This window comes from Saccopteryx leptura, chromosome 9, assembly GCF_036850995.1.
Source record: "Saccopteryx leptura isolate mSacLep1 chromosome 9, mSacLep1_pri_phased_curated, whole genome shotgun sequence".
Lineage (NCBI taxonomy): Eukaryota > Metazoa > Chordata > Mammalia > Chiroptera > Emballonuridae > Saccopteryx > Saccopteryx leptura.
Window position 1 is genome coordinate 43,119,342 of NC_089511.1, and position 72,089 is coordinate 43,191,430.

Consider the following 72,089-nt stretch of genomic DNA (forward strand, 5'->3'; position numbering starts at 1 on the left):
AGCACTGATTTTGCTGCATTTCTTAAGTTTTGATATGTTATATTTTTGTTTTAATTTTTCATTCATCATCCCCTGTGATTTATTTATTGTCTCTTGATTGTTTAGGATTATGTTAATTCCACATAATTGTAAATTTTTCTATTTTCCTTTTTTTTAGTTTTTTAAAAATTAATTTTAATGGGGTGACATTGATAAATCAGGGTACATATGTTCAGAGAAAACATCTCTAGGTTATTTTGACATTTGTTTATGTTTCATTCCCATCACCCAAAGTCCAACTGTATTCCATGACCTTCTAACTGGTTTTCTTTGTGCTCTCCCTCCTCCAACCCCCTCCCTCTCCTCCCCCCCAACCACCATACTCTTGTCCATGTCTCTGAGTCTCATTTTTATGTCCCATATATGTATGGGATCATATAGTTCTTAGTTTTTTCTGATTTACTTATTCCGCTCAGTATAATGTTATCAAGGTCCATCCATGTTGTTGTAAATGATCCAATGTCATCATTTCTTATGGCTGAGTAGTATTCCATAGTATACATGTACCAAAGCTTTTTAATCCACTCGTCCACTGATGGACACTTGGGCTGTTTCCAGATCTTCGCTATTGTGAACAATGCTGCCATAAACATGGGGGTGTATTTCTTCTTTTGAAACAGTGCTATGGTGTTCTTGGGGTATATTCCTAACAGTGGGATAGCTGGGTCAAAAGGCAGTTTGATTTTTAATTTTTTGAGGAATCTCCATACTGTTTTCCACAGTGGCTGCACCAGTCTGCATTCCCACCAGCAGTGCAGGAGTGCTTCCTTTTCTCCACATCCTCGCCAGCACTTATTCTGTGTTGTTTTGTTAATGAGCGCCATTCTGACTGGTGTGAGGTGGTATCTCATTGTGGTTTTAATTTGCATATCTCTAATGATTAGTGATGTTGAGCATTTTTTCATATGCCTATTGACCATCTGTATGTCCTCTTTGAAAAAGTGTCTATTCATTTCTTTCGCCCACTTTTAGATTGGATTGTTTGTCTTCCTGGTATTGAGTTTGACAAGTTCTTTATAAATATTGGTTATTAACCCCTTATCAGATGTATTGTCGAATATGTTCTTCCATTGTGTAATTTGTCTTTTTCTTCTGTTCTTGTCTTTAGCTGCGAAAAAGATTTTTAGTTTGATATAGTCCCATTTGTTTATCCTGTCTTTTATTTCACTTGCCCGTGAAGATAAATCGGCAAATATATTGTTGCGAGAGATGTCAGAGAGCTTACTGCCTATGTTTTCTTCTAATATGCCTATAGTTTTTTTTTTTGTTTGTTTGTTTTTTTTTTTTTTCATTTTTCTGAAGCTGGAAACGGGGAGAGACAGTCAGACAGACTCCCGCATGCGCCCGACCAGGATCCACCCAGCACGCCCACCATGGGGCGACGCTCTGCCCACCAGGGGGCGATGCTCTGCCCATCCTGGGCGTTGCCATATTGCGACCAGAGCCACTCTAGCGCCTGGGGCAGAGGCCACAGAGCCATCCCCAGCGCCCGGGCCATCTTTGCTCCAATGGAGCCTTGGCTGCGGGAGGGGAAGAGAGAGACAGAGAGGAAAGTGCGGCGGAGGGGTGGAGAAACAAATGGGCGCTTCCCCTGTGTGCCCTGGCCGGGAATCGAACCCGGGTCCTCCGCACGCTAGGCCGACGTATGCCTATAGTTTTAAGGCTTACATTTAAGTCTTTTATCCATTTTGAGTTTATTTTTGTGATTGGTGTAAGTTGGTGGTCTAGTTTCATTTTTTTGTAAATAGCTGTCCAATTTTCCCAACACCATTTGTTGAAGAGGCTGTCTTTACTCCATTGTATGCTCTTACCTCCTTTGTCAAATATCAGTTGTCCATAAAGGTGTGGGTTTATTCCTGGGTTCTCTGTTCTGTTCCATTGATCTATATGCCTGTTCTCATGCCAGTACTAGACTGTTTTGAGTACAATGGCCTTGTAGTATAACTTGATATCTGGAAGTGTGATACCTCCCACTTTATTCTTCCTTTTCAAGATTGCTGAGGCTATTCGTGTTCTCTTATGGTTCCATATAAATTTTTGGAATATGTGTTCTATATCTTTGAAATGTGTCATTGGTATTTTAATTGGTATTGCATTGAATTTATAAATTGCTTTGGGTAATAGACATTTTAGTGATGTTTATCCTTCCTAACCATGAGCACGGTATATGCTTTCACTTGTTTTTATCTTCTCTGATTTCTTTTATCAATGTTTATAATTTTCAGAGTACAAGTCTTTAATCTCCCTGGTTAAATTGATTCCTAGGTACTTTATTATTTTGGTTGCAATGGTGAAGGGGATTGCTTCCTTAATTTCTCTTTCTGACAGTTCATTGTTAGCGTATAAAAGTGCCTCTGATTTCTGAGTATTAATTTTATATCCTGCCACCTTGGTGAATTCATTTATCAGGTCCAGTAGTTTTTTGACTGAGACTTTAGGGTTTTCTATATACAATATCATATCATCTGCAAATAATGATAGTTTTACTTCTTCTTTTCCAATTTGGATGCCTTTTATTTCTTTTTCTTGTCTGATTGCTGTGGCTAGGACTTCCAGACTATGTTCAATAAGAGTGGTGAAAGCGGGCACCTCTGCCTTGTTCCTGATCTTAAGGGGATTGCTTTTAATTTTTGCCCTGTAGACAAGTCCTGCTGGGGGTGAGGACGACAGAGACGCAGAGACCTGACTCCAAGGACCATGTTCAGTGATGCAGATCCACTTTATTCAGGAAGTAGGCTAGCTTATATACATGGGTTCAGCCAATAGGGTGTTACAGCGTGTCCTTCATAGCCAATGGCTGAAAAGATCAGGGAGCTGCGTGGTTGGTGCTACGTCACTTCCTTATAGTGGGCGAGCTTCCTTCCTGGGTATGCCCAGGAGGCTTCTGGGAGCTAGAGTATTCTCATAGCATTGCATCAGCCGCAGCTGCTAGGAATGTACTGTGCTCCACCCACATCTCCCCCTTCTCTTTTAATTAAGGCCAATTGGACTTGATGAATGACAGCTTGCCATTGTTGTAGCTTCTGAATGCTACGCATTATGCAACGGAATCCTAGTAGAACTAAAACAACTATAATACTTATTATACTACATGCTAATAGATTAGCTGGATTAAACAATAGGCAAGCTTCTGTGATGTTTGACTAGTTAGGAAATATAACAGGGGTCTTAAATAGGGGATTCCTCCTAGGGGTTGGGATGTCATTTCCCTCCCATTGTGTTACAGAGACCTTCTAGGTGCTGTTAAACACAGTTCCATTTTGATTGTAAAAAATGGACATAGGTCCATGCACGCCCCCATCCCACAAAGGTCCCAGCATCCAAACACAGAACGGATGGCTTGCCGTGGGCTGCATAATGTCTATGGTTGAAAGGCACATTACATAAATTACAAACAATTACAAAGGTACATTTCACCAGTCTCTGATCACTTTGCCAAAAGCGCAAAATCTCCTCAGACTTCTTTCTAGCCATGGGAAAAGCTTCCCGGGGCAGGGGATGGTCTCCAGCTAAGCCACTCCCACCCCCATCAGGGTATTTCACATTGTCTAAAATCCATAAGTCCATCCAACAAAGGAGCCAGTGCTCACTCGGGTCGTAGTCCAGGAAATCAGTCCATGCACATGAGGCCTCAGCCACCCCCCTCATTCCTGCAGTCCTGGCAGGCCTTACACTGTCCCAAGGAGGAGCACGTGGCAATAGCAGTCAGCATTTCCATCTCTGCTCTGGAGAGCATGATGGCATTCACCACTATATCCCAAGGTATCAGTGAACCTACCAGCGGCTTAGCAGGCACTCCCTGCCATTTCAGCGGCCACTCAGCGATGCAAGCCTGGCTTCCATTCATCCTCCCACCGCAGCGGCCATCGTTTACCTTCTGGAGTCTGCGAATCACAACTCTGGCCTGATTCTCCTCATCCTCCAAAGATGAACTGAAAACACCAGCTCGCACTGCCGGGCTTGAGCACCGGGCTGCCGCTGCCTGTGTCTGGGAGTCAGCGGTCACTATAGCACATATAAGCAAGAACAGAGCACCAGGGCCTGGGGGCCTGTCAGGGCAATTCTCTGGGCCCACTCTGCCAAAGCCTCCACATCCCCCCAGGTGATGGGGCACACACACCAGCAACGAGGTCTTCTTTTGGAGTGCTGAGGACCTTCTCCCCTCAGGCATAGTCGGTGTAGAGAAGGCCAGGGCTGTGGCTTTGGATGAGTGAAGACTGAACCACTTAGTGGGTGCCCAAGAAACCCTGTCAAGCAGGTTGGGGGGTGCCTGAGATCCAAATTGGCAGAAAAACTCAAGCATAACCTCTCCCTTGCGTTAGAAGAGGGTGTGATCCCCGACACTGTGCCGTGGCTGGGTCCTTCCAGCATCATTTCAGAGAGAGGGGCAGGGGAGATAGAGAGCAAGAGATGCAGAAAAACAGACAAGACGGACAGAAAGAAAAAAGACACAGGGGGTGTATAGGCTGGCCCATGGGTCTGCAGCAGGAACACGTGTTGGAGAAAATGGTGTCTGAGCAGCTGGGGTGGGGCATTGAGCCCCAGCAGGGAATGTGGAAGTAGCGACTTCTGCTTTTTCTGGCGGCAGAGCTGATGGCGCAGTTAGCAATTCGGTTGGTTTCATTTCTGTGAGCTCAGCCGTGATTTTGTCAAACTCGGAGGCTAAACTACTTTCCTCCTCAGTGGAGGGGGGCGAATAGGGAGGTAGGGGCTCCTCTGAAAGAGGAGTAGCCTGTAGGACCTTAGGGACAGGTGGAGGGTCCCCAGCAGGAGCACCAGTCAAGCAGGCGTGTAGTACCAATAAGGCAGGAATGAGGCCAAGAGGGAAGGCCTGTCCCTCATGTACCTTGGCCGAACGAACACATTGGAGAGCTTGGGCCCAAGTATCCAGGTCCCAGAGCGGTGTGTCCTCAATCCAGGGATTGAGACCAGAGAGAATCTCCTAGGTACAGAGATCCTTTTCACAAATTTCAACTCGCCTAATCTGCAATAGTGTGCAGGGCTCGAGCCTGCGGGGCTCAAAAGTGGGGGAGAAGGTTTCCCATTGCAGAAGGTCACTCACCCATCCCTTGGATGCCGGTTAGGTCCCTGCCCCACGTTGGGTGCCAGTTGTGGACAAGTCCTGCCAGGGGTGAGGACGACGGAGACACAGAGACCCGACTCCAGGGACTAGGTTCAGTGACACAGATCCACTTTATTCAGGAAGTAGGCTAGCTTATATACATGGGTTCAGCCAATAGGGTGTTACAGCGTGTCCTTCATAGCCAATGGCTGAAAAGATCAGGGAGCTGCGTGGTTGGCGCTAAGTCACTTCCTTATAGTGGGCGAGCTTCCTTCCTGGGTATGCCCAGGAGGCTTCTGGAAGCTGGAGTATTCTCAGAGCATTGCATCAGCTGCAGCTGCTAGGAATGTACTCTGAGCTCCACCCACATTGCCCATTGAGTATGATGTTGACTGTGGGTTTGTCATAGATGGCCTTTATCATGTTGAGGTATGTTCCCTGTATTCCCACTTTGCTGAGAGTTTTGATCATGAATGGGTGCTGAATTTTATCAAATACTTTTTCTGTATCTATTGAAATTATCATGTGGTTTTTCTCCCTCCTTTTGTTTGATTGATTTGTGAATATTGTACCAGCCTTGCCTCCCAAAAATAAATCCCACTTGATCATGGTGTATGATTTTTTTCATATATTGCTGGATCCAGTTTGCTAACATTTTGTTGAGGATTTTAGTATCTAAATTCATCATGGATATTGGCCTATAATTTTCTTTCTTTGTGTTGTCTTTACCTGGGTTTGGAATTAGAATTATACTCGCTTCATAAAAGGAGCTTGGAAGTCTTTCTTCCTCTTGAATTTTTTGAAATAGCTTGAGAAGGATAGGAGTTAGTTCTTCTCTGAATATTTGGTAGAATTCACTTGTGAAGCCATCAGGCCCAGGACTTTTCTTTTTTGGAAGTTTTTTGATAACTGTTTCGATCTCATTTGCTGTAATCAGTCTATTTAGGCTTTCTGATTCTTCCAGATTAATTTTTGAAAGATTATATGTTTCAAGGAATTCATCCATTTCATCTAGGTTGTCTAGTTTTTTGGCATACAGTTCTTCATAGTATTTTCTTACAATATTTTGTATTTCTGTTGTGTCAGTTGTTATTTCTCCACTCTCATTTCTAATTTTATTTATTTGAGTCCTCTCTTTTTCTTGGTTAGTCTGGTTAAAAGTTCATTGATCTTGTTTACCTTTTCAAAGAACCAGCTCCTGGTTTCATTGATCCTCTGTATTGTTTCTTTAGCCTCTATGTCATTTATTTCCACTCTGATCTTTATTATTTCCTTCCTTCTACTACCACTGGACTTTACTTGCTGTTCTTTTTCTAGTTCTTTTAGATGCAGGGTCAAATTGTTTATTTGAGCTTTTTCTAGCTTCTTAAGGTATGCCTGTAATGCTATAAACTTCCCTCTCAGGACTGCTTTTGCTGTGTCACATAAATTTTGAGTTATGGATGCTCATTATTGTTCGTTTCTAGGAATTTTTTTTATTTCTTCTTTGATCTCATTGTTAACCCATTCGTTATTCAGTAACATGCTGTTTAGTTTCCAAGTGTTTGAGTATATTTCAGTTTTTCTGTTGTGGTTGATTTCTAGTTTCATTCCATTGTGATCAGAGAAAGTGCTCGATATGATTTCAATCTTCTTAAATTTGTTGAGACTGCTTTTGTGCCCTAACATGTGGTCTATCCTAGAGAATGTACTGTGTGCACTTGAAAAGAATGTATATTCTGCTGCTTTAGGGTGAAAGGTTCTGAAGATATCTGTTAAATCAAATTGATCTAGTGTGTCCTTTAAATCTGTTTCTTTGTTAATTTTCTTTCTCGAGGATCTCTGTAGTGATGTTAGGTGGGTATTGAAATCCTCTACTATGATACTATTGCTGTTGACCTCACCCTTTAAATCCATCAATGTCTGCTTTATATATTTAGGTGCTCCTATATTAGGTGCGTAGATATTTATAATGTTTATATCTTCTTGTTGGATTGCTCCCTTTATCATTATGTAGTGACCTTCTTTATCTCTTACTATATCCTTTGTTTTAAAATCCATTTTGTCTAATATAAGTATTGCTACCCCAGCTTTTTTTTTCATTTCCATTTGCGTGAAATATTTTTTCCATCCTTTTATCTTCAGTCTATATGCATCTTTTGTTTTAAGGTGTGTCTCTTATAGACAGCATATGTATGGGTCCTGTTTTCTTATCCACATAGCTACCCTATGTCTTTTGATTGGATCATTTAATCCATTTACATTTAAGGTTATTATTGATATGTAGTTGTTTATTGCCATTTTATTCTTTAAAACTGTATTCCTCTTTTGCTATATTCTTTTTCCCCTTTGATCTGTTTATAACAGGTCCCTTAGCATTTCTTGCAGCATTGGTTTGGTTGTAGTGAATTACTCGAGTTTCTTTTTGTCTGGAAAGTTTTTTATTTCTCCTTCAATTTTAAACGATAGCCTTGCTGGATAAAGTAGTCTTGGTTGTAGGTTCTTGTTCTGCATTACTTTGAATATTTCTTACCATTCCCTTCTGGCCTCAAGTGTTTCTTTTGAGAAGTCAGAAGTCATCCTTATGGGGGCTCCTTTGTAGGTGATAGCCTTTTTTTCTCTAGCAGCTTTTAATATTTTCTCTTTATCACTTAGCTTTGGTATTTTAGTTATGATGTGTCTTGGTGTAGATTTCTTTGGGTTTCTCTTTAATGGAGTTCTCTGTGCTTCTTGAACTTCTGAGACATTTTCCTGCCTTAATTTAGGGAAGTTTTCAGCTATGATATGTTTGAACAAAGTCTGTATCCCTTGTTCTTTCTCTTCTTCTTCAGGAACCCCTATAATGCAGATGTTATTTCTCTTAATGTTGTCATGCAGCTCTCTTAGAGTTTCCTCAGACTTTTTGAGTCTCTTTTCTTTTCTCTGCTCTGCTTCATGCCTTCATTTATCTTGTCCTCTAACTCACTGATTCGATTCTCAGCTTCATCCATCCTTTAATTCCTTCCATTGTGTTCTTCATTTCTGATATTGTACTTGTCATTTCTGACTGATTCTTTTTTATTATTTCAATGTCCTTTTTTATATTTGCTATCTCTTTACTTAAAGATATCTGTAATGACTACCTATTGTTGTTCTAAGATCATTGAGCATCCTTACAATCGTTATTTTAAACTCTGCATCTGGTAATTTGGTTATATGTGACTCATTCAGGTCCTTTTCTGGGGATTTCTCTTGATTCATTTGTGTTGCATTTCTCCTTTTCATGTTGTCTGTGTAAAAGGAGATTTTGGCCACTGGGTGTGGCCTCTGTGTTCCCTAGGTGTGGTCTGTATGCAGGCCCACTACCCCCTCTGCTGCTGCTGCATAGGGCGTTTGGTCATGGGTGTTGCTGGTGCCAGCCCACTGGGGCTGTTGCTGTGGTTTCTGCCTCTCCTTCACAGGAGGGGCTGTGATCATGTGCTCAGGTGTACAAGCCTCAGTGGCCTCGGCCTTCACTCCATCCCTGGGTGTGGGGTTATGCGCTGTGCCCAGGCCATGAGCTTCGGCCCTGAAGGCAGGGGTAAGCACCTTTGCTCAGCTGCGGCCTCTGCCTGATTCCAGGCTTTTGCCCCACCCCTGCAGAAGGAGCCCGCTCGCAGGAGGCTGCAAGCCTTGGCTCCCTCTGTTTTTCTTATATTGATTTCTCACTTCATCCATTGAGTAGGGAAGATACATTGTATTTTACCTCTATTTTAAAAAACCTATTTTGCCTGACCTGTTGTGGTGTAGTGGATAAAGAGTCAACCTGGGATGCTGAAGTCGCCGGTTTATAACCTGGGGCTTGCCCAGTCAAGGCACATATGGGAGTTGATGCTTCCTGTTCCTCCCTTCTTCTCTCTCTCTCTCTCTTCTCTAAAATGAATAAAAGTCTTTAAAAAATACAAAATAAAATCTATTGTGACTTGTTTTGTTGTCTAATACATCTGAGCTATCATAGATACTTTTGATGAAGTGTACTATATGTCTGTTGGGTTTAGGTGAATTATTGTGTTGTCTCTTATTTCCTTAATTATCTTTTGCCTGGTTGTTCTACTTATTATTTTATGTGGAGGGCATTGAAGTCTCCAATATTATTGAAGATTTATTTTCCCCTTGAGTTCTTTCAATGTTTGCTTTATATACTTATGAGTTCTGATGTCTGGTTTATATTTTATAATTGTTATATTTTGTTGATGAATCAATATTTTTATCATTATATGGTATTTTTCTTTGTCTCTTGATAGTTTTTACTTACACTCTATTTTGTATGACAATAATATAATCATCCCTGCTCTCCTTTGGTTATTGTTTGCATAGTATATCTTTTTCCACACTTTCAATTTCACCCTGTTTGTCTTTGGATCAAAAACCCAAACTAAGTTCCCTGTGGATAGAAAACAGTACATTTTATTTATAAACCCATTCTGTAAATCTGCTTTTGATTGGGAAGTTTAATCTCTCTAAAAGACTGAGACCTAATAACAGAACTATAGAATGCTACTCCCCCCACAACATCTCACCACGACATTGCTAAAGAGCCATTTACAACCATTACTTTTATGCAATATATGTCCGACTATCAAAATCACAAGACATACTAAAAAGGTAAAAATCACAGTTTGAAAAGATAGAACATGAATTAAAACCTGACACAAATATCACCAGGGATGTAGAAATGATCAGATCAGGAATCTAAAACAATTATGATCAATACACTAAGATCTCTAATAGATGAAGTAGCACACAAAAAAATGGTCAATGTAAGCAGAGAGACAGAAATTCTAAGAAAGAACCAAATAGAAATGGTATAGATAAAAACACTGTAACAGAAATAAATAATGACTGATGGACTTGTTAGTAGATTGAACATGGCTGAGAAAAGAGTCCTCTGAGCTAGAGCATATATCAACAGAATACTCAAAAAGCAGAGAGAATAAAGACTAAGATGGAAAAAAATAAACTCCCCAAAATCCAAGGACTGCAGGACAAAAATGCCTTCTGTTTTTTTTTTTGTTTTGTTTGTTTGTTTTTTTTTCATTTTTCTGAAGCTGGAAACAGGGAGAGACAGTCAGACAGACTCCCGCATGCGCCTGACCGGGATCCACCCGGCACGCCCACCAGGGGCGACGCTCTGCCCACCAGGGGGCGATGCTCTGCCCATCCTGGGCATCGCCATGTTGCGACCAGAGCCACTCTAGCGCCTGAGGCAGAGGCCAAGGAGCCATCCCCAGCGCCCGGGCCATCTTTGCTCCAATGGAGCCTTGGCTGCGGGAGGGGAAGAGAGAGACAGAGAGGAAAGCGCAGCGGAGGGGTGGAGAAGCAAATGGGCGCTTCTCCTGTGTGCCCTGGCCGGGAATCGAACCCGGGTCCTCCGCACGCTAGGCCGACGCTCTACCGCTGAGCCAACCGGCCAGGGCTTGCCTTCTGTTTTTGTCTACAAAATATCTCTTTGTTTTGTCTCCAATTATGTAATATACACATAATGGGAATAATAGAAGAGGGAAAGGAACAGAATAAGTATTTTAAAATATAATAACAGAATTTTCCTAAATGTCAGACACCAAACCACAAATCCAGAAAGATCAGAAAGCACCAAGCAGGATAAATTCCAGAAAACCTACATCTAGGCATATTATTTTCAAGCTACAAAAACAATAGATAAAAACTTCTGAAAGAAGCCAGAAGGAAAAATACCTAACCTCTAGAAAAGCGAGGTTGGTTCAGTGGTAGATTGTCGGCCCAGCACGTGGAAGTCCCAGGTTTGATTCCTGGCCAGGGCACACAGGAGATGCACCCATCTGCTTCTCCACCCCTCCCCCTCCCCTTCCTCTCTGTCTCTCTCTTCCCCTCTCGCAGCAAAGGCTCCATGGGAGCAAAGTTGGCCCGGGTACTGAGGATAGCTCCATGGCTTCTGCCTCAAGTGCTAGAATGGCTCTGGTTGCAGCAGAGCATCGTCCCCTGATGGCATGCCAGGTGGATCCCATTTGGGCACATGTGGGAATCTGTTTGTCTGCCTCCCCCCGGCTTCTCATTTTGGAAGAATACAAAAAAAAAAAAAAAGAATACATGTAAATTCCATGGTATCAATGCTGTAAGCATGAATGTTTCCCATCTTTTCTGAATTGGCCACCAGTATGAATATTGTGCTATGTAAACACAAGAATGACGAAGGCTTTCTATGTTATATCTTGGGTTCTCTAATATAAAAAGAAAATATTTTCTAAAGGCTTATCAATATATTTTATATTCAAAAGTTTCTTACCAGCATGAATTCTCTGATACTGAACAATGTTTGAGTCACAAAAAAAATAACTTCTAATATTCCTTAAATTCTTAGAATTTTACACTAATATGATTTCTCTGGTGTGCATTAAGGGCTGAACTATATCTAAAGGCTTTCCCACATTTTTTACATTTAAAGGGTTTCTCACCAGTGTGTATCCTCCTCTGATGTTCAGTAAGGAATGAATTAACTCTAAAGGTCTTCCCACACTCCTTACATTCAAAAGGTTTTTCACCAGTATGAATTCTTTGATGTTGAATGAGGTAAGAGCCAGAACTAAAGGCCTTCCTACATTCCTTACATTCATAAGGTTTCTCACCAGTATGAATTCTTTGATGTTGAATGAGACAAGAGCCAGAACTAAAGGCCTTCCCACATTCCTTACACTCATATGGTTTCTCGCCAGTATGAATTCTCCCATGTTGTATAAGGCATGAGGAACGACTGAAAGTTTTTCCACATTCCTTACATACATAGGGTTTCTCACCAGTATGAATTCTCTGATGTTGTGTAAGATGTACACGCACTCTAAAGGCCTTTCCACACTCCTTACATTCATAGGGTTTCTCACCAGTATGAATTCTCTGATGTTGTGTAAGATGCACACGCACTCTAAAGGTCTTTCCGCACTCCTTACATTCATAGGGTTTCTCACCAGTATGAACCCTTTGATGTACAGTAAGGTGATGGCAACTAATAAAAGCCTTGCCACATTCCTTACATGCATAGGGCTTCTCACCTGTATGAATTCTCCCATGTTGTACAAGGTGTGAGGCACGACTAAAGGATTTACCACATTCCTTGCATTCATAGGGCTTTATCCCAGCATGAATTCTCTGATGTGTATTAAGAAATGAACCAAGTCTAAAGGCCTTTCCACATTTCTTACATTCAAAGGGTTTCTCGCCAGTATGAATTCTCTGATGTTTAACAAGGGGTGAGCTAGCACTAAAGGCCTTCCCACATTCTTTACATACAAAAGGGTTTTCACCAGTATGAAGACTCTGATGCTGAATAAGTTTTCCATACACTACAAAAGCTTTCCCACATTCCTTACATTTATAGGGTTTCTCATTGTTCTGAATTCTTTGGTGTTGAACAAAGTATAAGCTACTATGAAAAGCTTTTCCACACTCCCCACAATTATAAGGTTTCTTACCAGTATGAATACTCTGATGTACAGTATGCTGGTGGCTACTGCTAAAGAACTGTCCACACTCTTTATATTCATATAGTTTCTCACTGGTACTGGTATTAATTCTTCCATGTTTAACTAAGGCTGAATCTCTAGTAAAAGCCTTATCCCTTTCCTTACATTCATAGGGTTTTTCAACAGCATGAATTTTCTGATACTGAAAGAGATATGAAAAGGCACTAAAGGCCTTCCCACATTCCTTACATTTATAGGGTTTCTCACCAATGTGCAACCTCTGATGTACAGTAAGTTGATGTCCATTACTAAAGTTCTTCCCACATTCTTTACATTTGTAGGTCCTTCCAATAGAATGTATTCTTTCATGTTGAACAGGCTTTGCACCTTGACAAAAAGTCTTCCCACATTCCTTACATTCACATGGTTTCCTTCTATTAAGACAACTCTGATGTTGGGCAAAAGATGTACATTTCTCATAAGTGGACATTTCTTTATAGCTAATTGTCTCATCCTTCAATTGAAAATCTGAAAAAAAAAAACAAAAGAACAAAATGATTTGTTTTCCTCTTTGATAAAAATAGATTTCTATGAAAGGAAAGAGACCAACTGAAATTAATATCCATTAGAAATAAATAACTTAGGTAATACTAAAATACTGTTAGATTCTTAAAAAGGTTCAGGAGGAATGCAGAGATTAATGAGAATTTATGTAAAACAGTAAGGATGGTGATTAATTAGGTTTCATTTCTGATATGTAGGTGTAGCTCAGAACCTTAAAAGAACTTGTTAACAGATGTTGTTCAAGAATCATCCCAAACCCTCTGAATCACAATATATGGGGGAAGTTCCTGGGCATTGATGTATTTAACAAATGTTTCCAGTTCAGTTAAAATTTTATCCCCTCCTGTGGCTTCGCTTTACACTTAGAATAAAATCCATGTACCTTTCCATGAATAATATGGTCCCTGCTTATGAATCAGGCCTCATATCAAGTCATAATGTCCTTTGTTTTCTATTTGCCTCCCTTCCCCATTTTCAGCATCTGGAATGTGTCACAAATTCTCTCATCTTTTGGTTAAAATCCTTTGGCATGGAAAGGATTGTTTGCAGACTGGATGTTTCTCATCCTTATACATATATATGTTTAAGGTAAAATGTCACTGTAAACTGCTAACTTTGTCTAAGGATGTTTATGCCTTTACTTTCTGTTCTAATGCTTAATTCCTATAAATTCTACCTGTTTTCAATTACATAATTATTTCTCTATAAGATTTTTAATTTATTTCTCCCAAATCTACCCATGGTAGACAGTATTTTGGCCTTTATGACCTTTGCTCTTGTCATGCCTGTAAATATGTTGTATCACATGGCAAAAGGTATATAATTAAGCTTAATAATTAGTTGATTTAAGATATAGAGAGTATCCTGAATTGTCTGGATAGTTCCTTAAAAACAGAGCTTTCTCAACAAGACAGGTAATAAATGCTGGAGAGGCTGTGGAGAAAAAGGAACCCTCATCTACTGTTGCTGGGAATGTAAAGTAGTACAACCATTATGGAAGAAAGTATGGTGATTCCTCAAAAAATTAAAAATAGAACTACCATATGACCCAGCAATCCCTCTACTAGGTATATACCCCCAAAACTCAAAAACATTTATACATAAAGACACATGCAGCCCCATGTTCATTGCAGCATTGTTCACAGTGGCCAAGACATGGAAACAACCAAAAAGCCCTTCAATAGCTGACTGGATAAAGAAGATGTGGTACATATATTCTATGGAATACTACTCAGCCATAAAATGATGACATCGGATCATTTACAACAACATGGATGGACTTTGATAACATTATATGGAGTGAAATAAGTAAATCAGAAAAAACTAAGAACTATATGATTCCATACATAGGTGGGACATAAAAATGAGACTCAGAGACATGGACAAGAGTGTGGTGGCTACGGGGGGAAGGGGTAGAGGAGGGGCACAAAGAAAACCAGATAGAAAGTTTTGGAGGACAATTTGACTTTGAGTGATGGGAATACAACATAACTGAATGTCAAAATAACCTGGAGATGTTTTCTCTGAACATATGTACCCTGATTTATCAATGTCACCCCATTAAAATTAATTAAAAACAAACAAATAAATAAATAAAACTAAAAAACAAAAACAAAAAACAGAGCTTTCTCCTGGCTCAGGACAGAAAGGAAATCAGAGACACTCAAAGCATGAGGAAAGGACTGGCTGACTGCTGTCTTGAAGATGCAGGGAGCTACCTGGAAAATGTGAGAAGGAAATAAATTCTGCCAATGACCAGTTTGCCTGGAACAGAATCCCATGCCCTAAAAATTTCAATCATAGCCATCCTGTGCTAAACTTGACCTACAGACTACACAATAACAAAAGAGGTAGTTTTAAGCTACTAAGTTTGTGGTAATTTGTTGTATAGCAATAAACAACAAATATACTCCTCAAGAGCAGATTCAACTCCTGTTTCATTCAGCACTGAATTATAACTCTCTTTTAGCATATACTAAGAATTGATTACAACAAAACAAAACAAAAGCCAAATCCCTACACAAAAGAAATAAATTAGGATATTATTAAAAGACAATGTTATAAAAGTAATTCATTGATAATACATTAATATAAAATATGGAATCCTTGAAGAAATAAACATTTTTTTTTTTGGAATGAGGCAGGAAAGGTACAAGATAAGTTGCAGACCTCTGCCAAAAAGTAAGGACTATTTCAAAAATTCAAGGGTTTGTCCAAGAAACAGAGGAGACTGAATATGGGCTCTGTGTGGCAAGCACAATGACAAAAGGAGCACACAAATGGTTCTTTTTCATTATACATTCTGAATCAATGATAATAAAGGATGAATCCATAATTCTTGTGAGGAAATAGAAAAATAATTTTTAATCTTCTTCAGGTTGACTACTCTCCTACTTAGAAAATATTTAAGTACTAATAAAAAGAAAAAAAAATCAAATAATTCCTCTTCCCCTTTTCACTGGAACTGTTTCAAGATAATCAAAAAGTACAACTAGTTTTAGAAAATCAATAGTAACAAAGTATCTTCCTATACATAATGCTATCTTCAACTTTTTATTTTATTGGGATGACATGGTTCACCAAACCATACAGGTTTCAAGTGTATAACTCAATATAACACCATCTATATACCACATTTTGTACACTCCTACCCCACTCCTAAAGACAATCTCTTTCTGTCCCTACCCCCCCCCACTCCCTCCCTTTGCCTTCCTCCCCCTACCTCCACCCCCTTTCCCTCTGGCTATTGCAATCCTGTTGCCTGTATTTACGTGTTATGAACATGTTATGGCTAATCCCTTCACCTTCTTTCACCCAGTCCCCTCAGCGCACCCCCGACCCCACCCCACTGCTCTAATTTTTAAATTTTTTCATGGATTGATTTTAGAGAGAGAGAGGAAAGAGAGAGACAGAGACAGGAAATCATTCACTTGTTGTTCCACTTAGTTGTGTATTCATTGATTGCTTCCCATATGTGCCCTGACTGGGGATCAAACCTGCAATCTTACCATTTCCTGATGACGCTCTAACCCACTGAGATAAACAGCCAGGGCTATAATGCTATTTTTGATTCTGGTGAGGATTAACTATTGTTAAAACCATTTTATAACAGATTGCTAAAAAAAATGAATACTCCTTGATTAAAACCACACAGATTATTATTTAGTCAGAAAAAGAAAAATTAACTGAATAATGTGGGCTTGGATCAAGAGGTCACACTTAAAGATGAGCATAACCAGATATCACACATCAGACAAAATTGTTTACCTTTTTAAAATATTGCCAAGCTTTGTGATAAGCCCACAAGGGCATTTTGACAAAACGAGATCACTGAGATGGTTGCTAAAAATAAGTATTGGATTTGCACATACAAGTCAATTGGAAAACTGGATATGTTATCTCATTAAACAGAAAACCTGCTTTTAAGATGGTCTCTGTTATTTCTTAGGACTAGTTTGGCCCATTCTCAGGGATAAAGATCCCTTCTCAGGAGTTGAGATCTTTAGATAATTTAATTCAAAGAGATTAAAAACTGGGCCTTGATTGATGTCAAAAAATTTCAACCACCATCAAAGGAGATTGTTTTTTTTTTCCTGTATTTTTCTGAAGCTGGAAACGGGGAGAGACAGCAGACAGACTCCCGCATGCGCCCGACTGGGATCCACCGGGCACGCCCACCAGGGGGCGATGCTCTGCCCCTCCGGGGCGTCGCTCTGTTGCGACCAGAGCCACTCTAGCGCCTGGGGCAAAGGCCGAGGAGCCATCCCCAGCGCCCAGGGCCATCTTTGCTCCAGTGGAGCCTCGGCTGCGGGAGGGGAAGAGAGAGACAGAGAGGAAGGAGAGGGGGAGGGGTGGAGAAGCAGATGGGCGCTTCTCCTGTGTGCCCTGGCCGGGAATCGAACCCGGGACTTCTGCACGCCAGGCCGACGCTCTACCACTGAGCCAACCGGCCAGGGAAAGGAGATTTTTGGGCTGCTTTCTTTTGCCCCCAAGTTTTTTGAAAACAGATAGAATAAAATGTTGCTTCGAATGGCTCCAGTGAGTCAAGTTTGTTTTTCAGATCTAAAGCTAAGCGTCAAGTCACAGAGACAAACTCAATACCTGGTTGGGAAAGTCCCCTCAAGTATCCTATAAAAAGGGCTGCACAATCCCACATATCCAGACATCAGTGTTCACATACCCAGATGTCTGTGTTCCAAAAACGGAGAAGCCTGTTAACCTATTCCCTCATTGGTTAACCCCAGAAACTTCCGTGTTCTTAAACCATAAAACTCCATAAGCCCCACATTCAGTGCACAGAACCTGGAACCCAATCTCAGTGTTCTCGCCATCTGCAAAGCCTCAATAAATATGCCTTTGCTTTTTTATCCCTGGTCTAAAAATTGTTTTATAGCAGGAGACAAGAACCCAAACTCATCAGTAACATTTTCATGTAATGCTATACCAGAGGACCTCAAAATGGGAGCAATATATAGCATTCTAGTCCACATAACACTAGACCTGGATAATGTTAGAAAGGCACAGAACTCTTATCCATGAAATTAGATAGGCAATGGTTCAAAATAGATTCTGTTTAGAAAGAATACTGGTCATACTATGGGAGAAACATTGCTCTCTTATGAGAATGTTGTACTCACACTTCAGAGACCTTTTTGAGATCTTTAAGATAACCAAAATGATCCAGAAGACAAATAAGAAATCATGAAATTAGGTAATTAGGATAATTCTTCCATTATATTCTTCCATCTGGTTCTGTGAACCCTTTGGATTAGAGATAAGATCTGTTCTTTTGGTTAAATTTGGTACTGCTCTTTGATCCTGGCCTAGAAGCAGACTAGATATCCTATTCATAATCCTCTTCTTCGGATTTGTTTATAATACAGCATTCAAATGTACAGTCTATAGACTTTTTATATTTTCTTTTTCAGTAGCTTACATTTAATATTATTCTGTATTCAATATTATTTTGTACTGCATAGTGGTTAGATAATCATATACTTTACAAAGTGGTCCCCCCGATATTTCAAGTACCCAACTGGCCCAATACATAATTATTACAATATTATTGACTGTATTCCTTACATTATAATTTACATCCGTGACTATTCTGTAATTACTAATTTGTACTTCTTAATCCCTCCACCTTTTTCACCCACCCCCTCAACTCCCGCCCCTCTAGCAACCATTAGTCTGTTCTCTGTATCTATGAGTGTTTCTATTTTATTTCTTCTTTAGATTCCACATATAAATAAATCATAGGGTATTTGCCTTTCTCTGAATTTCACTTAGCATGATACACTTTAGGTCCATTCATGCTGTTGGAAAAGGTAAAACTCATGCTTTTTATGGCTAAGTGTTCCATTGTGTAAATTACCATAGCTTTTTTATTCACTCATCCACTGATGGGTACTTACTTGGATTTCTTCCAGATCTTAAATATTGTAAATAATGCTACAATGAACATGGGGATGCATACGTTCTTTTGAATTAGTGTTTTGGGTTAACCTGATCTTTTTTTTAAAAATATTTTTTATTTTACTTTTTTAGTTTAGTGAGAGGAGGGGAGGCAGAGATAAACTCCTGCATGCACCCCCACCGAGATCCACCTGGCAAGTCCACTAGAGGACAATGCTCTGCCCTTCTGGGGATGTTGCTCCGTTACAACTGGGGCCATCCTTTAGTGCCTGAGGTGGAGGCCATGGAGCCATTCTCAACACCTGAGGCCAACTTGCTCAAGCCAATCTAGTCATAGCTGTGGGAGAGGAAGGAAGACAGAGCAAGAGTAAGAGAAAGAGAGAGAGAGAGAGAGAGAGAGAGAGAGAGAGAAGAAGAAGGAGAAGGAGGAGGAGGAGGAGGAGGAGGAGGACGACGACGACGACAACGACGACGAGTGGAGAAGCAGATGACTGTTTCTCCTGTGTGTCCTGACTGGGAATCAAACCCAGGATATCCACACACCAGGCTGATGCTCCACCACTGAGCCAACCAGCCAAGACCCGGTTAATCTAAAGTCTAAATGTTTTTGTGCAACTGTTTTCTCATAAAGTAATCCAAATAATCTAAATAAAATAAAGAATACAATACTTTTAGAGGTTGAAATGACTTTCATATATATAAAACCATGGCATATCCACTGGTGTACATTTAAATAATTATGTTCCAAGGAGATAATGGTCTATCTTCCAGGTAAGGCTGAAGAATGACCAAAAAGGGGTTGGAGGAAACCAAGAAGTAAACCAACACGATTCCCTGTACGTATCCTACACAAAACTGAGACAAATACACTTCCTGGTGCCTAGCTTAACCTTCCTCATGTTATCAGGGCCTATAGGATCAAATTTTTGTTTTTTTGAGATTTTATTAAAGCAGTCCTAACTATATATAAGAATATTTTATGACTTCTATCCTGTTTCAAAGAGGATAATTAATTTATTTTCAAAATAGAATAATCTCATTTTATCTTACAATTAGGTAGGGTTTCATTCAATCATTTAATAAAACTAAGATATACTATAAATAGCAATCATCTTATTTTTCCCTTAAGAATATAAGAGTAATATTCCCTTTTTTGAGAAACATTTTTCTGTTTCATCATCCAAAGAGTTATTTCATCCTTACTTGTCAATTATATCCAAATACACAAAAAAAGAAAGACTAAAATTAGAAAGGGGAAGACTTGCCTAGAAAGATGTTGCAGAGGGACTCAGATGGCGGCAGAACAGGGGAAAACTACACTCACCTTCTCCCAGGATGTAACTAGAATTGCATGTATATTCAAGATCAGTCAGCCTGAATATCCACCTGAAGACTAGCTGAAGAGGAGTCTTATAACCAAGGATTCACAGAAGAAGCCTCATCAAGACTGGCTGGAAGGTCAGAGATATGAGAAGGGCTATCCTTGCTCCTACAGGCAGTAGCTGAGGTTCCCAAGAGTTATCTCAGCTGTGGAAGGGTTCACCGTGAGAAATATGGAGCCTAAACCTCAAGCTGGGATCCCCAGTCCAGAGCACCAGAGCCTGGAAGAGGTGCCCACATAACATTCAGCTGTGAAAAGCAGCAGGGTTTATGTCCAGGAGGAACAGATGGCTAGAGACAGAGGTGTTCTCTTAAAGGGCCAATGCACAAAATTTTATTTGCACCCACTCACCCTGGGCTCCAGCAGAAGGAGTGGAACAGACTAAGGTTGCGTGAGGAGAGTCTGAGGTTTGTGGCTCTTGGGAAAGACATGGGAGAGGGGGGTGGGAGGATACTGCCAGGATTCCTTTGCTGAGTCATTCTCCAATGCTGTAGCTGCCATTTTATTGGGTGGAGCACTCTACTCCATGTGGCATCAGCCTGGGGGAAAGCAATTGCCTCACCCTAGGAACTCCTACTCACCCTACACTGCAGAGCTTAGGCTCTGAGGAGTCAGCTGCCTTGGCCAAGGTGTAGAGGTCTGAACAGACTCAGGGGATGTCAGTGACTCAGTTGTCTGGCTTTGGGCCAGAGGCCATTCCCCCCACTTTCTGATAAAACTGACAGGTGCTTCTCCCTCATGGGAGATCCAATAGAACCAGCTCCCTGTCTTCCAGCAGACCTACCATCCAGAGACCCCATCCACCAGATTCCTAGTGGCTCTGTCCTCTGAGGCCAGGGAAAAATCTAGGTCAGACTGAATCATGTGGCTCTTTGTCAGGGGGCCACAGGCACAACCTGCTCTGAAGCCTGACCAGTACTTCCCCCTCATGGGAAATCCACTAGCCACACCCTCCCAACTCTGCCAGAGGCTCTTTCAGTGACTGAACCCAATAGGCAGCTGACAGGTGGAGGCAGCTGGAGGCATATCTAGAAGTACCTTAGGACTTTTGCTGACCTGCCCCTGGGCCTGGTGCTGATAAAAACCAGCCTCGGTGCACAGCTTGGTCTTTCCCGCACACACCCAAGCCCAGCAGAACAGCCACAAACTGTGGATCACTTGAAGCTCCAAACAGGTTGCCAAGAGCTAGGCACAGACAGCGTCTGACATTGCCCTGCACCAGACCACCAACACACCCAGGGGATAGATTCAAATATCAGAACAGGATCAAATAACTTTCACAAGCACCATATCTAAAGGGTGATGGCTTCAAGCACCAAACACTGCTGAGTGAATTCTGCTTTGTGAGGTCAGCACCTGCACAGCAGTTTGCATGCCATATTGGGAGCTGAGCCTCACAGTAAGCCAGCCTGAGAGGCGATCCCACCTACTGACCATCAAACAACAATCAAGTCTCAACTACAACAGTAGAACACACATAACCCACACAAGGGACACTAGTGAAGCACCTGCTTCAGGTGACCAGAAAGACTGTGCCACTGGGCCACGGAAAGCACATACTATGTAAAGCCACCCTGACAAGACTGGGAAATGTAGATCTACCACACAGAGAGGCAGCCAAAATGAGAAAAAGAAGTATGTCCCAAATAAAAGAACAGGAAAAAATCCAGGAAGGGAACTAAATGAAATAGAGGCAAGCAATCTAGTAGTTGCAGAGATTAAACACTGGTTAGAGGGATGCTAAATGAACTTAGGGGAAGAATAAGTCAATTCAATTAGAACTTCAACAAAGAGATGGTAAACATAAAAAAGGACATGAAAACCATTAAAAAGAACCACTCAGAAATGAAGACTATAATAACTGAAATAAGAATACACTAGAAGCCCTGGCTGATTGGCTCAGTGGTAGAGCGTCGGCCTGGTGTGCAGGTGTCCCGGGTTCGATTCCCGGCCAGGGCACACAGAAGAAGCGCCCATCTGCTTCTCCACCATTCCCCCTCTCCTTCCTCTCTGTCTCTCTCTTCCCCTCCCGCAGCCAAGGCTCCACTGGAGCAAAGTTGGCCCGGGTGCTGAGGATGGCTCCATGGCCTCTGCCTCAGGTGCTAGAATGCCTCTGGTCGCAACAGAGCATCGCCCTCTGGTGGCCATGCCTGGTGGATCCTGGTCGGGTGCATGTGGGAGTCTGACTGCCTTCCCACTTCCAACTTCAGAAAAATACAAAAAAAACCCAAAAAGAAAACACTAGAAAAAATAGGCAGATTAGATAAAGCAGAGGGTCATATCAGCAATTTAGAAGACAAAGTAACAGAAAACACTCAATTAAAACAGGAAAAAGAATAAAAACAAACAAAAAAAAATCAGCCATAGCAATCAGATAAAAGAAAAAAAAGGCATGCAAATTAGAAAGGAAGAAATAAAACTGTCACTATTAGCCCATGACATGATGTGATATATAAAGAACACTGAAGATTCCACCAAAAAAACCCAAAACCTACAAAATTGATCAATGAAGTTAGTAAAGTAGCAGGATACAAGATTAATATTAAAAGTCAGTTGCATTTTATACAATAATAACGAACCATCAGAAAGAAATTATAAAACAATCCTCTTTACAATTGCATAAAAAAGTAGGAATAAATTTAAGCAAGGAGATAAAAAGACCTGTACTCAGAAAATAATAAGACACTGAAGAAAGAAACTGAAAAAGAGAAATAAATAGAAGCATATACTGTGCTCATGCATATGAAAATGAACATCATTAAAATATACATACTACCCAAAGGTTTATATATTCAATGCAGTCTCTCTCAAAAGACCAATGGCATTTTTCACAGTACTAGAATAAAAACCATCCTAAAATTTCTATGGAACCACAAAAGATCCTGAACAGGCAAACCAATCTTGACAAAGGAGGACAAAGTTGGAGGTATCATGCTATCTGATATCAAACTATAAGGCTATAAAAATAAAAATAGCATAAAAACAGACTGACCAGGTGGTGGCACAGTGGACAGAGTGTTGACCACAGATGCTGAGGACCCAGGTTTGAAACCCCAAGACCACTGGCTTGAGTGCAGGCTCACCAGCTTGAGTAACTGGCTTGAGTAACAGACATGACCCCATGGTTGCTGGCTTGAGCCCAAAGGTCACTGGCTTGAGCAAGGGGTCACTGGTCCAGCTGGACCTCCCTGGTCAAGGCATGTATGAGAAAGCAATCAATGAACACTGAAGCGTCGCAACTATGCACTGATGTTTCTTATCCCTCTCCCTTCCTGCTGTCTGTCCCTGACTCTCTCTCCTTCTCTCTCTCGCCAGAAAAAAGGGCATAAAACCAGACATATAGATCAATGGAACAGAATAGACAACCTAGAAATAAACCCATACCTATATGGTCAATTACAAAAATAGCAAAAATATACAACAGGGTAAAGACAGTTTCTTCAATAAATGGTGCTAAGGGAAAACTGAACAGATACATGCAAAAACAAATAAAACAACCATCTTCTTATATCATATGCAAGAATAAACTCAAAATGGATTAAAGATTTAAATGTAGGGCCCAAGACCATAAAATTCCTACTTATAGATGAAAGCATAGGCAGAAAACCCTTTGATATTATTCTCAGTACAGCTAGTGCTCGACTTACGACCACAATTGGTTCCAACAGACCAGTCGTAACACAATTTGGTCATAAGTTGAGTAGGCTAAATGTACAGTACTGTGAAATGATGTTATAAAAATCTTTAAGTCATATTTTTTCATAATTTTCTTTCATTGTTATATATCATAATTTTCTTTGTTCATTTTATGCCCTTTGTATCATCTCTACACCATTTTGTTTCTTAGTTTTACATTCGTCAGGTTTAAGTAAAACACTGCATTACCAGTACAACTGGTTTAATATTTGCAAAACATATAAAATTACAAAATACAGGTGCATACAAAAATACAAAATATAGGTGTAAAATATACCATAGGAAACATTTTCCCAATTGCAAAACATATCAAAATATATAAACATGTATGAAACATTTTATTGGCCAGCACTGTCGTTCACCCAGCTGGGCAACGCTTGCGCTGCCAGATGCGGAGCAGTCGTGGCTAGAGATTGTGGTCGTAAAGTCGAATGGTCATAAGTTGCACCGGTCGTAAGTCGATCAATACCTGTAATTTTTTTAAAATATATCTCCTCAATCAAGGGAAACAAAAGAAAAAATAAACAAATGGAACTACATCAAACTAAAGAGTATTTGCATAGCAAAAAAAAAGCAACAACAACCTACCGAATGAAACAAGAATCTAAATAACAATATACATGAACAAATAAAATAGAAACAGGCTCATAGAACAAACTAATGGTTTCCAAATTGACAGAAAGTGGAGTTAGGTGAAAGTACAATTGGTAGTTAGAAAATACTCACTGGGACGTAAAGTAAGTATCAGAAATATAGTCAGTAATATTATAACAACTATGTATGGTGCCAGGTAGGTACTAGACTAATGGGGGGGCGGTCACTTCTTAAATGTTATATATGTCCAACCACTATGCTGTACACTTCAAACTAATATAAAGTATAGTGAATGTCAACTGTAATTGAAAAATAAACACATAGGTTCATATAGGTAGTTATAATAATAATAAAGGAACATTAATAAATATATTTTAAAAAACAACAACACAGGAACAAATGAGAACACCATAGGGCAATGGAGGCAAAGATTGGAATAATACACCTATAAGCCAAAGAATGTCAAGACTGCCAGCAACAACCATAAAATAGAAAGGGCAAAGAAGAATGCTCCCCTTAGAACTTTCAGGAAAAGCATGCCCTTGACCTCTTGATTTTGAACTCCTGGCTTCCAAAAGTGTAAGGTGGTAATTTCTGTTGTTTTAAGCCACAAAGTTTGTGGTAACTTATGTCAAAAACTAATATAAAAGGTAAGATGGATGCACAGAATATAAAAAAGAGCTATGAGCCTGACCAGGTGGTGGCGCAGTGGAAAGAGCGTCGGACTGGGATGCAGAAGACCCAGGTTCGAGACCCCGAGGTCGCCAGCTTGAGCACGGGCTCATCTGGTTTGAGCAAAAGCCCACCAGCTTGAACCCAAGGTCGCTGGCTCCAACAAGGGGCTACTTGGTCTGCTGAAGGCTGCGGTCAAGGCACATATGAGAGAGCAATCAATGAACAACTAAGGTGTTGCAACACGCAATGAAAAACTAATGATTGATGCTTCTCATCTCTCTCCATTCCTGTCTGTCTGTCCCTGTCTATCCCTCTCTCTGACTCACTCTCTGTCTCTGTAAGAAAAAAAAAAAAAAGAGCTATGAAATAAGTATTAAAAGATTTTTCTTTAGGTAGTTGGGTAGCTTAGCTAGTCAGAGTCATCCTGATCCACCGAGGCTGCGGGTTTGATTCCCGGTCATGGCACATACAAGAACCAACCAATGAATGCATAAATAAAAGGAATAACAATGTTTCTCTCACTCTAAAATCAATAAATAAAAAGTCAATTCAAGTCAAATTCTGAATACATATATGGAAGTCTACCAAAATATGTAATGATACATATTTGAAACTACTGTATTATTCTTGCTCCCATTCAGTTCAGGCATCTGTGCAGGAAAAAAACAGAGGGGACAAGGTGGGGTGTCTGACTGATCTAAGAACCCCAAAATAACCAATGCATATTCACTGGAAAGGTTACCAGGCTAATTTGAGAAGAGCTGATGAAACTGGTAGTGCCTGATAAGGCTGAAGTGGATGTCCGTAATTGATCACGGAGGGAGAAAACGGCTGGGACTAGGTAGAGGCATTAGGTGAAGGGCTTATGCAGTGGTTGGAAAAGTTTTATTTCCTCAATTGGAGAATTTAAGTAAAGAGTGTATGAAAATTACCTGTATAATTTTGTAACTTTTCAGTAACTTATTTCTAAACTTATTTCTTAAAAATTTTTATCTTCTGCTTAGGGTTATAGTTATAAGGATATCTGCCTTATTATGACTTATTAAGTTGTATATTCTAATGTGGTTTTTTGGTTTTTATCTCATACTTAATAGAAATTTTTAAAAATTAGAAATCAGAAAAATATAAATTAGAGCATAGCTTCTAGTCACTTTCAAAAAATAATACTAAGGCCTTGGCCGGTTGGCTCAGTGGTAGAGCGTCGGCCTGGCGTGTAAAAGTCCCGGGTTCGATTCCTGGCCAGGGCACACAGGAGAAGCGCCCATTGCTTCTCCACCCCTCCCCCTCTCCTTCCTCTCTGTCTCTCTCTTCCCCTCCCGCAGCCAAGGCTCCATTGGAGCAAAGATGGCCCGGGCGCTGGGGATGGCTCCTTGGCCTCTGCCCCAGGCGCTAGAGTGGCTCTGGTTGCAACAGAGCGACACCCCGGTGGGGCAGAGCGTCGCCCCCTGGTGGGCATGCCGGGTGGATCCCGGTCGGGCGCATGCGGGAGTCTGTCTGACTGTCTCTCCTGGTTTCTAGCTTCAGAAAAATACAAAAAAAAAAAAGAAAAAGAAAAAATAATACTAATTCCTGATAATGAACAAAAAATATACATATGACCTGACCTCTACTAACAGTCTACCTTTTTTCTTGTTATTCTCACCTTATTAATTCAGTCCTACTCTGTTTATTGCTCCTGAATCACATCAAACTCATTCCTACTCCAAGGAATTTACATTTGCTGTTTATTCTGCATGGAATATTCTACATAATCATATAGCCTAAGCTCTTACTTCTTGTTCTTGTCTTTGTTTAATACTGCCATGTCAGAATATATAAGTAAATCTAAATGTAAAAGTAGCTGAAATACTGCTTAGGGAAAGAAAATAAGTAAGCCTAATAAAATGACAGGGAAGTAAGATGATGAAATGTTAAATTGGTAAAGATAAAGTTCCTTTGGAAAATCTAGTAAGATATTCCTCATTCCCTCAAGTATCAGGCAGGCCTTTCTACACTGGCCCTGGGCCTTTAAACAGAGACTTCCAAACATCTAAGAGACTGCACTCTCACCACATGGGCTATTTCCAGCAATGATGGCTTCTCCACCTGATGTGTTCTTACTCACCTGTGTACTGTCTTCTTTGATCTTTCCTCACCATCATCCAGGGCTCTTTCCATTGTTCCAATAAGGTAATCAAATGTGGTTTATAAAGGAAAAATCCTGTTTACAAGATAAGAATGCCATACAATATAGAAAAGAAATAAACTATGTATTCAAAAACATTTTGAGTTTAGGTTAAACTTGCAATAAACTAAAGGTAAAAATTATACTGACAGGTACTTCAGAGAAGGGTAAGGGAATTCAAGAATCCAGATAGGTGGGGAAAAGTTCTTAATTTAAATAAAATCAATCAATCTTTCCTCCCTTCTTCCTTCCTTCCCTCCCTTTCTTTCTTCTGTGTTTTGACAGAAAGTCTGACATTGTAATTCAGAACATAGTCTGTGGAACCAGAGTGTCTGAGTTCAAATGCATTTCTGTCATCTACCAACTGTGAGACTTTACGTAACTCAAACTTGCTGTATTTTAGCATTCTTATCTAAAGTGGCTATAAAAATAATACCTATCTTTTAAGGTAGTTGTAAGAATAAAAACCAGTTACTACAAATGAAATACAAATATACATAAAGAATACTGTGATTGGTACACAGTAAGCACAACATGAACATAATTATTCTTTTTCTAAGAGAAAAAACAAAGTTTCCCAAGACATCTATATCTAAATGCAAAGTTCATAAGTTACAAATTTTAACTACAAATTCAGGTTAATTATTTTACAATAAATAAAATGAAGTAACTTCAGTTGTAAATGATTAGTTTTTCCAATCCACCACTACATAAATAAAATTCACAGGCTCTTCAGAAATAACAAATCAGAACCTTTGTCTACATGTTTTGCCTACAGGTGGGTCAGATATTAACAGAGCATTTATAGCAATTTTTGGCATAAACACATTAGGAAATCTGGCTTTTGTCAATGTTTATGTAATAAAATGTAATAAACACCCCAGAACTCTAATCCTGCTATTTCATCATTTCCAACCTACCAAAGCTCAAATCATTTCTTTGAGATCAGGGAGAAGAAATTACATTTACTTCTTAAGATAGCCCTAACCTGTTCAATCAAGAAGGTATTTCAGGGAGCAGGTTCTAATTTATTTGAGAGGTAAACTTACCCAGTGAGACCAAGTTACTATAGTTCTCCAGCATCACATCTCTGTACAAGTCCCTCTGAGCAGAATCCAAACTCTCCCACTCCTGCTGAGAGAAGACTATGGCCACATCCCTGAATGTCACTGATCCCTGAAAATGCAAATCCACATATTTCTCAGGGAAAAAAGGAAATCATTTTCAAGACAAAAGGAGAGGAAATAAAGAGTCTCAAAGTAGCAAAAGAACAATAATAAAGCAATCAAGTAGGCTGGAGGCTTATGATATAGGAAATAAATGAAGCAGAATATCTCTAAGTTTTGGAAGAATCCTGTTACTATGGACAGAATTTTCTGTAGGCCTTGGGACACATTACTCCAGATTTGTTGGGAAATAAATAAAATAATCCAAATTTCTCTGTTATATAAAATCATAAAGACAATGCTTGCTAATCACCCAACTAATAAATTCTCAGATACTACATCATTCTCCTTTTAAGAGAAAATGTTATGGTTTTTTCTCAAGCATAAAAACTTTATTTTAGAAAACAGTTCAAAACCCTGGGCTTGCCCGGTCAAGGCACATATGGGAGTTGATGCTTCCTGCTCCTCCCTTCCTTTTCTCCCCCCCCCCCCCGCCCCCATCTTTCTTCTCTAAAATGAATAACAAATAAATAAAAATAATTAAGAAAACACCTTTAAAAGAAAATAGATTACCATACTGGTTAATTCCTCAAGCTTTAAGATCATTATGCCATAAGTATTTTCTCTTGTATTCATAAATAAATTTTTCATAATGGTAAAAATGTACACTCATGAATCTATATCAGATTTAGTAATTATTATATATTTACAAGAGATTGGACCAAACATCTCAGGTTTCCCCAATTCTGGCAATCTATGTTAATTTACTGCTTATATTGTCATACAGTATTCCTCACTCCTCAACACTTTTGTTGTTCTTTAGTTTGTAGGTATGATGAAGATAATTCAGAATTAAATGTATGACACCCAAGCCTGGCAGGTCCCATTCCACAACAAAACTGACCTAGCACCCCTCTTTCAGTCATTGCCTGGAAAGAACTATGATACCAATATTTCCATGTCATGACTATGTCCCTAATGTGTCCCTAAAAGCCTGATAGAACATGTGATCTCATCATTTTAAGACTGAGATCAATCAACACAATATCAGGTTTGTGGAAATTTTTAATTTTTCTGATATATAGTCAAATGAGGCCAGTGTCTCAAACTCACAAAACCATAGACTAACCTAAGAATCTCAAATAATTCTCTCATGGGACTTCACATCTTCACTACTCTGTCATAGCCCTTTAGCAAAGACTTATTACATAGGACTTATTTAGTAATTTGCTCATAAACTTACAGACACCAATTAGAAAAGGGGACCTCATAAGGAAGAAGCAGTTATTATTATAATTTTTTTTAAGATTTTATTTATTCATTTGAGAGAGGGAGAGAGAGAGAGAAGTGAGACACAAGGGGGGAGGAGCAGGAAGCATCAACTCCCATATGTACATTGACCGGGTAAGCCCAGGTTTTGAACTGGCGACCTCCGTGTTCCAGGTCGATGCTTTATCAACTGCACCACCACAGGTCAGGCCAGGAAGCAGTTATTTCGCACTATTTCAAACAGGAGGAATCAAGAAGCAGGTAATTAGATAGTGCTCTCAGGAAAACACTTTAGGTTAATTAATGTAATCTAAAAATAGTTGAAGAAAAAACAATAACTTACATGGGTCATGCTCGTAGTCAGTCATGTAAGAACTGATCAGTCTTCCTTGAAGTTTCTCTGCCAGAGAAGTTCAAACTCTAACGAATCCAGAGCTGAGAGAAAAAAGACAGCTTTGGTGTTCCCAATAGCTTCAGCCAATAAACATTCTTGTGCCCCCATTTCAGCCTCTAAACTATGGTACAACCACCTTCACATAAAATTCTGTGCAACAAAGGGATTCTGAATCAATCCAAACGCCAGTGAACCAAACTGCAAACAGGTGGATGAAGAACAACAGCTCTTCTTCAATGGAGCCCAAATCAAGACACTTCAGTAGGAGGTTTTTTGGAGAGGTCTTCATTTTGGGGAGCCAACCTGGATCTAAAATATGGGTGCACAGTTCTGCTTTTAAACAGATTCTCCTCCCTTCATCCCTACATTCTTACTGAAAAGAGGCCCATACCACCTTAACCAGAACTTCTTTTGCATCCTCAGTATAAGGTCAAGACATGGAGATAGGAAAATACAGAAAATACTGATCAGGCATTTACTAACATCTCAGTGGCTCAGGTTTCTCATCGTTCGAAACCTACTCATCATTTCTCACCTACTACATACAGTTACTTTTTTCTTCTTCTTCTTTTTCCAAATGAGAGGAGGGGAGATAGAGAGACTCCCACATGCGCCCCCACTGGGATCCATCCAGGAGCCCTCACCTAGGCCTGATGCTCTTGCCCATCTGGGCCATGATTGCAACTGAGCTATTTTTAACACCTCAGGTGGAGGTTCCATGGAGCCATCCTCAGCACCTGGGGCCAATTCTCTTGAACTAATCGAGCCATGGCTGTGGGAGGAGAAGAGAGAGAGAAAAAGAGAGAGAGAGAGAGAGAGAAGGGGAGAGGGAGGGGGAGCGGAGGAGAAGCAGATGGTCGCTTCTTCTGTGTGCCCTGACCAGGAATCGAATCTGGAACATCCACACATGAGGCTGACACTCTTCCACTGAGCCTACTGGCCAGGGCCTATAGTTATCTTGAAGAATAAAAAAATCCATTTAAAACACTTAATAGAAAAGAGAAATTGCTTATCATTAGTTACCTTTTATTGTTGAAGAACGTTCTTACATGCCCCTTATTTCAGTTTTATAAAAGAAACAATTTGTTTCCATTTTTAATTTATCTCTGGCATGCTTTCTTATAATTCTAACTAAAACATTTAGAGCCTGGCATTAAGAATGCAACTCTTGCCTGACCTGTGGTGGCGCAGTGGATAAAGCGTCAACCTGGAATGCTGAGGTCGCCGGTTCAAAACCCTGGGCTTGCCCAGTCAAGGTACATATGGGAGTTGATGCTTCCTGCTCCTCCCCCCTTTCTCTCTCTCTCTCTCTCTCTCTCTCTCTCTCTCCTCTAAAATGAATAATTAAATAAAAATAATTTTTAAAAAATTGAAATACTTAAAAAAAAAAAAGAATGCAACTCTTCTAAAAAATAGCAGAAAAGCCTGACCTGTGGTGGCGCAGTGGATAAAGCGTCGACCTGGAAATACTGAGGTTGCCGGTTCGAAACCCTGGGCTTGCCTGGTGAAGGCACATATGGGAGTTGATGCTTCCAGCTCCTCCCCCCCTTCTCTCTCTCTGTCTCTCCTCTCTCCCTCTCTCTCTCCTCTCCTCTCTAAAATGAATAAATTAAAAAAAATTTTTTTTAAAAATAGCAGAAAAGATTCTCTGACATCTCCCCTTTAATTTATCTGTAAAAGTTAGAGACAACATTGCAATAAGATGCAAAATTTAAATAATTAACAAAGGTTAAGCTCATTTTGTACAATAAGAAGACTGATGTAAATTGTTTTTGTGTGTGTGACAGAGACAGAGAGAGAAAAAGAAAGGGACAGACAGACAGGAAGGGAGCGAGATGAGAAGCATCAGTCCTTTGTTACAGCTCCTTAGTTGTTCATTGCTTTCTCATATATGCCCTGACCAGGGGGCTACAGCAGAGCGAGTCACTACGTGCTCAAGTCAGTGACCTTGGGCTTCAAGCCAGCAACCTTTGGGCTCAAGCCAGAAATCATGGGTCATATCTATGATCCCACACTCAAGCCAGTTATAAATATTTATACTGCCTGGCACAGTGTAAATATTTATAACTGTTATCATTTCATTTATAGCTATTATCACAGGCTGATGTAAATGTTTATAACTATTATCATTTGTATTTCTTTTTTTATATATAAATTTGTCACTGGAAGTGTAATGAGTACAACAGATCCTTGGAAGTCATTTTTCCTGCACTGAAAAAAACTTTTTTTTTGTATTTTTTCCAAAGTTAGAAGCTTGGAGGCAATCAGACAGACTCCAGCATGTGCCCAACTGGGATCACCCAACATGCCCACCAGGGAGCGATGCTCTACCCATCTGGGGCATTGTTCTGTTGAGGCCAGAGGCATTCTAACGCCTGAGGCAGAGGCCATGGAGCCATCCTCAGCGCCCGGGCCAACTTTGCTCCAATGGAGCTTTGGCTGCAGGAAGGGAAGAAAGAGACAGAGAGAAAGTAGAGGGGGAGGGGTGGAGAAGCAGATGGGCGCTTCTCCTGTGTGCCCTGACTGGAAATCGAACCCGGGACTTCCACACACTGGGCTGACGCTCTACTGCTGAGCCAACTGGCCAGGGCCCCTGCACTGATAATTTTTATATGACATTGCTATAATCCAACAAGGTGTAAATACTTATAAGGTTTTTCAAACAAGAGGATCACTGGTGCTTCCCTTTTTTTCCTGCTGTAAGCATAGGATAATGAATTCTATAGTTTCCTTCTTAATCTAAGAGTTGAAAAGTCTTTGTTACTTTAAAAAATCAATTAGTGTGATTCTATTCTGAAAATAACAGAACTCTATTATATTCTAACAAAAAAAGGGGAAGTGCATACCAAGATATTAATAACTATTATGACTGTGTCTAGAAAAAAATGCAGTTTTCCTCTACTCTCACATTCACAATATGCCTAACACCCAACGCAGGAATTCCCCCCCCCCCCCTCAAACACTGACCGATTCCCCAACACCTGCTAGGTGTCCTACAATTCAATTCAGCTCTGACACTATTTACCTGGCATTACCATCAGCTTCCACAGGTTAAAGACTCAGTCTCACAAGACTGTTTCCACTTCAGATGCCAATCACAAGTCCCAGGCTGTCACCTGTACTTCTGACCAACAAGCTATAAATCAGGATTCTCTCAACCCCCTCCACAAGTTAGATAATTTGCTAGAACAGCTCACAGAACTCAGGGAAACACCTAAGTCTATCAGTTTATTATATACTAAAGGAAATGATAAAGGAAACAGATCAACAGCCACATGAAGAGATATGTAGGCCAAGCACAGGAACTTTTGTCTCTGAGGAGCTGAGTTTATGACACCCTCCTGGCACATGAATGTGTTCACCAACCCAGAAGCAGTCCAAACCCTATTCTTTAAGGATTTTTATGGCAACTTCACTACATAGGCATGATTATTAACTCATTTCTAGCTCCTCCTCCTTCTATGAAGAATGGGGGTCTGAGCTAAAAAGTTTAACCTCCTAATCATGACTTGGTCTTTCTAGTGACCAGGCCTCATCAAGGAGCTCACCAAAGAGCTTTTTTTTTTTTTCCTGAAGGAAACCAGGAGGCAGTCAGACAGTCTCCCACATGCGCCCGACCGGGATCCACCCGGCATGCCCACCAGGGGGCGATGCTCTGCCCATCTGGGGCATTGCTCTGTTGTAACCAGGGCCATTCTAGCACCTGAGGCAGAGGCCATGGAGCCATCCTCAGCGCCAGGAGCTTTTTAGCACAAATGATGTTCCTGTTACCCATGAAAGTCCAAGACATTTAAGAGCTGTTTCCTAAACTCCTATTATTCAGAAAATAACAAGGACTTTAGAAGTTCTGTGTTAGGAACTGAGGTCAAAGACCAAATATTAGTAGGAACTGGGAGCAGTGACCATATATATTTCTTATTATTTCACAGTCTGCAAGGTAGAGATATGGGTAATTTTAAGTTTTTCATAAATTCTTTGGATTACTATTTCTTGGGGGGGGGGAGAAATCAGCATAAATTCCACCTTCAGAAATTTAATATGAAGACTTTTATAATAGTAAACAGTTATCCACGGTAAATACATTCCAATAAAGATCAAATAGGACCACCAGGTAAAACCAGTTCTTGGTTATCCCTTAGTTGCATCTCATCAATATAATTACACTTATTCACTACCATGACTCTTCTTCTCTGAAAGGCATAATATAGGTCAGGTGGCCACTGCAGACCAAGAGAGAGTATGAATGCAGAATAGAGAGAACAATCAGGTCTAGAATGACTGCTCAATACATGTGGCTAAATCCCTCTTCTCCTTCGCTAAGTAACTAATTAAAATATTTTCTATACAGTCCTGAGAAAATATCTTACAAAAACCTATGATAGTAAGAAAGAATCATATATAACTTCAGATTTTCTCAAATACCACTATCCATAATTCTGCACAGTTTAAAACTACTTCATGCATTTTCCTTATGACTAATCCTTTATAAACATATTTTTATTAGTTGCATAATAAATGTAGGCTGATTTACTTAACCATTATGTAATTTTGAACTCTTAATTTTGTATAAGATCATCCCCAGCTATTAAAAGTCTCTGCTTACATGTCAATGTTTTAAATATTTTATTATGTATACCTTCTTTGTTAATTGAAAAAAACTATAATGTTTCTCCCCAGAAAAATACACAAATATAAGTATAATTGTGTATGCAATTATAAGTGGTTTGTAGGCACCTAAAATTCCCTAGAGTCCAAGTCTTCAGTTTAAGAATTTCTATTTTTAAAGATAGAAAAAACAGCCCTGGCCGGTTGGCTCAGCGGTAGAGCGTCGGCCTAGCGTGCGGAGGACCCAGGTTCGATTCCCGGCCAGGGCACACAGGAGAAGCGCCCATTTGCTTCTCCACCCCTCCGCCGCGCCTTCCTCTCTGTCTCTCTCTTCCCCTCCCGCAGCCAAGGCTCCACTGGAGCAAAGATGGCCCGGGCGCTGGGGATGGCTCCTTTGCCTCTGCCCCAGGTGCTAGAGTGGCTCTGGTCGCAACATGGCGACGCCCAGGATGGGCAGAGCATCGCCCCCTGGTGGGCAGAGCGTCGCCCCTGGTGGGCGTGCTGGGTGGATCCCGGTCGGGCGCATGCGGGAGTCTGTCTGACTGTCTCTCCCTGTTTCCAGCTTCAGAAAAATGCAAAAAAAAAAAAAAAAAAAAAGATAGAAAAAACAAAAAATTAATAAAAGAAAAAAGGAATTTCTATTTTTAACAAGTTGAGCTTATTTCTATTGCTATTGAATTCTGAAGAGAAATAACCCATATGATCATTAAAAAATAAACAACTAATATTTCCTGAGCCTTCATTATGTTTCAAAAAGTGTAAAAGAACTTTACACATAATAATACACTTACTTTATCTCTATTATATCCCTATGATGTAATAACTACTATTATTCTCATTTTTGAGATACAGAAATGAAAACGTGCAGACTGTCAAACACCTAGTAACTGGTAAAAGCCAAGATTCAAAGCCAGATTTGTAAGATTCAGAACGTGTGCTCTTCGACATCATACTACAGCCCAAAGCTGTGTGAAACAGTCTCTGCTGTCAATCTCAAACAAGACCCGATTAACAAATAAAACAAAAAAATTTAAAATTAAACAAAATTTTAAAAAATAATTTAAAAAAGCAGCCTGACCAGGCAGTGGCACAGTGGATAGAGCGTTGAACTGGGATGTGGAGGATCCAGGTTTGAAACCCCGAGGTTGCCAGCTTGAGTGTGGGCTCATCTGGTTTGAGCAAGGCTCACTAGCTTGAGCACAAGGTCACTGGCTTGAGCAAGGGATCACTCAGTCTGCTGTGGCCCCCCACCCCCCACCCCTGTCAAGGCACATATGAGAAAGCAATCAATGAACAACTAGGGTGCCACAAAGAAGAATTGATGCTTCTCATCTCTCTCCCTTTCTGTCTGTCCCTCTCTCTGTATGTCACAAAATAACAATAATGATAATAATAAAAAAACAAATGACTGACACAGAGACCTGCCAAGACACTCAAACCTACAATCATATTCCCACTTTAAAAGCTTCACGTGGCAAATGACTTCATTTGTTTACTGAAATTATTAAACTGATACCTATCTTGCTCAGCTTTGACAATGACACCTTGGGAGAAGGTAAGTTATCTAGTATGTGAATGTGATGCCAACCAAATATTAATATTTATCTCCCTACCAAACCAGAGTCTAAAATACAGCCGTAGAGCAAACATCAGGACTTGCATTTCTACAATCTATCAGCCCAATGCTTAGAAAGTATATAGAAGACTGAATGATTTCTAATTGGTAGTAAGAAATATTAACTAAAAGGATATGGGGGGACTTCCAGTCAAGATGGCAAAGTAGGTAGATGCTGTGCTTGCCTCCTCCCGTGACCACATCAAAATTACAACTAAATTATAGAACAACCATCATTGCGAACCACTCTAAGATTATATGAACAGAATTCCTATAACTCAGAACATAATGAAGAAATCACAGCCAGACTGTTAGGAGAGGCAGAGACACAGAGCCAGCTAGTCCTACACTCAAACAAAATAGCAATAAACGCATAGATACAAAGAACAAACTGATGGTTGCCAGATGGGAAGAAGATAGGGGAAGGGTGAAAGATGGGGGGAGGGTAAAAAGTGGGGGGAGGGTGAAAGATGGGGGGAGGGTGAAAGATGGGGAAGGGTGAAAGACTGAGGAAGGGCAAGAGGGGGAGAGTGAAAGAGAGGGTGAGGATTAAGATGTACAAATTGCCAGTTATAAAAAAGTCACTGGGGCCCTGGCTGGTTGGCTCAGCGGTAGAGCGTCGGTCTGGCGTGCAGGGGACCCGGGTTCGATTCCTGGACAGGGCACATAGGAGAAGCGCCCATTTGCTTCTCCACCCCCCCCCCCCTTCCTCTCTGTCTCTCTCTTCCCCTCCCGCAGCCAAGGCTCCATTGGAGCAAAGATGGCCCGGGCGCTGGGGATGGCTCCTTGGCCTCTGCCCCAGGCGCTAGAATGGCTCTGGATCGCGGCAGAGCGATGCCCCGGAGGGGCAGAGCATCGCCCCCTGGTGGGCAGAGCTTCGCCCCTGGTGGGCATGCCGGGTGGATCCCGGTCGGGCGCATGCGGGAGTCTGTCTGACTGTCTCTCCCCGTTTCCAGCTTCAGAAAAATAAAAATTAAAAAAAGTCACTGGATGTAAAGTACAGCACAGGGACAATAGTCTCAGATGGGTACTTGATTTATCAGGGTATTGACCTCATAAGTTATGTAAATGTGTAATCACTATGTTGTACAACTGAAACTAATATAATACCGTATGTCGACTATAACTTAAAAATGAAAATTAAAAAGAGTGAACTGAAGTATTCATGACTATTACACCACAAAGTAAGGATATTCAATGGAAAAAAAACAAAAAAACAGGACTGCCTGCTTTTAAAAGACTTGGTGTAGAGGAGGATAAAAAAGAAGGTAATGAGAACAACTAAAAGAAGAGAGAATGAGGGGCCAAAGGAAAGGGGACCCCATCATTCACTAGGAAGAAGACCAAGAGTAGGTCACTATTATGTAGAGTATTTCTGGCAATGGAGAGCAAATGTACTCATGTACAGTAATACTTTTATGAAAAAAACAACAACAATCTCTTACACACTAAATCTTAATTTTCAGATATGTAACAACAATTATATCTTCTTCTTTTGGGTCTTCCTATTGAAGAATAGATTTGAAGAGACTCATGAGACAACGGTCCTTGTTTGGAGTTTAGAATGACTAGGAAAACACCCTCTAGGCAAGCCCCACCTGATCTATACCGTTTATAACGGAGGGAAATGAAAGTCAGGCAGGTTTTAAGGTCAGCGTGTGGGACTGCAGCGGTTCTCAAGCATGTATAAGTCCTCACACCCGAGAACCCTCCCAGGGTGGATTTCTACTCCGGAGGCTTGCACATTCAACTTTCTCAAGAGCTTTTCTAAAAGGGCTCTAAAATTTCCATCTCAAGATCACTATTGTGCCTCCCTGTTGGAAACCTCATTCAAGGGCTGGACAACTGAACTCCCTCTGGGACCATCTGCCTAGGGCAGGCTGTTGGTCAAATAAGTTTTTAAATATGATGTATATGTTTGCTTACTTATAGTTTGCATTGGGTGTGGGGGACAGGCTGTAAGCAGGCAGGATCCTTATAGCTTAAGGCTTAGTTTTAAAACTAAGCTTTTCCCCACACCCTTGACTGTTGCATGATGTGGGGTGGTGCACTCTCATGAGAAATCCCATTATGCCTCAGATAAGTGACTTTGTATCAGAGACTTCCTTGTTTGTATACTGGATTAAAGGTTTCGATTTCTACACTATGAAATGGGGCAGAGGAGCCCGTGCTGGAGGAGAGCAGAGAAAGGCCACGTGGAGGAGAGGAGAAGCAGCCAAGATGGCGGAGTGCTGAAGGAGAAGCCAGTTTGTGCAGAGTTTGAGCAGAGAGAAGGAGATGGGGAATAGAGGCGAATAAGGCTGGTGAGGTAGACACTTTGATTTTAGGAAACTCGGATAAGTCAGTGGCTTTGGGAGCCCTGAATAGAAAGGGAAGTGTTTTCCCACTGTGTGTATTTCTTGCTGGCCAGGTGCAAGCTAGGATTAAAGCTAACGGCCCACCAGTTCTTGGCTCCATTGTTTCATTACCATCTGTCCAAATCTAATGCGAATCTGCATGGACCAGGAGGCTGTGATGGTGGCTGTGGCTACTGGCTTTACACAGACCCAGGGGTTTTGTGAAGGGAAAGGAGGCAGGGGCAGCGGGACCCTTGAATGCGAGTTACAGCCCGGCATCTGACAGCTAGAGAACCCAAGTTCACAGGGAGGTCCCGCCCCAGTCTTCATGGTGGGGGGGCGGGGGCACACCCGAGCACAGCCACACTCCCTTTCACGCGTTCATGGTCAGTCCCTCCGAATGGCTGCCGTCCCTCCCCTGCACGCCCGCACAGGCCTGGGGTCTGCGCAGACCGTCGCCTGCAGCGCCTGGTCCACCACACCGCTCACTGCGGGTCAGGATCCAGGTCATGGTCCGGTCCGCCCGCGTCTACAGAGCCCCTCACCTCCACGCACGTCCTGCGCGAACTGTTTCCCTTCGCAGAAGCCCAAGTTACCTGGCGGGGCTAGTATGAGTCTGCAGAATCCTCCCTCTGAGGCGAGGTGCTGACTTTTTTCCTCACAGATGTCCAAAACTGGCTGCCGCACCATCAACCACGAAACAGGGGATTAGGAAGGCAGAGATCGAGATTGCCCGATGGCCTTTGGGAAATGTGCTGCAGAGCTGGAGCGTCTCACTCGCAGTGGCCTGTGGGAAATGTAGTATCGAGCCAAAACCGAAGAACTACGCTGCCCACAAGGACCGCCCACTCAGCGGTGCCCTGGGAGCGCAATTCTATCTCGGTGTGAAGAGTGCAAAGTGGAGGTTGTCGCTGAGCTGACAACCTGACCTGGCTCTGCTGGCTTTAGATTTGAGAGAATCTGAAGAATTAGTGTTGAGGTCCAGAGAAGGTGAACAGGGACTACCCGGACCATGCAAAGCCCAGAGGACTCAGGAGTTCCAGATCGCCAGACACCTGAGGCCGGAAGTAGAAAGCCAACCCAGGGCGCTGATATACCAGACGAAAAAACAAACGCCCCCCCAACACCCACAAAAACACAAAGAAACATTGTATACTAAAATATGATATTACTTTAACATTAAAGTATGAGAAATAGATGTTTGTAATTATTGTTCTTTCTGTATTGTTTACTTTTTGGTTACAGAAATGTTATTAAATGGGGTATCTGTAGGACTAACAGTAAAATAGGCAAACTCATGTGAGAAAACTGTTTCTATCCTCTGATACAGCAGGTTTTTTCTGTTTTTTGTTTTTTTTAGAAAGGGGAGAGAGAGAGAGAGAGAGAGAGAGAGAGAGAGAAGGGGGGAGGAGCAGGAAGCATCAACTCCCATATGTGCCTTGACCAGGCAAGCCCAGGGATTCAAACTGGCGACCTCAGCATTTCCAGGTTGACACTTTATCCACTGCACTACCACAGGTCAGGCTGATACAGCAGTTTAGCTTTTTATTAGGTAACTAAATTTTGTATGCCATATTAGTGGGTGTAAGATAACATAAATGTAGGAACTTTTAAAAGGAGAATGTAAACACAATAGGAATAATTAAACATATATTATCTATATTTAAAATAAATGTCTTTTTTTGTTTCACCATACATTGGGATATTTTTACTCCTGTTTTCTTTTCCAATAATACCTCTCTGAACTACCTGTCTTTATGGGCATTCTTCAAAAAAAATTTTCCATTGATTTGAGAAAGAAAAAGAGAGGAGGGAGAGGGAAAGAGAGAAAAGTATCAACTCGTTCCACTTAGTTGTTTCATTTAGTTGTGCATACATTGATTGCTTCTGGTATGTTCCCTGGCCAGGAGTCAAACTCACAACCTCTGCACACTGGGATGTCTCTATCCACTGACCCACAGTCACATTCTTCTTTTCTTTTACTAGTGGTAAAATTGAATATAGTCAAACATAAAATTCACTTTGACTTTCAGATCTGTTTTTATATCAAGCCCACATTACACTGTTCCCTGGTGTCAGCCCAATGTTATGACATCAAACTAAATATTCTCTCCACAAAGTATATATTTGCATATGGAATACCTAGGATTTTACTTACTAGCAAAAGCAGTTGTTTAGCCTTATAGGAATTACAGTTTCCAGTGCTCCAAAAATGTCCCTCTGCTTTGTATCTATAGGCTTTATTGGGTAAATGGTTGGTTTTTGACCAGATACTTTGCAACTATAAGTTCACCATAGAGACTATTCATATCTGAAATGCCCATCATTTTTAAAAAATCTGAAGCACATTGGATGTAATTATAAATTAAACTTTTTCTCAGGGAGAATAGTGTTAAATCACAGAGGCAATAGAAACTTGTGAATTCATGTATTCTTTAACCACTTATTGAGCACCTACTGTGGGCCCAGCATGCTTTAGTCCTGGAGATAGAGTGGTAAAGAGTAGTGTTGGGAAAATCTCCTGGGCCAAGAGTCCAAAGAAGTAAACTGACAACTTCAGCATTACATCAAGAATTTATTAAGGGAACTTGCATATGAGACACATCTTAGGCGGCAGCAAAGTTACGTGGATATCCTCTGCCACATGGCAGGTGCAAAGGGTTGTATAGGAAAGAGCAGGATTGATAGGGGTACAGGGGCATCTGTGCTAATAAAGTCCGTTGTTTTACCTCCTTTGGCCTTGTGTGATTTCTCTTGGCAAACCTAACATTTGGTGCTGAAACCCGGGAGACCCAAAAAGGAGTGGGGCTCTGCTGGTGGCTGTCCCCAGTCATTGAGCTTGCAGCTTAGGGAGCAATTGGCAGCGCAGCTGTCCTAGGCTTACCCCCAAATTCTGGCCAGCACTGAGGGCTCAGACTCCTTAAGTGGTCCCCTCCTCCCAACTGGGTCTCCTCAGCCAGACGAGAGGGCTGAAAGGGTAGCTGTATCAGGACCTTGGCTTCCATTAATGATCCCCCATTCACACCAGGCAGTCATCTTGGGTGAGTGAGTACTCTGTGGTTCCTTCTCAGGTTTTCTGATTTGTCCTGAGAGTCATGGGAAACCTTAATGCTAAGCCCAAAAATTTTCCGGTTTTGGCCTGAACCCACCTCACAAGGAATGCCTGACTGAGGCATGTCCCAACTTCTGCTGGGTCCTGCAAAACCCAAACTTTACACTTTTTTCTAATGACACCAAGTTTGGTTTCATATGTTCAATTTTAACATTAATAGTACATAATATGCCCTGGCAGGTTGGCTCAGCAGTAGAGCATTGGCCTGGTGTGTGGAAGTCCCAGGTTCAATTCCCAGACAGGGCACACAGGAGAAGCACCAATCTGCTTCTCCACCCTTTCCCCTCTCCTTTCTCTCTGTCTCTCTTCCCCTCCCTTAGCAAAGGCTCCATTGGAGCAAAGTTGGCCTGGGTGCTGAGGACAGCTCTGTGGCCTCTGCCTCAGGCGCTAGAATGGCTCTGGCCGCAACGGAGCAACACCTCAGATGGGCAGAGCATTGCGCCCTGGTAGGCATGCCAGGTGGATCCCAGTGGGGCGCATGTGGGAGTCTGTCTGCCTGCCTCCCAGCTTCTAACTTCGGGAAAAATAAAAATAAATAAAAAAGATAATAATAGAAACTTTTATTTATTTAAAAATATAGTTAACCTGTATTTTTATTTTCCCTGTCTCTCTCTTTTTTTGAAGGGGCCCAATATTTTCTTCTGTGCCCGAGGCCTCAACCAACCTTAATCCATTTCTGCTCATCAGCACTAAGAGAGAAGCGGTTTCCCTGTCTGCTTGCTCGTCCACCATTGGGAGACTCTAATAAATAGAATGGCTCACTGTAAAGCCAGTAGCCACGGCCACCATCACAGCTGCCAGGCCCATGCAGGTTCGCAATTGATTCGGACAGACGGTAATGAAACAATGGAGCCAAGAACTGGTGGGCCATTAGCTTTAATCCTAGCTTGTACCCAGCAGGCAAGAAATGCACACAGTGGGAAAACACTTCCCTTTCCATTCAGGGCTCCCAAAGCCACTAACTTATCCAAGTTTTCCTAGGATCAAAGGTTTGTAACTCACCAGCCTTATTCACCTCTATTCCCCATCTCCTTGTCTCTGCATAAACTCTGCACAAACTGGCTTCTCCTTCAGCACTCCATCATCTTGGCTGCTTCTCCTTTTCTCCACGTGGCCTTTCTCTGCTCTCCTACAGCATGGGCTCCTCCTAGAACGAAATCACTCTTCCCCCAGAACAACGTGATCTTTCTTCCTTTTAAAACCTTTTGGCGACACATATTAACATAATCACGCCCATCCCAAGCAAGAAGGGCAACTAATATTATCACCTGGGCGACAGGCTTCCACGTGGGCAGCACAATCTTTAACAAAGTGAGCATAATATAAATATATTTTATCTGCCCAACACCCACCATTTTCCAGCTCCACAGTTCCTTTACTGTCTGCCTGAATCCAATCGGAACATGCATGTCCACGGCCACCCACCTTACAGGGACGAAGAAGGCCCACTTGACAGATTACTTCATTGGTGTTGAGCAGAAAATTGCAAACTGGTTGATTAAGATGATATTTCTGGGAGAGGTTGAAACAGCAATTAGGTCAGGTATTAAATTCAGGTTTGGTAACATGGGCTTTTAGCACAAGTGATGCCATTTTGGGGTTGTGGGGTTTTTTTCAACGCCCAATTTTTACCTTCTTTGTTTGGACTAAATTTAATTAGGCTTCTCTCCTCTCACTTGCCCTTGAACTTTAGTTTGACCCCAAGCCTTGAGCAAGTACATAAATACAGACCCCCCCCCTTATCTCCATCAGTTTATCGAGGGATTTGGTAAGCCTATCAAACTGCTGTTGATGAATACTTCTCCTTGGTTGCTCAACTTCCCCTTAAAAAACAAAAAACCTTTTGGTGTTTGATATTTTCAATTAAAAGAAACACTGAATCTCTGTAAATTTAAGATGAGTTTTACTCGGGCCTTACGGAGGACTAGTCCAAGAGCAGACATTCAAGAAGCCTTGGGGCAGCGCTCTAACTTTGGGGAAGTGAGAGGCACTTAAATAAGCAGAAAAGTAAGCAACGGTATATTTGGTACATTAGAAGTTATAATTAGATTGCATACACTTTAGTGGTTAACATGGACCACTTTTTAATGGACAGGTTGCATTAAAAAGATAAGGTTGAGTTGCTGCTGAAAATCATTTGGTGTCAGGGAGACCTCAATCTAGAAACAATCAAATTACTTTGAAACTCTTGAGGTGCATCTTTTATCATGCTATAGAAAGAAAGGGCATTATTTCAGTAATCACTGACCTTTAGTATTGAAACTTTGTCAGTCAGATACTCGACTAGCCCCCACGGTTTGCCTTAGTAAGGAATGTTACTCAGTGAGGCCATTGTTCTTCTTTGGTTACTGATTTAGTTAGAGGAGCTTAAGCACCCCTTTCCCCCCTTAATTTTGAAAGGCTTGCAGTTTTCTGAGACCAGAGTTCTCTTTATTGCAAGTCTTTTTGAATATTTTCTCCTTAAACTTCAGTCCAAATTTGTTTTTGACAAGATCAGGGAGAAGGGAAGAGGTACAGACACTGCTAATCCTGGTAATATTTGGTGTACTTCCACCAAGAAAGTGGGGAGCTTGAGTGGCTGAGCGACCGTGTAGGCAGAATGAGCCAGAGGTGGAAAATGGAGTAAAAAACCCATTCTGTTCTGCTCCAGATGGGGTGTGACCTCCCCAAAGGCTGAGTCTTATTGTAACCCTGAGAAAAATGTGCATAAGTAAATGCACACTCAGTGTCACCTGAGTAACACATGCACAAGGGCCAGGGCACCACCTCTGGGGACTATGGAGAAGGAGGGCTAGTGTGGAGACCTCAGAGGGCACTTGTCCCATCCAACAATTGGAGACAAAGTGTTGCAGTACTATAATGTTGTGGTGATTAAATATATAGAAATATGGAAAAGTATGGAAGATATATGGAAATAACTAGGATATAATATTAAAAGCAATTAAGGAAATTAAATAAAGTTATGCCATCTGGATAGGAATTAATATAATGTGTACAGATATGATAAATAGACTCTGCTTTTCGTGCATGGCTCAGTGTGTGTGTGAAGTTACATATAGATAAGAAGTGGCTTGATGTCATTACTCTGTGCGTTAATGTAGACAGGAGGCTTCCCTAGGAACGTCTTAAAAGTGGCTTAATATAACATTTCAATAGAGAAACATAAAAAGGGCTCCCTGCGAGGAACTCCCAAAAAGGTGGTTTGAGGTGATAATCCTGTAGACCAGGGATAGTCAACCTTTTTATACCTACTGCTCACTTTTGTATCTCTGTTAGTAGTAAAATTTTCTAACCGCCCACCAGTTCCACAGTAATGGTGATTTATAAAGTAGGAAAGTAACTTTACTTTATAAAATTTATAAAGCAGAGTTACAGCAAGTTAAAGCATATAATAATAATTACTTACCAAGTAGTTTATGTTGGATTTTCGCTAAGTTTGGCAGAATAAATCCTTATAAAACAACTTACTATAGTTAAATCTATCTTTTTATTTATACTTTGGTTGCTCTGCTACCACCCACCATGAAAGCTGGAATGCCCACTAGTGGGGTGTAGACTGACACCTGTTAGAAGGCGTTGGCCAGAAAAGGTACTAAACTAAGGACCTCCCTGCTGTGGTAGTTGCCCAGACTCCAATGTTGAACATGGACTGTCTCCATGCTGCTCTGACCAAGGACAGCTGGGAGGAGCATGCTGACAGGGCCTCCTTAAGCTGTACCCAGGCACACCAAAAGGATTTGTGAATAATAAACTGCCTGTGTGATTTTTGCAATTAACTTGTGTGTAGGTCATGTCTTTCTTCTGGTGGAAGTTGGCCTCGGCACTGATAAATAGAATCCTCATAGCCACTTCAAAAGTAGTCTCAAAGAGGCTGCCAGCCCTGCTGATAAGCAGGAGTGTCCCACTGTGCAGGGAAGTTGAATCGGGACACCTGATCAACGTAAAGCTCGGGCTCTACTGGGACACGAAGAAGGTGTCAATGGGGCACCATTGCTTGTGTACAAAGTATGAGTGTAGGTTTCATACTCATCATTGTCCTACCCTGCTCAGTCTTGTCAACCAAAGGTTGTTGCTGCCAATTTAATGCCAACAGGAATCCCCAATTTGGAGTGTAGTGAAGAGGGAGACTTTATTCAGTGAAAACAGTTCAATTTGAATTAGCTTAGCTGTGAGATAGTATAGGCATGAAACAGTTTAGTTTAAAGCAGCCCAGGCAAGGAGAGGTGGCTTAGGTATTACAGCTCTGGCCAGGGTAATGCACTCTTTGATGGAGTCATTGAAGCAGAGGTGAAGAGCTGGCTCATACAGAGAAGAGTGCTTCCCCAGTCTCTGGTTGGTCCATTTCTATGCATATGAGGAGCCCAAATCCTCATAGTTTGATTGGTTCAAATAGCACTGTCCTTATTGGTTGAAATGGAACTGTTCTAATTGATTGGCAAAAATGCAAATGAGCTCTGATTAGACAGGAAAAATTTTAGTCCTGTTGGAAAAATTCTATCCTAGGAGCTCTTTAAGAAAGGGGGATGCAGCCAGCAGGATGCAGTCAGAGAGAACTTTTTGCAGCCTCACTGGAGATATTTGTCAAAGTATAAAATATGACTGTTGCCCAAGCGAGCAGCTTTACAGGTAATGTTTAAAATTTTTACATATGTGCACCATTTTGTACCATTTGACACATTATTGTTATCTTCTAAGACAGCACATGCAAGAGGTTTCATAAACTAAAGATAGACCAAGTTTCCAAGAGATGTATTCTTTTAGTTCACATGACTCAACCCTTGGGAATATTTGAACTTATTGCCCTGAGGCAAAATCAGAGAGTATAGTTGACATGTTTCCAAGTTTGTGACATGAGCTGACATACTACTTCCCGTCTTATTCTCAGGAACCAGGGCAGCACCTGCCCCTGCCTCAGCAACAAAAAAGTCACTAATAGGCAGGTTAAAGAATTCCCCCTCCCCCTCATTTATCTTAGTTCACGGCACCCCACACAAGTTAAATAATATCAAGACCAACAAAAGAAACCAAGTGACAGATGAACAAAGAAGTACTAAGCAGGTAAGTTAAATAATTAGTTTTTGGTTTATTAAATACAGTTATATATTACAATTATACATTTTTGTTATTTAAACTATAAATATCACAAAATTATGGTTTTTTTCTCGAAGTGACACACCACCCAAGTTATGCTGGGTTTTTTTGGCGAATTTTGACACACCAAGCTCAAAAGATTGCCCATCACTGACCTAGTCTGTTCCTGGGGTGTGATGAGGATGCTCTTTGTTTCCAGGTTCACCTTTGCTCTAAGAATGAAATCCAAACCCTTAATATGTCAGGAAAGATACCTTACACTCCAACCCCTCCCCTCTTTGACTTGATGAATGCTCTCTCAACTACCCCAAAGTTCTACCCAACAGATCTTTCCCTCCCCAGAAACCCAGTCTGATGCTCTGCCAGTCCTTCGTTCAGATGTTCCTCGCTGTCAGATACAATCTTATAAAAAATTTCATTTCTTCCAGATTTCCAGATTATGCTAATGATGCTGGTCCAGGGACCACATACTGCAAACTATATATTTTCTGAATATTTCCTGTGTCCATATCTTGGGCCTTATTTTATTGCCTCAATTCTCTCAAGATTTACAATCATTAAATGGGTTTTTATCTTCCATATCAATTACAAAATTTATAATTAGCAAACCAAGGTCATCAACAAATGATTGCAGACTTGGTTATTTTCTCACATAAATACTAATTTGCAATAAAATATCCTGTATGAGACTTTAATTTTTATGAAAATGATTTTTAAAGGAGAACTAAAACTACAAACAAGCGAGCAATTTCTTTATGTATTGGGACTTGCCACCCTTGCAGGAAGTCAGATTCTTCTCAGTGTAATTGATGAGCACTTTAAGGGGCTTTTTCTCTCTTGACATGTTCCAGCCTTGGCATGTAATTTCTTTTACCTTATCTACTTGTGGATTCTAAAAAAATAGGTTAATAAAGTTTTAAAAGAGATCAAATCTAGCTGGCATGGTTTTTAGCACTCTGAAAATTACCCTGAAATATACATTATCTTAAAAAAGAATGAGACAATTTGCTTGGCTTTTCTCTTTTGTTCTACTTCTGTAAGAATCAAAGACATAGCATTTAATTTCCCAAGAACAAGTAAGGCTATATACCATATTTTGCATTGAATTTTTTCCTTTTATTTTCTATTGTAAGATATACATACTATAAATATTACCATTTTAATAATTTAAAAGATACAATTTAATAGCATTAAGGATATTCACAATGTTGTACATACACTAGCACTATGCATTTCTAGAACTCTTTCATCATCCCAAGCAAAACTTCTGTATTAACTCTCCCTTACACCCTGCCCCCAACCTCTAGTAACCTCTATTCTGCCTTATATCTCTAGGAATTTACCAATTATAAGTACCTCATATAAATAGAATCACACAATATTTGTCCTTTTGTGTCTTGCTTATTTCACTTAGTATAATGTTTTTAAGGTTCATCCATATTGTAGAATTCCATCCCTTCTGAGGATAAACAATATTCCATTGTATGTATATGCCACATTTTATTTACCCACTCACCTGTTGATGGACATTTGGGTTGATTTTCACTTTTGGGGGCTGTTGTAAACAATGCTGCTATAAACATAGGTGAGCAAGTATCTGTTTGAATTCCTGCTTTCAATTCTTTTGAATATATATCTAGAATTAGAACTGCTGGAAAATATGGTAATTCTATACAGTATTTAATTCCTTAAAGAACCACCATACAAGTTTCCACAATGACTATACCATTTTACATTCACACAAGCAATGCACAAAGTGTTCCAATTTCTGCACAACCTCACCAACACTTATTTTCTATTACAGACAGCCTAGAAGTGTGCAGTTGCATCTCATTATGGTTTTGATATGCCTTCCTCTAAAGACTAATTGTATTAATAATTTTTTCAGGTGCTTATTAGTCATCTATATGTTTCTTTGGAGATATGTCTATTGCTAGTATTTTGAGTATTTTGTATCCATATTCATAAGGAATATTGGGCTGTAATTTTCTTGTAGTGGCTCTGATTTTTTATCAGGACAATTCTGGAATCATAGAATGAATTAGGAAATGTTCCCTCCTCTTCAATTTTTTCAAAGATTTTCCTTTCCCCTTGAATGGTCTTGGCATCCTTGTTGAAAATTAATTGGCCATATATACAAGAGTTTATTTTTGGGCTCTTTATTCTATTTCATTCATCTGTATGTCTGTCTTTATATTAGTACCATACTGTTATAATTACTATAGCATTGTAGTGAATTTTGAAGTTCGGTAATATAAGTCCTCCAACTTTATTCTTCTTTTTTTTTTAGGATTGTTTCTGACTATTTGGGGCCTTTTGCAATTCCACATGAATTTTAGAATTGGCTTGACCATTTCTGGAAAAATAAGTAAATAAATAAATAAGGCTGTTGGGATTTTGTTAGGGGTTGCATTGAATCTATGTATATATTTGATAGCATTGACATTTTAACAATGTTAAGTCTTTCTGCTTTCTTTGAAACATGAGATATCTTTCCAATTTTTTAGTTTTTTTATTTTGTCGAGAAAAATTTTTATTTATTTTTACTTAATTATTTATTTTAATTATTCATTTTTAGTTTTCAGAGTACAAGTCTTTCACTTTCGTGTTTACTTTTAAATTATTAAGAGAAAAATTGTTGACCTGACTGGTTGGCTCAATAGTAGAATGTTGGCCCAGCGTGTGGATGTCCTGAATCAATTCTCAGTCAGGGCACACAGGAGAAGTGCCCTTCTGCTTCTCTCCACCCTTCTCCTTCTCCCTTCTCTTTATCTCTCTTCCCCTCCCACAGTCAAGGCTCCATTGGAGCAAAGTTGGCCCGGGCCATGGAGGAGGCTCCATGGCCTCCACCTCAGGTGCTACATGGCTTTGGTTGCAATGGAGCAATGCCCCAGATGGTCAGAGCATCATCCTCTAGTGGGCATGCCGGGTGGATCCTGGTTGGGCGCATGTGAGAGTCTGTCTCTCTGCCTCCCCGCTTCTCACTTCAGAAAAATAAAAAAATAAAAGAGAGAAAAATTGTCATATGTACAAGAGTCCTTTGTCTTATAAAGTGCCTCTGCACTCCATCCCCCTTTGCTACTGCAGATCTTTATCCTCTCCCTTTTTATGTTATTGTTGTCACAGATTACCCTTCTTTTCATTGGAGCTTTTATTTGTAGTTTTGTGTGATTGTTCTTTGTATCTAGTTGGATAATCCCCTTGAGTATTTTCTGTAGTGGGGTTTTCTGGTGATAAATCCGCTCAGCTTCTCCATAACTGGGAAAGTTTTTATTTCTCTTCATATTTGAAGGACAACTTTAATGAATATAGTATTGTTAGTTGGCAATTCCTCTCTTTTAGTACTTTGAATGTTTGTGTTCATCTCTTGTGGCTTGTAGAGTTTCTGCTGAGAAGTCTTATAACTTAATGGGTCTTTCTTTATAGATTATGTTCTTCTTTTCCCTAGCTGCCTTGAGGATTCTTTCTGTCATTGATTTTTGACAATTTTACTAAGATGTGCCCTGGAATAGGTCTGTTTGGGTTGAAATAACTCAGTGTTTTGTTTGCTTGTTGGATTTGAGAATCTAACTCTTTCCATTGGGCTTGGGAAGTTCTCATCAATTATTTGTTTGAATGGGCTCTCCATTCCCTTCTCCCTCTCTTCTTCTGATATACCTATTATTCTTATATTGCTTTTCCTGATGGAGTCAGACAATTCTTTTTTTTTTTTTTTTTAAATAAATTTTATTAATGGTAATGGGATGACATTAATAAATCAGGGTACATATATTCAAAGAAAACATGTCTAGGTTATTTTGTCATTAAATTATGTTGCATACCCCTCGCCCAAAGTCAGATTGTCCTTCGCCACCCTCTATCTAGTTCTCTGTGCCCCTCCCCCTCCCCCTAACTCTCCCCCTGTCCTCCCTCCCCCCACCCCTGGTAACCACCACACTCTTGTCCATGTCTGTTAGTCTCATTTTTATGTTCCACCAATGTATGGAATCATGTAGTTCTTGTTTTTTTCTGATTTACTTATTTCACTCCTTATAATGTTATCAAGATCCCACCATTTTGCTGTAAATGATCTGATGTCATCGTTTCTTATGGCTGAGTAGTATTCCATAGTGTATATGTGCCACATCTTCTTTATCCAGTCTTCTATTGAAGGGCTTTTTGGTTGTTTCCATGTCTTGGCCACTGTGAACAGTGCTGCAATGAACATGGGGCTACATGTGTCTTCACGTATCAATGTTTCTGAGGTTTTGGGGTATATACCCAGTAGAGGGATTGCTGGGTCATAAGGTAGTTCTATTTGCAGTTTTTTGAGGAACCACCATACTTTCCTCCATAATGGTTGTACTACTTTACAGTCCCACCAACAGTGAATGAGGGTTCCTTTTTCTCCACAGCCTCTCCAACATTTGCTATTACCCGTCTTGTTGATCATAGCTAATCTAACAGGGGTGAGGTGGTATCTCATTGTAGTTTTGATTTGCATTTCCCTAATGACTAATGAAGCTGAGCATTTTTTCATATATCTGTTGGCCATTTGTATCTCTTCCTGGGAGAAGTGTCTATTCATGTCTTCTTCCCATTTTTTTATTGGATTGTTTGTTTGTTTGTTGTTGAGTTTTATGAGTTCTTTGTAAATTTTGGAAATTAGGCCCTTATCTGAGCTGTTGTTTGAAAATATCATTTCCCATTTAGTTGGCTGTCTGTTTATTTTTATATCAGTTTCTCTTGCTGAGCAAAAACTTTTTATTCTGATGTAGTCCCATTCATTTATCTTTGCCTTCACTTCTCTTGCCATTGGAGTCAAGTTCATAAAATGTTCTTAGGTCCATGAGTTTAGTACCTATGTCTTCTTCTATGTACTTTATTGTTTCAGGTCTTATATTTAGGTCTTTGATCCATTTTGAATTAATTTTAGTACACGGGGACAGGCTGTAGTCGAGTTTCATTCTTTTGCATGTGGCTTTCCAGTTTTCCCAACACCATTTGTTGAAGAGGCTTTCTTTTCTCCATTGTGTGTTGTTGGCCCCTTTATCAAAGATTATTTGACCATATATATGTGGTTTTATTTCTGGGCTTTCTATTCTGTTCCATTGGTCTGAGTGTCTATTTTTCTGCCAATACCATGCTGTTTTGATTATTGTGGCCCTATAATATAGTTTAAAGTCAGGTATTGTAATGCCCCCAGCTTCATTCTTTTTCTTTAGGATTGTTTTGGCTATTCGGGGTTTTTTATAGTTCCATATAAATCTGATGATTTTTTGTTCCATTTCTTTAAAAAATCTCATAGGAATTTTGATGGGAATTGCATTAAATTTGTATATTGCTTTGGGTAATATGGCCATTTTGATTATATTTATTCTTCCTATCCAAGAACAAGGAATATTTTTCCATCTCATTGTATCTTTTTCGATTTCCCTTAACAATGCTTTGTAATTTTCATTATATAGGTCCTTTACATTCTTTGTTATGTTTATTCCTAGGTATTTTATTTTTTTTGTTGCAATCGTGAAGGGGATTATTTTTTTGAGTTCGTTTTCTAATATTTCATTGTTGGCATAGAGAAAGGCTATGGACTTCTGTATGTTAATTTTGTATCCTGCGACCGTACTGTATTGGTTTATTGTTTCTAATAATCTTTTTGTGGAGTCCTTCGGGTTTTCGATGTATAGGATCATATCATCAGCAAAAAGTGATACCTTTACTTCTTCTTTTCCAATATGGATGCCTTTTATTTCTTTGTCTTGTCTGATTGCTCTGGCCAGAACTTCTAGCACCACGTTAAATAAGAGTGGAGAGAGTGGACAACCCTGTCTTGTTCCTGATTTAAGGGGGAAAGCCTTCAGTTTAGTGCCATTTAATATGATGTTAGCTGATGGTTTATCATATATGGCCTTTATCATGTTGAGATATTTTCCTTCTATACCCATTTTGTTGAGAGTCTTAAACATAAAATTGTGTTGTATTTTATCAAAAGCCTTTTCTGCATCTATTGATAAGATCATGTGGTTTTTGTTCTTTGTTTTGTTGATATGGTGTATTACGTTAACCGTTTTGCGTATGTTGAACCATCCTTGAGATTCTGGGATGAATCCCACTTGATCATGATGTATTATTTTTTTAATATGTTGTTGTATTCGGTTTGCCAGTATTTTGTTTAGAATTTTAGCATCTGTATTCATTAGAGATATTGGTCTGTAGTTTTCTTTCTTTGTGCCATCCTTGCCAGGTTTTGGTATGAGGGTTATGTTGGCCTCATAAAATGTGTTCGGAAGTATTGCTTCTTCTTCAATTTTTTGGAAGACTTTGAGTAGAATAGGAACCAAGTCTTATTTGAATGTTTGATAGAATTCACTAGTATAACCGTCTGGGCCTGGACTTTTATTTTTGGGGAGGTTTTTAATAGTTTTTTCTATTTCCTCCCTGCTGATTGGTCTGTTTAGGCTTTCTGCTTCTTCATGACTCAGTCTAGGAAGGTTGTATTGTTCTAGGAATTTATCCATTTCTTCTAGATTGTTGTATTTGGTGGCATATAATTTTTCATAGTATTCTACAATAATTCTTTGTATATCTATGATGTCTGTGGTGATCTCTCCTCTTTCATTTTGGATTTTATTTATTTGAGTCCTGTGCCTTTTTTCCTTGGTGAGTCTTGCCAAGGGTTTGTCAATTTTGTTGACCTTTTCAAAGAACCAGCTCCTTGTTTTATTGATTTTTTCTATAGTTTTTCTGTTCTCTATTTCATTTATTTCTGCTCTGATTTTTATTATCTCCTTTCTTCGGCTGGTTTTGGGTTGTCTTTGTTCTTCTTTTTCTAGTTCCTTAAGGTGTGAAGTTAAGTGGTTTACTTCAGCTCTCTCTTGTTTGTTCATATAGGCCTGAAGTGATATGAACTTTCCTCTTATTACTGCTTTTGCTGCATCCCAGAGATTCTGATATGTCGTATTTTCATTTTCATTTGTCTGTATGTATCTTTTGATCTCTGCGCTTATTTCTTCTTTGACCCATTCATTTTTTAGAAGTATGTTGTTTAGTTTCCACATTTTTGTGGGTTTTTCCCCCTCTTTTTTGCAGTTGAATTCTAGTTTCAAGGCTTTATGATCAGAAAATATGCTTGGTACAATTTCAATTTTTCTAAATTTGCTGATATTGTCTTTGTGGCCCAACATATGGTCAATTCTTGAGAATGTTCCATGTACACTAGAGAAAAATGTATACTCTGTCGCTTTGGGATGAAGTGTCCTGTAGATGTCTATCATATCCAGGTGTTCTAGTATTTCGTTCAAGTCCACTATATCTTTATTGATTCTCTGTTTGGATGACCGATCTAGAGCCGTCAGCGGAGTATTGAGGTCTCCAAGTATGATTGTATTTTTGTTAGTTTTTGTTTTAAGGTCAATAAGTAGCTGTCATATATTTTGGTGCTCCTTGGTTTGGTGCATATATATTAAGGATTGTTATGTCTTCTTGATTCAGTGTCCCCTTAATCATTATGAAGTGACCATTTTTGTCTCTGAGTACTTTTTCTGTCTTGTAGTCAGCATTATCAGATATGAGTATTGCTACACCTGCTTTTTTTTGGGTGTTGTTTGCTTGGAGTATTGTTTTCCAGCCTTTCACTTTGAATTTGTTTTTATCCTTGTTGCTTAGATGTGTTTCTTGTAGGCAGCATATAGTTGGATTTTCTTTTTTAATCCATTCTGCTACTCTGTGTCTTTTTATTGGTGAGTTTAATCCGTTTACATTTAGTGTAATTATTGACACTTGTGGGTTCCCTACTGCCATTTTATAAATTGCTTTCTGTTAGTTTTGTATCTAGTTTGATTCTTCTCTTTTGTTTTTCTATCATTTGTTTCTGTTTGTTTGTGTTCCATACTTCTTTCCTCTGTTGCTACCTTTTTTAAGTCATGTGTTTTTGTGGTGGTTTTTTCTAGGGTGGTTACCATTAAGTAATGAAAAGGGTACCTACCATATTCATTGTAGTACCCTATCTTATAAGTATTTCTGCACTTCATCGTCCTTTGCTACTGTTAATCTCCATTCTCTCCCCCCCCCTTTTTTTTTCCTTTGTTGTCACAGTTTAAGTTTGGTTTTATTGTGTTCTTGGTGGAGCTGTTACTTGTGGTGTTGTTTTCTTTTGTTCTTTGAATCTGGTTGGAAAACCCCCTTTAGTATTTCCTGGAGTGGGGGCTTTCTCGTGATAAATTCTCTCATCTTTTCTGTATTTGTGAATGTTTTTATATCTCCTTCATACTTGAAGGATAGCTTTGATGGGTATAGTATTCTTGGCTGAAAGTTCCTCTCTTTCAGGGCTTTAAATATTGGGGTCCACTCTCTTCTAGCTTGTAGAGTTTCTGCTGAGAAATCTGATGATAATCTAATAGGCCTTCCTTTATATGTTGTACTCTTCTTTTCCCTGGCTGCCTTGAGAATTTTTTCTTTGTCATTGGTTTGTGTCATCTTTATTATGATGTGCCTTGGAGTGGGTTTGTTGGGGTTAAGAAAACTCGGTGTTCTGTTTGCTTCTTGAATTTGAGGCTTTAGTTCTTTCCACAGGCTTGGGAAGTTCTCGTCTATTATTTGTTTGAGTATATTCTCCATTCCATTTTCTTTCTTTTCTCCCTCTGATATACCTATTATTCTTATGTTATTCTTTCTGATGGAGTCAGATAATTCCTGTAGGGCTTTCTCGTTTTTTATTATTTTTGAGTCTCTTTCTTCTTCTCTCTGTTGTGCCTCAAGTTGTTTGTCTTCTATTTCACTAATCCTATCTTCAATCTGGGTTGTTCTGCTAGCTAAGCTTGTTACCTCGTTTTTCAGTTCGTGAATTGAGTTTTTCATTTCTGTTTGATTTGTTTTTATAGTTTCAATTTCCTTGGTAATATATTCTTTGTGTTCATTGAGTTGTTTTCTGATCTCCCTATATTGCCTTTCCGTGTTTTCTTGTATATCTCTGAGTATTTTTAAGATTTCTATTTTAAATTCTCTGTCATTTAGCTCCAAGGCTTCCAATATGTTAAGTCTTTTCTCCATAGATTTTTCCACATCTATTTGTGTTACCTCTCTTTCTTTTGTATCCATAATATTCGATTTCCTCTTTCTTATTGGCATCTGAGGGTGGTCTTGTTGATAGCACTAATTAGAATTAATAAAGAGTAAAAAGTAAAAAACAAAAACAACAACAAAAAAAAAAACAAAAAAACAACAAAACAACAACAACAACAACAAAAAAAAAAAAAACAAAGGGTAAAACACCTCACAAAAAAAAGCAGTAATAATTTATTATTTCCCCCTTTTTTTTTTCCTTTGTTCTCCTTCCCTCCTCTCCCCTCCTCAGGGAAATATCGTGCCTATAATGGAGGGCCTGGTTTGCGGTGAAGAGTTCAAGGGGGCAAAAAATAAAAAAATAAATAAAAAAAATAAAAAAATAAAAAAAATAAAAAAAAATAAAAAAAGGAAGAAAATCTTAGACAAGCATAAGTTGATCTGCCTGCGGGTGACGGTCAACCAAGAGATATAATGAGAGGGACAAGAGGGAACCAGAAAAAAGGACAAAAAAAGGAATAATCAAGAAGAAAAAATAAAAATAATAAGTAAAAATACGTTGTATTAAGTGGAGCAAAGACCAAATACAATGGAGACCTTGGGTTGGGAGGACCCAAAATGCCACAAAAACAAACCAACCAGAAAAAAACAAAAACAAAACCGAAAAAGAAAAACAAAGCCAAAAAAAACCTTGAGTCCCAAATTAACTAATTTGTTCATGATTGAGGATTAAATGGGAGGAAAGTAAAACGAGAAAAGAAAAAACGAATAGAAAGGAAAAAATAAGAAAAAGAGAAAAACGAAGGAAGAAATAAAAAAGGAAGAGAAAAAGACAAAATAAGGCAAAAAAAAACAAAAGAGGAGAGAGTGAGAATTAAGTGTCCTGGAGTATAACCCCAAAGGAGGGTGAGGATGAAGAAGAGAAATAAAATGTAACACTTATGGGTAGTGTAGTTCAAGAAAAGGGAAGCATAAGATGGGCAGAGAATAGAAGGACTGAGGTCGAGGAAATAAAGGCAATAAGATAGAAGGAACAAACAACAACAACAAAAAAAAAAACCAACAAACAGTGGAACAAGCTGCAAAGTCTGTGGATTTTTCCTGATTTTGAGATGTCAACCTCTTCCTCCTTCTCCTCTCTCCCTCTTCCCGGTCGGCAACTCTGCACCCCAGGCCCTGCCCCTGCGCCACACCCAGGCAGGGACTTGCAGTTGATGGGGTTCTATGGCAATGTCACACAATTGGCTTTAGTCTTGTTGGTAGTCAAGGCCTGCCGGCGTCTGCAGGGTCTAACGACGAGAGAGTTCGCCTTCGTGGATTCTCTCTCCCAGTCCCCCCCTCCCGAACCAGCAGCCTGGCGATCCAGCCACAAGGCTGCCACTGCTTCTGCCTGGGGAGTAAGAGACTCAAAGAGCTGGGAAATCCCCACTCTATCCCCACTCAGTGCAAGGCTCTGGGAAGGGCTCTGACAGTCAGGGCCTCCAGTGTAATCAGGCGGGGGTGGGAGTCAATTGTTGTCAAGGTGATTGTTCAGCGCCTAGCATTCCGTTGGACCTCTCAACCCAGGCTTTCCACTCTTTGTAGCCTGTTTTGGCCGGTAAGAAGAGGCACTAGTCTCTGCTTGCGACTAGTGTGGTATAGATCTTATTATCTGCCAAGTCCTTCTTGTTAGCGTTTATCCCTGAATATGGAGGCTCTATCAATCAGAAGTTGCCCCCGCCCCTTTAGCGAGAGGCACCACAAAATATCACGCCTCTTGTCTTGGGTCGGTGAACTGAGAGAGATCTTATCAATTAGAACCGAGGGTGCGCAGATTTCACGGGTTAAGTTAATTTTAGTAATTGGGTCGCAGCTGTGCTCCCGAAGGTATTTCAGGCTGCCTGCGCGCGCCCCTCCCCCAACGCTTGATTGTTAGCTTGAATGGCTGGGTGAGGTGCCCCGCCCGCAGAGAGAATCTCCCAAGTAGGGAATACCGCCCTGGGGCCTCTCCCGCTCCCCGTGCGCGGGCCGCTGGGAACGTTAGCGGTGCTCGGTCTGCAATGCTCGGTCTGCAACCAGACCGGGAGCGCGCCAGCGGCTGCTTGCCGCTCGCCCTGCAACCGACCCGGGCGCTGCTCGCGGCGGCTGGCGGCAGCGGCTGGCGGCGGCGGCGGCGGGCGGCGGCGGCTTCCGAGTGCGGGATGACTTACCACAGGCGCACTTTCTCGCGGCTTGAATGAACGTCCCTGCGGTAGCTTCCTCCACACCCTCGTCTCTCAGATTCGAGTGATAACAGTCCTTTTGCTTTCAGTTTGCTCCGAAGATAAATTTTCCTGTTTCTAGTTGATAAATTTGTTGTGATTTTGGGGAGATCTGTCGGACGCGCTGCTCACGGCGCCATTTCCGTGACGTCACCTGGAGTCAGACAATTCTTATAGAGCTCTATCCTTTCTTTTTAACTCATGAGTCTCTCTTTTCTTCTCTCTGTAGCATCTCTAGTTGCCTGTCTTCAATGTCACTGATTCTCTCTATCTGGACTGTTCTATTAGCTAAACTTGCTACCTCCTTTTTCAGTTCATGAATTGAATTCTTCATAGGTGTTTGGTTTTTTGGTAAAGTTTCAATCTCCTTGGTGAAGTACGCATTTTGTTGATTAATTTTTTTTGAGCTTATTAAATTGTGTATCAGTATTTTCTCACATCTCATTGAATATTTTCAGAACTTTAATTTTGAATTCTCTATCATTTAACTCTAAGTTTTCCATGTGATGGAGACTGCTTTCTGGAGATTTTCATTTTCTTTCTGAACTACTTGTCTGTCTTGTATAGCCATGGTATTTGATTTCTTCTTTCTTGATAGTATTTGAGAGTGGTATTGTTCATGACTCTAACAAAAAAACAAAATCCCTAAAAAAATGAAAATTAAAAAAACACAATGAAAAAATATAAAAACTTTAAAAATAATGACAGGTAAAATGAAAACCCACAGAAAACAAAGAGTGACATTAAAAGAATATAAAAAACACCCACAAAAAGAATAAAAATATAAAAATGAAATAAAATGAAATTCAAAAGAAAAAAAGGAAAAAAATGGGAAAAGAATAGTTTGAGTGTTTTTTTGTTTTCTTTCATTACATGTTGCTATATTAAAAGTTTTAGCTCTGTAAAATTTCTGGGCTGTCCTCTGATAAGATGTTGCTGTTGTAATGATATAGGCAGGGGCTGCAGTTGTGTTGATGGGTGGAGCATGTTATGAGGGTTTTACAGCTTTATGGCTTTAGCAGTGATGATCTTAGGCCTCTGGGTGTTCCTCCCCATGTCTCAACAGACCAGGGGACCAGATGCAGAGCATCTCTGTTCTTCAGGTGAGAGAGTTCCTCTAGAGAGTCAGCTGTGGAGTCTGTCTTCACCACTTTCTGTACCTGCGAGTTGAGGGAGGCTGGATCAGGGAGCATGAGGAGCTGCACTTTGGTTTTCTCTGTTTCTGCACTGACTGTGGGCTGCAGGCCAATTGCAGGAATACTGGCTGTGACTTCTTGTTCTGTCTCTACCTTGGTTTAGTATCTCCCTCTCTGCCACTCAATTTCTCTGCTCCTCCCGGAAGGAGACCCAGTCACTCCAGGCTTCCCTCTCCTCATCTCTGCAGACAAAACCTAGACATCCTGAGCTTCCTTTCTCCTCAGTCCCAGCTGAGGAAATAAAAAGAAAAAAACCCAGTAATATCAGAGCTGACCATGAGTGTGTTTTACCTTCCACCCCCACTTTTCAATTGTTCCCACCTATAGTAAAATTGGGTGAACAGATCTTGTAGGCACGCCTTTGAGCCTAGCTGGGGTTCCTTTGCTGTATTATAGTTGCTCAATTTGCTGAAATTTCAAGGGGAGGTATCAAGAGTATTTCTCATGCTGCCTTTACTCTGACATCATCCATAATCTCTTCAACAATGTCATAACTTAACTGGCAAAAACTAGAAGTGTTTTCTGTAAGATCAGAAACAAGACAGGGATGTCTCCTAACACTGTTCTTATTCAAGATAGTACTGGAAGTCCTAGCCACAGAAATCAGACAAGAAGAAGAAATAAAAGGCATGCAAATTGGAAAGGAAGAAGTAAAACTTTCCTTATTTGTGATGACATGATACTATAAATAGAGAACCCTAAAGATTCCATCAAAAAACTACTAGAACTGATAATTAATTCAGTAAAGTAGCAGGATACAAAATAAATATCCAAAAATCAGTTGCATGTTTAAACACCAATAGTGATCAGAAAGGGAAATCAAGAAAATATTACAATTCATAATTCCTCAAAAAGAATAAAATACCTAGGATTAAATTTAAACAAGAATGTAAAAGACTTGTATTCAGAAAATTATAAGACCCTGAAGAAAGAAACTGAAGATACAAACAAGTGGAAGCATATACAATGCTCATGGATTGGAAAAATTAACATCATTAAAATGTCCATATTACCCAAGGCAATCTATGGATTCAGTGCAATTTCTATCAAGATACCAATGGTGTATGTCACATAACTAGAATATATATTCCAAAAAAATTATATGAAACCACAAAAGACCCCAAATAACTGCAACAATCTTAAGAAAGAACAGTAGCCCTGGCCGGTTGGCTCAGCAGTAGAGCGTCAGCCTAGCGTGCGGAGGACCCGGGTTTGATTCCTGGCCAGGGCACACAGGAGAAGCGCCCATTTGCTTCTCCACCCCTCCGCCGCGCTTTCCTCTCTGTCTCTCTCTTCCCCTCCCGCAGCTAAGGCTCCATTGGAGCAAAGATGGCCCGGGTGCTGGGGATGGCTCTGTGGCCTCTGCCTCAGGCGCTAGAGTGGCTCTGGTCGCAACATGGCGACGCCCCGGAGGGGCAGAGCATCGCCCCCTGGTGGGCAGAGCGTCGCCCCTGGTGGGCGTGCCGGGTGGATCCCGGTCGGGCGCATGCGGGAGTCTGTCTGACTGTCTCTCCCTGTTTCCAGCTTCAGAAAAATGAAAAAAAAAAAAAGAAAGAACAGTAAAGTGGCAGGAATCATGCTACCTAACATCAAACTATACTACAAGACCATATTAATCAAAACACCATGATACTAGCATAAAAATAGATATACAGGCAAATGAAGCAGAATAGAGAACCCAGAAATAAGCCCATGTCTGTATAGTTGATTAATATTTGACAAAGGAGGTAAAAACATACAATGGGGTAAAGATAGCCTACTCAATAAATAGAGTCGGGAAAACTGAACAGATACATGCAAAAAAAATTAAACTAGACCACCTTTTTATAACATATACAAGAATAAACTCAAAATGAATTAAGACTTAAATGTTAGACTTGAAACCATAAAAATGCTAGAACAAAACAAAGGCAATTTGTCTTGGACATATCTCATAGCAATATTTTTTTCAGCTATATCTCCTCTGGCAAGGGAAACAAGAGGAAACATAAACAAATGGGACTACATTAAACTAAAAAGTCTTTGCAGAGCAAAGAAAACCATCACAAAATGAAAAGACAACCCACTAAATGGGAGGACACATTCACCCATGCATCTGATAAGGGGTAATATCCAAACTTTAAAGTACTTTTCATCTCAACACCAAAAAACCCCAATCTAATTTAAAAATGAGCAAAAAAATCTACTTCTTTCTCTTTTTTTGTTGAGAGGCAGGAGGCAGAGATAGATTCCACAAGAACCCCAACTGGGATCCACCCAGCAAGCCCCGTACAGGGTGATGCTCTGCCCATCTGGGGCCACTGTTCCATTGCTTGGCAATTGAGCTATTTCAGCATGAGGCAAGGCCATGGAGCCATCCTCAGAGCCCAGGGTCAAATTGCTCAAACTATTCTAGCCATGGCCTTGGGAGGGGAAAAGAGAGAAAGAGAAAAGGTTAGGGGGAGGGGTGGAGAAGCAGATGGTCGCTTCTCTTGTGTGCCCTGACTGGGAATTGAACCTGGGACCTCCACATGCCAGGCCAACTGGCCTGAGCCAACCAGCCTAAGCCCTTAGATACTTTTCTAAAGAGGGCATACAGATAGCCAAGAAACATATGAAAAGATGCTCAACATCACTATAATCAGAGAAATGCAAATTAAAACCACAATGAGATATCACCTCACAGATATCAGAATGACTATCATCAATAAATGAACAAACAAGTGCTGATGAGGGTGTGTAGAAAAGAGAACCCTCCTGCACTGTTGATGGGAATGCAGATTGGTATAGCCACTGTGGAAAACAGTATGGAGTTATCTCAAAAAATTTAAAATGGAACTGCCTTTTGACCCAGGGATCTCACTGCTGGGAATTTATCCTAAGAATCCCGAAACACTAATTCAAAAGAATATATGCACCCTATATTCCTTGAAGTATTAGTTATAATATCCAAGATCTGGAAACAGCCTAAGTGCCCATCAGTAGATGAGTAGATAAAAGAGCCGTGGCACATTTATACAATGAAATACTACATGGCCTCAAAAAAAGAAGGAAATCTTACCTTTTGCAATAGCATTGATGGACCTGGAGAGCATTTTGTTGAATGAAATAAACAAGTCAGAGAAAGAGAAGTACCATATGATTTCACTCATATGTGGAATCTAATGAACAAAATGATCTAACAAGCAAAATAGAAACAGACTCACACATAGTGTGCAGGCTGACAGCTGTTGTGTGTGGGGAGGTTAGGTGAGAGAGGTAGAGGGATAGAGCAAAAAAGGGAGGAAAATACCAACCTCATGGACACAGACAACAGGGTGGAGATTGCCAGGGGCTGGGGGAAAGGTGGAAGAGGGTATAGTGTGATGGCGTATCGCCAGCCTATGCTTAAGACCCCTGCCCGTAGTTAAGTTAGAAATCAGAGGAACTGGTTTATAAGGGGAACTGAGGTTTAACAAGTTATAACCACACCTGAAAGAGCAGAAAATTTTTAACAAGCCTGTGCAAGGTTGAGATTTATCTTGCTGATGTCAGCCAGGTGCAGTTCCCAAGCTTCAGCTTTTGGCAGGATTTACAGGAAACCAGTTATTCTTCTTAGAATAGTAGATACTTTTACAAGATATTATGCAAGCATGGTAATCTCCTTACAACAATGAACAGTTTTGCAAAGGTGTTATACAAGCGTGTTGACACAGCTGTGACTTTGCGGTTTATGTCTTTAAATACTCCTCTCTCCCTGGCCTTGGGGTCGCTCCCAGCTTCTCTGTGTAGATTGCAGACGGACGGTCCACTGGCTAGTGAATAAAGGCTCTTTACATTTTAATTGATTTGGGCTCTGCCTCAGTTTCTTGCAAGTTGCACCACAACATCTTGGAGGCCCCAGCGAGATACCACTGGACTTTTCCAGTGGTCAAGCCAAGCCCATTTGGGCCTTCAGGTGCCCTGCCTAGGGGGAGATCTCGGAGAGACGTTCCTCAGCCCCAGGCACGAGGTGGCTGGAGGAACCAAAAGGAATATCTTTACTCAATTGGACCTGAGCCACTCAGGGTCTTACTGGTAAGACATCTAGTCTGGACAGGTTGGGGTACCCCTAGGGGGTCAGCGGCAGGGCTGGACACAGCATATTCTCTGTGACCCAATCCTGACACACGACAGCGGTCAGTGGTTCCAGGATTGTATGTACTCTGGAATCTCGGTTTTCTTGTTTCTTTGTGTTTAGCGTATTATAGGTCTGTCAAAATGGGTCAGTCTGCTTCATGTGCTAAGTGTACGCCGCTTGAGTGTTTTTTGAATAATTTTCAGGACTTCAAGAAATGAGCGGCTGACTATGGAGCTAGTGTTAGCTCCGGGAGACTTCGCACTCTTGTGTGAATTAGAGTGACCAATGTTCCTCCGGGGAACTGGCCCTCAGAGGGCTCTACTAATGTCCCTTTTGCTTACCAGGTTCAATCTGTCATCTTCGGGCGTCCTGGACACCCGGACCAAATTCCGTATATACAAACAAATCTGGATTGATGTTCTCACTGAGCAACCAAAGTGGCTCAAAGATTGCCTCTCACCCTCCAAGACGTGAAAGAAGAGGCAAACTGTCCTACTGGCCGACCTTAAATCCAAGCTCCCGCCACCGGTCTTGCCCCCCTCCCCCAGAGCCCAGTTTTCCTGGATTCTCCCCCTTACGCCTCAGCTCCAGGGCCAATGTGACCCTCAGTCCCCTCCATATCCATCAGGGTACATCCTATGGTGCGGAGTCCCAACGCCGCACCCCCTTAGCCCCAAAGTTCTCTTTTACCCATGATGCTGCTGATAACCCGGGGACCCCGGACACTACTGTCCCTGCAGCCCCCATCCTTCCTCTGCGCCAGGCAGCCCCTGAGCCTAGTGGCCGCCCGTTCATGATTTATGTTCCCTTTTCTACCAGTGATCTCTATAACTAGAAAAATCAAAACCCTTCTTTCTCTGCCAACCCTCACGGGTTGATATCTCTTTTAGAATCCATTTTCTACAGGCACCAGCCCACTTGAGATGACTGCCAGCAGTTGCTTCAGGCTCTCTCTACCTCTGAGGAAAGAGAAAGAATCAGGGCACAGGGTCGGAAGCTTGTCTTAGCCCCTTCTGGTTTACCCACTATCGACCCTGCTCGCCTTGGAGAGGTGTTTCCCATTGCGCGCCCCGATTGGGACCACAACAAGACTGCAGGTAAGGAGGCTCTCGATCGGTATCGTTACACTCTAATGGGAGCTTTGCGCCAAGCCGCTCGCAAGCCCACCAATGTCTAAGGTATCTGAAATTACTCAGGGGAAAGACGAATCCCCAGCGGCATTCTTAGAGCGTCTCCAGGAGGCTTACTGCATCTACACACCCATAGATCCGGAAGCCCAGGAGAACAGACGGGCAATTAATATTGCTTTCCTCTCTCAGTCGGCTCCAGACATTAGACGCAAAATACAAAAGCTAGAAGGTTTTGAGGGAAAGCTGTTAACCGAGGTAGTAGAAATAGCTCAGAGGGTCTACAACAATCGTAAAGACCCTGCAGAATTGAACAAGAAAGTTACTAAGATCTTAGTAGCCATGCATGAAGGAGAACCACAAAGGAAAAAGGGCCCACCCCAAAAAGGCCAGCCAGCCAAGCCGCTGCCGGGGCCCCCACTGGGAAGAAACCAGTGTGCTTTTTGTAAAGAGGAAGGGCATTGGAAAAATGAATGCCCCAAACGGCAGCAATCTAAGGTAGTCCTTCCAGTTAAGGAAGACTGAAGCAGTCAGGGCTCAATAAACAGCCCCCGGGAGCCCATAGTAAAACTAAAAGTCAGGGGCAGAGACAAAGATTTCCTGATTGATACCGGAGCCACATTCTGGGTCCTAAACAAACCCGAAGGACAGCTCTCATCAGAACGGACATTAATCCAAGGGGCCATGGGAAAAGTTAAAACCTACTCCTGGACCCAGGCCCATATAAGCGACCTCGGGGCAAAAACTGTAACTCATTTATTCCTTGTCATGCCAAACTGTTCGTACCCTCTAATTGGTAGGGATTTGCATCACAAATTAAAAGCCACCATCTCGTTTGAAGAAGAAAATCCTCGGTAGGATTCCAGGCCCCCTTTCTACTATCCTAGGAACTTGCCCTTTAAGCGAGGAATACCTCCTCACTCCAGAGCCATCAGATATTGGGACTCTGGAAACTACCCTCCTGCAGAGGTGGCAACAAGGCATCCCCGGGGTATGGGCGGACTCAAACCCTCCCGGGCTGGCCGCCCATCAGCCGCCTGTCATAGTCCAGCTCCTCAGCAATGCGACCCCAACTCGCGTCCGGCAATACCCAATGAGTCAGCAAGCCAGGCGAGGCATAGCCATTCATGTCAGGGGCTAAGAGAGGCAGGAATTCTGGTACCTTGCAAATCCCCCTGCTGCTACCGGTTCAAAAGCCAGGAACAGAAGATTTCCAGCCGGTCCAGGACTTGCGGGAAGTAAACAAGCGAGTAAGGACCATCCATCCTACGGTCTCTAACCCCTATACACTGCTGAGTTTGCTGCCACCTGACAGGGACATCTACACGGTCCTTGACCTGAAAGATGCCTTCTTCTCCATCCCACTGGTAAGTCAACCCCTCTTTGCCTTTGAATGGGTTGACCCAGAAGTAGGGGAAAGCGGGCAATTAACGTGGACTCGGTTGCCACAAGGATTTAAGAATTCTCTGACTCTGATGAGGCGCGAAGCCGGGACTCCTGAAGTCACAGTCCTTCAGTATGTTAATGATATCTTAGTGGCAGCCCAGACATTTGAGGATTGTGAAACTGCCACTGAAGATTTATTGACTGTCCTGTGCTGCCTAGTCTATCAGGTTATCAGCCAAAAAGGCTTAGCTGAGTGTAAAGACTGCAACTTACCTAGGATATCGGCTACAAGAGGGAAAAAGGATCTTGTCAGAACGGAAGGTACAAGCTATTCTAAAAATCCCCTCTCCCCAGTCCAAGCAGCAAGTCCGAGAATTCCTAGGTGCTGTAGGATACTGCAGGTTGTGGATACTTGGCTTTGCAAAGATCGCCAAGCCACTATACACCTGCACGGGGGGAAAGGATGAAGAGCTTCAGTGGGGCCCCAAAGAAAAGGAAGCATTTCAAGAGCTTAAGAATGCTCTAATCCAGGCCCCTGCCCTAGCGCTTCCTAATTGGGATAAGCCTTTCCAATTACATGTCTGTGAGACTCAAGGCATTGCAAAAGGGGTTCTTACCCAGTGCCTCAGCCCCTGGAAGAGACCAATTGCTTACCTAAGAGATTAGACCCAGTGGCAGCAGGACGGCCAAACTGCCTTCGGGCCATCACCGCCACTGCCCTCCTCGCCAAGGAAGCCGAAAAGCTCAGCTTTGGACAGGAGCTCCAGGTCATCGCGCTTTGCTTTACAGCCCACCCGACCAGTGGATGTCCAACGCCTGCATCACCAATACCAGGTAACTTTGCTTGACTCTGCCTGCATTAAGTTCTTGCAAGACCTCTGCCCTTAATCCAGCCACGCTGCTCCCCGATGATGACCTGGAGACACCTTCACACAGCTGTGTAGATCTGGTCTGCTGACCACGGCGGCCAGCAGCCGTGAAGATCTCACTGATCAGCCCCTGCCGGCAGCAGAAGCCACCCCTCTACACAGATAGAAGTAGTTTCATACAAGAGGAAACCTGGAGAGCGGGTGCAGCCATTGTAACGCAGGACGAGGTAATCTGGTCGGCAGCTCTTGACCAAGGCACATCTGCACAGAAGGCTGAACTAATTGCCTTAACCCAGACCCTATGATGGGCTAAAGGAAAGCGGGTCAACATCTACACAGACAGCAGGTCTGCCCTTGCCACTGCTCCTGTTCATGGGGCTATCTACAAAGAAAGAGGACTGTTAACATCAGGAGGAAAAACTATTAAGCATCCCCCGAGATCCTTTCTCTCTTAGAAGCAATATGGTTACCCAAGGAAGTAGCCATAATCCATTGCCAGGCCATCAGAAAGGAACCACTCCAGAGGCTCTGGGAAATGCCTTTGCCAACCTAACAGCAAAGGAAGCTGCCCCAAAACCAGTGGGGCCCCTCAACATTCTCCCAGTACTACCAAGCCGTGTCCTAGAATCTCCCCTGGTTTACTCAGACACGGACAAAGCTCTAAGAATTTCTTTAAGGGCCACTGAGGATCTGTCCAGTTGGAAAATGTTGCCGGACTCCCGGGTGCTAATCCCTGAGGCACTCGGCAGAAACTTAGTCCACGACTTACACGCCAGGACCCACCTCGGCGGGACTAAACTCATAGAACTGTTAAAACCTAATTTCTATATTCCCAGACTCCATCAGATAGCCAAAGAAGTAAGTCGGAGATGCCTAACGTGTGCCAAAGTCAAGCCTGGCCCAGAAACAAACCAAGGGACTGCACACCGACAAAGAGGACAGCAGCCTGGAGAACAATAGGGAATAGATTTTACTGAGAGGCCCTCAGGGTGCAGAGGGCACAAGTATCTACTAGTAGCCGAGGATACTTTCTCAGGATGGGTAGAAGCCTACCCTACCCGGTCAGAAACAGCTCAGGTAGTCACTAAGAAGCTTTTATCTGAAATCATCCCCAGCTTTGGCCTACCTTTTGCTATGGGGTCTGACAATGGCCCAGCTATCATAGCTGCCATAACTCAGGATTTAGCAAAAACAATAGGAGTAAAGTAGAATTTACACTGCATATACAGGCTGCAAAGTTCAGGACAGGGAGAGAGGATGAATCAGACACTCAAGGATGTTTTAACTAAACTGGCGAAAACTGGGTGAGTCTTCTTCCTTTTGCTCTCCTGAGAGCACAGTGTACCCCATGTGTAAAAGGTTTGACCCGTTTGAAATAATGTTCGGAAGGCCTCCTCCACTCCTCCTCAGGCTTAGGGAAGAAAGCATAGCCCAAATTTCTAATTCTAATCTCATTTAATCCCTACAGGTTTAGAATAAGAGTTTACAGGAGACCAATCGCCTAGTGTGAGAGGCTCATCCTGACCCCAAGGAAAGGACTCTAATGCCGGTTGCAGATCCAGGAGAATTTGTGAAGCTGAGAAAACGGGACTCAGATACTCTCGAGGCCAAGTGGACCAGTCCTTTCCTGGTCGTCTTGAACACCCCAACGGCTGTCAAAGTAGAAGGGAAAAAGCACTGGATTCATCGCTCCCGAGTGAAGAAGGCCGAACCTCCTGAGAACAACCAAAGACTCTGGTCAAGACTACAAACCCTGCTCGGTTGCAGTTCAGGCGAGTATAATTATTTTACTCAGTCTTGTTGCAGGAGGAACTCTCGGACATCCTGCCCCGATCACCTACACCTGGCAGTTAACAAGGACCACCGATGGTGAAATAATCAGCCAGGTGACCACTCCTGGGGCACCAAAGTTTGAATTTGATCTCTGCAAATTATTAGGCTGGGAAGAAAAAAGACGTAAAGAAGGGGTAGGGATATATAGAGACCGTACTCGATTGCATGCTGCACAATGGCAGTACGGCTGTGGCACCCTCCAAGAGGAACACGGACTCTGGCACAGCAACCATTACATATGTCCTCATCAGGACCCTCGAAGTGTGGCATCAAGAAAGACTATTTTTGAAGGAGTGGGGCTGTGAGACTATAGCTCTTTAGAAATCTTTTAAAAACAAAGACCCCCTCCTTAGCTTCACAAAAATTATTCGCTGGGGAGCCCCCAATAAACACTGTGCCGTGGGCAACTGCAATCCAGCTCTCGTACAACCAAAGGACTTTCAAAGTGACTTGTGGGAAGGGGGGAAAACTCAGGGTCTTAGATGGCATATTCCTGATGGATACGACCAGGGAATCCTGTTCACTATCCAAAAAAGGCTTATCTTACGAGTCCGTAACCCCATAGGACCCCGTAGAAATGTTAACTCTGAAGGACTACCCTCTCTGCCTCCCATTAGGCAAGTCGCACCATGACCACAACCCAGGGCCAAGCCATCCAGTACAACCCCCAGTAGGGTATCTGGCTCCTTAGCTCCTATGCCGCTCCTCAAGATGCCCCAGGAGGGGACTACCCCAGTGGCAAATCTTCAATGCCCTCCAGATTGTTTTTGATTTTCTCCACCATACCTCCCCTAATATGACTAAGGACTGTTGGCTTTGTCTCAATCCTGAACCTCCCTATTATATAGGCACAGGGGCCAGCCGGAGTATAGGAAATAAGGAAGGAGACATCAAACAACTTAGTGTTTCCAGTATTTCCGACAAGGACTGTACCTGGGGACACAATCCAGGGCTTACTTTAGGGGACTTTCAGGGACAAGACACATGTTTCTCATCTAGTAACTACTCCCTTAGATAACTCTCCTTATGAGAGTCATGCACTTCCAGAAGCAAAATAGGGGACCGTGAGTTCAAGAAAGGAGACTGGGAAAATAGCTACTATTTAGTAGCACTGGAAGGCACCTGGTTCACATTTACTACGGGCATTTCCCCTTGTATTTCATCTTGGACTCTTAACGCTACCCCCAGTTGTGTATACTAACCCATATCTTTCCACAGGTTTATTACTATTCAGGAGAAGGGGGAAGAGAACATCTAGGAAACAAGTCACATAAAAAGGGCACTGGTATTAGTTCCAGTACTTGTAGGTTTAGGAGTGGCTAGAGCTGTAGCTACAGGAACTGCAACTTTTGTAATCGGACATCAGAATTACAAGAAGTTAAGTGCCCTAATAGACTATGACCTTAAAACTTTAGAAGGAAATGTAGATAAGCTTGAGGACTCTCTCAGCTCCCTTGCTGAAGTAGCATTACAAAATAGAAGAGGCCTAGACCACCTGTTCTTAAAACAAGGGGGTCTATGCCTAGCATTATGGGAAACTTGCTGCTTCTATACTAATCACTCGGGAGTTATTAGGCAAAGCTTGAGCCAACTTAGAGACTTGAAGACAGAGAGGAACAATGTGGAGCAGAAAGTAATTGGCATAGCAATTTGTTCTCCTCCTCCCCTTGGTTAACCACCTTGCTTACAGCACTTAGTGGACCCCTTATTTTACTTATAGTTGGGGTCACTATTGGCCCATGCATTATTAACTGCCTTACACAATACGTACAGAAAAGAATTCAAGCTGTCAAGCTCCTAGTACTTAGGACACACTATCAGCCTGTTTGTATCAAGGAAGAAACTATTTGATTCTCCGGTAAAACCAGTGGGGAATGTGATGGAGTGTCGCCAGCCTATGCTCAAGACCCCTGCCCATAGTTAAGTTAGAAATCAACCTGTGCAAGGTTGGTGTCAGCCAGGTGCGGTTCCCAAGCTTCAGCTTTTGGCAGGATTTATAGGAAACTAGTTTATTCTTCTTAGAATAGTAGATACTTTTACAAGATATGCAAGCATGGTAGTCTCCTTAGAACAATGAACAGTTTTGCAAAGGTATTATACAAACATGTTGACACAGCTGTGACTTTGTCTTTAAATACTCCTCTCTCCCCAGCCTTGGGACTGCTCCCTGCTTCTCTGTGTAGATTGCAGATGGACAGTCCACTGGCCAGTGAATAAAGGCTCTTTAAATTTTAATTGATTTGGCTCTGCCTCAGTTTCTTCCAAGTTGCACCACAACATATAGTTGTGACAAATTATGATAGACAAAAACTAGACTTGGGGGCGTGAACACAATATAGCATACAGAGATATGTTATAGAATTGGGCATCTGAAACCTGTAAAATTATGTTAACCAGTAAATTCAAGAAAAAAACACACCAAGACATGCCAGGCACTCATTGTTTGTTTTATGAATATTTTGTATTTAATTCTCACAACTACCTGATAGAGTGGGAATAATTTTCTGATGCAGACATCAAGGCTTGAGGAATGAAGTGACTCAATGTCCATTTCATAGGCTGATTCAAATGCAGGAATTTGGGACCAGAGCTCAGAACATTTCATTTCTTAAGTGTTTTATAAAACACTCTGCATACAGTGCAGGTATACAGTAGAAGGTGCAGGTACACAACCATAAGGCTCAGCTGCTGTTGCTGCTAGAAATATTATTTAACATTAGAAATTTTTCCCTATTTAATATCTTTAATGTCAAAGAAGGATCTAACTTTTTGTGCCTCCCAAGCCACACAGCCTTGTCATATCTTTCATCAATGTCTTCTTCATTGGCGATTTTTTCTCTAACATATTGTATCCCATTGAAAGGCAGCGTCTGACTCCCCCTTAGTGCCCAGCACAAAGCATCTCCAAGAAAATGCTCAATGATATGTGCCTTGGTTCTTTCATGAAATTTACCACTGACTGCACAATATAATGTGATCACATCGACTAGCCCATGGCTGATGAAACCACACTGACTTTCCAGGCGTCAGTGACCTGCAATCACATGCTGTAACCTCTATTTAGGAACACGGATAACAGTTGCAGTTGCACTCGGCCAGAGGACCATGTACTGAGAAGTGACCCTGAAGTCCTTCAGCTTCTCATCTCGCTGGGAAAAGCCTCACCTCTCCTACATATGGAGATCCGAAGCTTCTTTTATTTGGCCCTTTCAAACAGCTCTGTAGGGCATCCATCTCCTTTCTGCAACCCCGCTGTGTTCTTGTCTTACTTCCTGCTATCCAACTCTTGGTGTCTCTTCAGGGCATTTTGAGTAATAAATATACTACTCCCCCTCAAAATGGCTCAAAGACCAAAGGAGAATTCGTTGAAAGGAAATGGGAGTGTCTTGTAAGAACCCCACAAAAAGTGAAACAGTAAGTAGATAAAACTGATAGGTGATTAGGAAGATCCACTAGATGTGACATTTCAGAATGATAAAGTAGCCATGTGAAGATAATGATGATGAAAATAGCTAATGCTCATCAAATACTTTTGAGGTTGTAAGCATTTTACACGGATTAACTCAATCTTCATAATAATTCTGATAGGTGTTATCACCATTTTACAGATGGGAAACTGAGGCATGGTGCAGTGAAGTAATCTAACATACAAAGCCAGTATTTATTGCAACTTGGATATATACCCAGAAAACATGAACCCAGAGCCTACG

General features: G+C 41.2%; 1 protein-coding gene across 2 annotated transcripts; it reads right to left on the reverse strand.

Annotated features, from left to right (window-relative positions):
- Positions 1-10,538: 10,538 nt before the first annotated feature.
- Positions 10,539-39,179, reverse strand: ZNF30 (zinc finger protein 30). 2 transcript variants are annotated; one of them, XM_066348362.1, is made up of 6 exons: positions 39,002-39,179; positions 30,494-30,806; positions 29,799-29,890; positions 28,070-28,196; positions 26,961-27,056; positions 10,539-13,059 (listed from the first exon to the last, which is right to left on the reverse strand). In XM_066348362.1, exons 3-6 carry the CDS (start codon positions 29,805-29,807, stop codon positions 11,432-11,434), a joined length of 1,860 nt encoding a protein of 619 aa, XP_066204459.1. In that variant the 5' UTR covers positions 29,808-29,890; positions 30,494-30,806; positions 39,002-39,179; the 3' UTR covers positions 10,539-11,431. The 2 variants fall into 2 exon arrangements, with proteins under 2 accessions (XP_066204459.1, XP_066204458.1); XM_066348361.1 differs by lacking the exon at positions 30,494-30,806.
- Positions 39,180-72,089: the final 32,910 nt, after the last annotated feature.

Bases quoted from the DNA above. Each gene is read 5' to 3' on its own strand.
- ZNF30 (XM_066348361.1), bottom strand. The intron at 27,057-28,069 runs GTAAGTTTACCT...TCTTGTAAACAG, and splicing joins TAGTAACTTGGTCTCACTGG to GATTTTTCCTTTATAAACCA. The intron at 13,060-26,960 runs GTGAGTAAGAAC...TTTTTTTTTCAG, and splicing joins TCAAAGAAGACAGTACACAG to ATTTTCAATTGAAGGATGAG.